Below are 72,089 nucleotides of genomic sequence, written 5' to 3'. Positions count from 1 at the left end.
TTCATGAGGGTGCACATGATTGGTTGTTTTCCAATTTTTGAACATCAGGCCTAACGGGTCCATGGGGGCAGGGTGCAGTTCCTGCAGGCAGATGTTTATCTCTTATCTTCATTCCTGGGATGACTCAGCAGCCCTTTGTCCTGTAACTGCATTCTTTATTAATGGATTAACTGGGCCTCTGGTTGACAAACCCTGAAGGTGGTGGCTTTAGCTACTCAGGTTAGGGAGAAGGAATCTACAGGGCCCTTTTCTTTTATATAAGTTTTTCGTGGGACCCATTAAATTTCCTTATATTTTCTCTCTCCCTCTCCTGAATAATTTTAACCTTAAAATATCTAGACTAGCCTCTAAAATCATTTCTCCCCTTATCAGGTTCCTCAAGTCGTTGGTATTGTAGTCTCAACACCATTAATTGAACAGTATCAACTCTATTTTTGATGATGGTCATAAGTCTATTTATCATGCATGGGCCGAAAATCAAAATTAAACAAATTAACATCACCAGTCCAGCCAGGGCAGAAAACAAGGTAGTCATCCAGGGAGATCGTGAGAACCAGGACTTGAACCAGCCCTGTTGAGCATCTGGATCTTTTTGTCTCTTATCTAGCCTTTCCCTAAGCCTCTGCATCGAGTCTCTGACTACTCCAGTATGATCAGCATAAAAGCAACACTCTTCTTTGAGGGCAGCACACAGTCCGCCGTCCTTTAAAAACAATAAATCTAGTCCCTGACTGTTTTGGAGCACTACTTCTGATAGAGATGTCAAAGATTTCTCTAAGTTGGAAACAGATTTCTCTAGTATTTTTAGGTCTTCATCAATAGCAGTACTGAGAGCATTTAGGTCTTGCTGACCAGTGGCCAGTACAGCAGTTCCTATTCCTATTCCAGCAGTAATGGCTGCACCCAGTAAGATAGCTAAAGTGAGGGAAACTGGCTCTCTCTTGTGTATTTTTGGCCTAATATCAAATTGATCTTTGAAATTACCCACAACATGAGAGTAAATTCTGGGTACCAGCTGCACAAGCACACAAAAATCCGTAGTTGGTTCAAATACACTTGTAGACACAAAAGGGGTGAGTCTTGTACCACAAGCCCACCATCAGTTGGGCCCTGGTACCAATAGGTGATAGATGTTTTAGGACGAGAGACTGTCTGATTACACAGATGTCTGTGGGAGGCAGGTGGGGTACCCCGATACCACAGTTAGAGTTAGTTTTCTCTCAGTTCCCCAAGTGCAGGAGTGATGGGAAGTGGTATTATTAAAGGCACTGTTCATGGTGATTCCCTCATAGTATGGGGGTGTTGTCCCTAAACACAGCCAGCAAGATTTAGTAGAGTATGGACTTGTATTATTTAAAGCGTGGAAGGCTCCAACGACCAAATAACATAGTCTCTGTTCCATCAAAGGATCAGGTGGTGTGGTCAAGATCCAGGGGCCTTGTGAGGGGGTAAAATCATAAGGACCAGCAGTCACTGGCACAGGTTGGACCAGTGTTAGAGTAAGGGACCTGGCAGGGGGGCCCTGACCAGGAAGGACTTTGTTAGGTCCTATAGGCATTGGAGAGGGGTTTTCTAGGGTCAACTTAATTTTAAAAATTAACCCAGGGTCTTTTCCAGCAGCATCTATATGCAATCCCCAGTTGTTTCCCTTAAGCCAACTCTGATGGTCTCGTTTCCCCAAATTAGTGAATCTTATAACTATGGGGTTGCAGTAGCTGTTATTACAGGCTCCACTGGGATTATTTACGTATCCACACCCATTCTCATGATATTTAGAACTATCTCTCTCTCCTTGGTTAGACTTATCATAGCTGTTGTTCCTCTTTACCGTTATCAGGTCCCATGTGGAAGTAGGGTTCCAGTAAGCCTCACTGGTGGTTTTACATCCCCATGCAGCGCAATAAAAATCAGAGGTCCCCCCCTCCCCCACTTGTGTTGAAGCTTCCGATTGTGGCCCTGACTGGGGCAAACATAAAATTCTGAGGACCGAAGATTAGCCTGGTAGAACTGCCCTGAGCACCCAAGCATGCTCCCTATCCCACCAGGAACACACTGTCTTTCAGTGGGTGGTTTAGATAGGTCTGTGTGGTCTAGAAGATCCCAGGTAAGTGATCCAGCTGCTAACTTACAGATATCAGGCATAAGATCTGGCCACCAAGTCCATGGAGGATGTATAGCAGTAATTGACCACACAGTGCTTCCTTCTTCATTAATTACCTCCCAGGTTTGTCGCATCGGGGCATGGGGGTTGCTGTCCTGACTCAGGATTGCATTTACAACATAAACGCAACTTAAGAGGATTATTAGTCTTTTCCAAAATCCACTCATCTGGACTAATTTCAGGAGGGGCCCTTTTGACATGTGAAGCATGAACCCAGGTGGGGATCCCTTCCACCTTAATGGCGGTTGGGCTTGTTTTCTTTAGATCAAAGCTATGATCAGTTTTGTATTTCTATAGATTTAGATTCTGATATAAGACATTTATAAACAGAATAGAAGAGGCTTACACTGTTTACTCCTCTGATAGAGGGAGTTATGTGTTGCCCTTAAAAAGAGTGTTGCTGCCATACTAACTATTCAGGTGTTGTTAAGTCTCTTGTCTGTTGGGTCCATGCAGTTCAACAAACTGATGGCTTTTGTATGGCAACAGATAGATGCTGTTCAAATGAAACCCATACAGGTCCATTATTACAGGCTGAAAGTAGGGGATTGTAAAAACCTCTGTCAACAAGACTAATGGGGTATATCCCCTAACTTACATGCTAAGCTGAATAGTCAAAGATGGGTAAGAGAACATACCGAGACCCTTGCCCCTAAAAGAAGAAAGGCCTCACCATCCTAAGACAGGAGCTCAACCAATGGCTGTTGAGTATCCAATGACGGGAAAGGGAGGCTGGAGTCCTTTGTTCCAACCTAGGACAGGCACGGTTTCCGTAAGTTTTCCCAGCCTTCCCTTTTGAAAAAAAAATTTAAAAAGGGGGACCTACTGGGAGCCGACTTTTAGCAGAAATTGGCTATCAGCTTTGCAGCCATCTTGAGCCATATACCCTGACATGAGACTTGGATTACAATAGCCTACAACAGCTGAGCACACTCTGATAATCTTGGTTTAGATACCTTGGGTGTGTGAGATTAAAGGTGTGTGAGATTAAAGGTGTGTAACTTAAGAGTGTGACTTAGAAGTGTAGAGATCAGATTTAGAGACAAGACCTAAGGGCATGATTAAAGGTGTGACCAAAAGGCATGGCTTAGAAGTGAGACATATACAGGTGAGAGGCAGACAGAAGAGAGATGAGAGAATCAGACACTTCAGGGAGTACAACTAGGAACTAGGAACTAGGAACTCAAGACTTGGGACTTGGACTAGGAAGATAGACTGAAGAATAAATGGGATTGAATCACACTTTGTCTGGTCTCCATTCTTCGAGTCCGAGTCCATCCTCATTCTCTCTCTTGCTAAACCCCGACCTGCCGACCAGAGCGGCAGCTTGGGCTGGGATACAGTGGCCACCAAGCACCGAGTGGAGAGGGCCTCAACATTTTTTGGTGCCTGAACAGGGACTAGTGCAGTTCTCAACATTTTGCTCGGGTCCCAACAATGAAGCTACTTCCATCGGTGAACCAAGTCTCTGCCCCAGGCCACAGCTGGTTGGTCAAATCTGACAGGGTCCCTGTTTCTTCAGCCAATATCTCTTCACACTGGTGTACTGGGGTCTCATCGGCTTCAGGTAGCAGGGTATCCAGGTTGAGGATGGCGGGTGGAGGGAAAGTCACTTGCTCTGTTAATAACAAGCTCTGGTAATGCGTCATTCTAGCATTGGTTATCCAGCGGTCTGGCGGTTGTCTGATGATGCTTTTGAGGGCATGGGGGGCCACTACTGTCACTTTCTGGCCCAGAGTTAGCTTATCAGCATCTTTTATCAGTGTGGCTGTTGCAGCTATTGCTCACAGGAAAGAGGGCCATTCGCTAGCCACAGGATCTAGTTTTTTTTGACAGATAAGCCAGCTTGGGTGAGGACCCCTCTGGCGACCCCCTTTTTCTCATCAATATATAGGGTAAAAGGCTTCCTTAAATCTGGCAGTGCTAGGGCAGGGGCCTGTAGCAGTGCCTTTTTAAGAGTTTCAAAAGCCACCTGGTGTTCTCTTGTCCAGATGAACTTCCCTTTTTCTTTTGTCAAGGAACATAATGGGGTTGCCAAAGTGGCAAATCCTGGAATCCAAAGCCTACAAAATCCTGCGGTCCCCAGGAATTCTCTTACTTGGCGAGGGGTGGTTGGGGTTGGGATTTGTGTGACTGTCCATTTTCTGGCTTCTGTGAGCCACTGCTGTTCATTTTTTTAGGGTATATCCCAAATATGTAACCTCAATTCGATATAGCTGTGCTTTCTTAGCGGAGACCCGATACCCCAACTCACCTAACTCAGCCAGGATCTTCTGAGTCCCCAGTTCGCAATCTTCTTGGGTCTCTGTGGCCAGCAAAATGTCATCAATATAAATGATAAGAGTCACCTGGGGGTTATTAGCATGGAAGGGGGCAAGGTCCCCGGTGTAGAGCTTCATCAAATAGGGTGGGGGAGTTTTTGAATCCTTGGCGTAACCTCGTCCACATGAGTTGTCCGGTTCTCCCGCTCTCAGGGTCCCACCACTCGAAAGCAAACAGGAGCTGGCTGTTTGGATGTAACCTCAGACAGAAGAAGGCATCTTTTGAATCTAAGACGGTATACCAGGTTTGAGTGGGTGGCAATGTGCTGAGCAAGTTGTAGAGGCTGGGCACTGTAGGGTGTAAGTCTTGTACCTTCTTGTTGACTTCTCTGAGATCCTGTACCGGATGATAGTCGTTCGTCCCTGGTTTTTTTACTGGCAATAAGGAGGTGTTCCTAGGGGACCTGCAAGGGACTAAAATCCCCTGTTCTAACAGTCTCTTAATGTGGGGGCATATGCCCTCTCTACCTTCCTTGCTCATGGGGTACTGTCGGACCCCAATTGGGGTGGCTCCAGACTTGAGCTCAATCACCACGGGGGGCCTGTCTAGCCATTCCCGTGCCCCCTGCCTCAGCCCATGCCTGAGGAAATTGAAGTAACCAGTCCGTCCGTAAGTTCCTTGGGGGGCTTCTCTCTCTCTGGTTATAGCCGGTATTCTTCTTCTAGCTGCAGGGACAATATTAATGTTCTTGGTGTCCCAATTCCCCATGACAGTTCCGGTCCAGAGGGGGCAAAATTTATCTGGGCCTTTAGTTTGGTTAACAAGTCTCTGCCCAGTAAGGGCGTAGGGCACTCTGGTGTTACTAAAAATGAGTGGGATACCTGGTTTCTTCCAAGATCCACTGTACGAGAAGTCATCCACGGATACGGTTTTTGTCCTGTAGCCCCAATCACCAGCGTCTTTTTATCTTTTATCTTTCCCAGAGGTTTTTTAAGCATAAAATATTCTGCTCCCATGTCCACCAAAATATCTATAGGGGTCCCTTCTACTTTTAGAGTTACTCTAGGCTTGGAGAGGAGAACCGAACCCCGACCTCCCTAATCTTCATTATCTTCTAAGGACTTTGGTATCTTTCTTCTTAGGACACTCTTGGGCCCAATGGGCCTTCTGTTTGCAGTATGCACACTCGTCTCTCTCTAGTAGTAGTTGGTCTCATTTGGGTCTCCTTGGCCCCTGCTTTCTATTGTCACCCAGATTCCCTGTCTATCTAGCCCTTCCACTTCCCTGACACCTTCCTTCTCCTACCACTGTGGCCAGTATCCTTGTTAGGTTCTTTTCCTGTCTCTTTTCCCTTCTATCTTCATCCTCAGCCCTTTCTTTCTTTTTCTCTCTTCCTGTTTCTCTTCTTCTGTCTTTCTCTTATGATACACTTTCTCAGTCTCTTTCACCACATCTTTGATTGTATCATCTTGCAATCCCTCAATATGCTGTAACCTCCTCCTAATGTCTGGGGTGGACTGTCCAATGAAGGCCATGATTAGGGAAGCTTGCTGTCCCTCTGACATAGGTTCAAAAGGAGTGTATCTATGGTAAGCCTCCATAGGCCTCTCTAGGAACACAGAGGGGGGTTCAGTCGCTCCTTTCATAACCTCTCTTACCTTTGCCAAATTGGTAGGCTTTCTTGCTGAGCCCCTGAGACCAGCCACGAGAGCCTGGCAATAAATGGACAGTCATTCCCTACCTGCTGCCGTGTGGTAATCCCACAGAGGATGGGTCACGGGAAACCCCTCGTCTATTGCAGCCTGAGTGGCGGGGTGTCCATCATTATCTCAGATATTTTTCTGAGCCTCAAGGAGAATCCTCTCCCTCTCTTCAGTAGTGAACAGTGTCTGCAGGAGCTGCTGACAGTTATCCCACGTGGGTTGGTGGGAAAACATCAGAGACTCTATCAGGCCTGTGAGTCCCGCAGGATTTTCTGAAAAAGGAGGATGGTTAACTTTCCAATTATAGAGCTCAGAGGAATAAAAAGGCCAATACTGCAGGATCTGCAGCTCATTCCCGCCAGTTGGGGGTGGCCCAACAGCCCTAAGGGGCAGCACCACGGTGGAGGTGGAGTCAGGTCCTTCAGGAGTGGCTCCGAGGTGGAGTCAGGTTCCTCAGGAGTGGCTCCACATCAGCTCCTAGTACCTACTGAGGGCCCTCCTGCAGCCCCGGAGGCTGGGGCCAGTGCTGGGGCTGAGGGCTGGGGTGCAGGTTGGGGAGCTAGAGGGTAAGGAGGGGCTGGAGAGTGAGCCATTCAGGGGATTCTTCTATGTCAGGGTATATCTTTGAAACAGACACCGGTGGGGTGCTGGGCTTGCCTTCTTCATTCAGTTGTGGTGTCAGTCTTCCTTCTGTGGAGCCCTCTCTCACAGCCAAGACCCGGAACTTGGTTGGCGAGGTGGGAGGAAAGGCTTGACCCATGGAGGTGGATAACAGGCCAAGTCTTCCCAAGTCTTCCCTCACAGTGATGTAAGGTTGTTGATCTGGATGTGACCCTGGTCCTTCCTGAAAAACAACTGCCCTGACGGATCTAATGGTGGGTAAATCAAAAGTCCCTCGAGATGGCCATCCTACATTGAAAGTCAGCCACTCAAAGGTGCAAAGGCTCCGCCAAGGCCTCTTTTTTTTACAATTACTGACAAATTACGTCCTCTGTCCCTAAAGTCCGACCAATGGTCCATAGACAAAGACAAAGGGGTCGTCACAGCCTGTCCCATCTGAACAAACAGAAAGCACAAAAATAGGATAAGAATACAAGACCCTATCACTGCCAAACACACTCGCCACACTCTTATATAGCCAGCCAAATGCAAGTTCCGATGGGGCAGGTCCCCGTACCTTCCCCTGTAGGTAGAGCACTCCGTCTCCTTCATTCAAAAAATGGGCAGTCAGGCTATCCTGACCCCCTTCCACTGGGGCGTCCGCCAGATTTTGCAGCCTGAGGCCGTTGGACCTCACGGTCCCACAACAGCAGCTGCCAGAATCCAGAACCAGAACCAGAAACCAGAACCAGAAGCCAGAAACCAGAAGTGGCGCTGCACCCAAACACACCCCACTCACACAGACACACAGAATTAAACCCACCTCCAAGGGGTCTTCGGAAGTCCTGGGTGGTCGCGCAAACCCTGGATGAGTTTCCTAGCCAATGCACCGAAATGAAAGGCTCAGGAATCCCCCAAAGGGGACCCCACTCAAGTCACAGGATGGTGTGCACCCAAAGGATACAGGAGAGACCAACTTGCTGCAAGAAGAGTAGGTAGTTTAATGGCGGAACATTCTGGGCCAACATGTGTCTCAATGTAGGAGACAGGGGCATCAACCTCGTAGCTCTGGGATTTAGGGTTAATATAAGCTCGGGGTGGGGAAAAGGAGAAACTTTCGTGCTGGTGCTGCACACAATTGGTTGTTTTTTAACTTTTGAACATCAGGCCGAACTGGTCCATGGGAGCAGGGTGCAGTTCCTGCAGGCAGATGTTTATCCCTTATTTTCATTCCTGGGATGATTCAGGAGCCCTTTGTCCTATAACTGCATTCTTTGTTAACAGATTAACTGGGCCTCTGGTTGGCAAACCCTGAAGGAGGTGGCTTTAGCTACTCAGGTTAGGGAGAAGGAATCTACAGTGCCCTTTTCTTTTATATAAGTTTTTTCATGGGACCCATTACATTTTCTTTTAGTACTAGTTGCTTGAAGGTAATGTGGTACTGAAAGACCCAAACGGGGACCCTCACCCAAGTCCGGACCTGCACGAACCCAAAGACACACGAGAAACCATCTTGATGCAATTGCAGAGGAAGTTTAATGACAAGGGCCCTCGGGCCGGAACATATCTCACGCAGGAGATAGAGATTCCGACCCAGGACCCAGGAAACTTGGTATATTTATCAGTAGGGGTTGAGGAGAGTGGGAAAATTTGGCGCGGTTACTTATGATTGGTTACACTTTCACGAGGCTACACATGATTGGGTATTTCAAACATCAGCAACTTGCAGAACTGGCAGAACTCGCAGAACCTCAGACTTCCCAGAAAAGGGAGGGAGAGAGAAGTAAACACCAGATAGCCCATTACTCACTTGGGCTTGTTTGGACTTGTCTGGGCACCTCCTTGCATGCCTTTATTTTTGGTCACCCTGCCCCTGCAGGGACTTAATATTTTATTATGACTAAATTTAACAAATTGTTGGTGGTTTTTGCTGACCATGAATTTTGTTATTGTTTCAACACTGCTTTCAAATTTTATTTTCACAGTACAGTGTTTTAAAATCCCATGTGTTGATTGCAATTCATTCATGGCATGGGAAAAGTATATTATCTTCCACTGCAGAATTATTTTACTCCATGATGAAAAAATTTGCATGTTGTAGTGTAGAGTGAAAAATTATAAAGGCCATTTTATGAAATATGTGTAGATTTTTTCGCGTTACAGAACTCAGAACTGAAAATAAGATTTCAGGCCTTCACATTCCAGGTGAAGGACACTTACTGGATTACATTCCTCAAGCCTCGCCCAAAGCAGGAAGACATTCCTGATTACAGATAAAGATGCTACCACCTAGGTGGGGCCATAGCCCTATAGCTGGAAAAAGTAAAGATAGTAATCTGAAATGGCAGGATAGGGCACAATGACATGGTAAAAACCACATTTTTGAGAAGAATGCAGGGCGATTTCCACATGACACTAATCATTTAGAGTGAGTACCTCTGAATTGTTCCACTGTTTTCATGTTTTGTATCCTTGACAACCCCTCGCCCCGCTTCCCACTCCCCTGGTTTGTAGTTTTTCTCTTTAAAACCCTCCAAGGACTGGCCGAGGGGGTCGGACCTTGACTCCCGCGTGAGTACCTGGTCAGACCGCTGGCTGCCAGCTCTTTCCCTAATAAACCTCTGCTGATTGCATCCAGGTATGGTTTCTTGTGATCTTTGCGTGGCCGCAATGTCCTGAGGCTTGAGGAAGGGTCTCCAGAGTTTGGGGCTCTTCAGTAGCACACTCCTGTGAATATTTCAGATTAAAATTCTTGACTGATACAAGAAAGATGAGAAATTATCTAAAATGAGTTGGCAGAAACTAATAATTAGGAAAAAATAGTGTGATTTAAACATGAAAATTAAGCAAGTGTGAACCACAAAGTGAATTAATGCAATGACCACACTTTTCAACATATAAAAGATTACAAGAAAAATTTAAACCAAGTATTAAAAATGTAATAAAAGTTATTGAAGAGAAGAAAATTAAGTTTTTACATGGCTAATGAAACTGCCTTGATAGGACTCTCAGAAGGAAGAAAATGGAATAAGAAGCAGATTTTACATTAAAATTTGTTATTCATAAATATATTAAATTAATTATGAAAATTATGTATTTGAATGATTAAAATTATAAATGTCAATAAAATCATAAATTAGAAAAAAAAATAAGTACTTCGTATGTTACAAAGAATAAAAAGAGAAGCACAGAGAGACATGAACAACAGCAGTTTAAATCAAATAATCTCTCAGAGACAGCATATTTTTAATATTTGTGATTCAAGATAATATATTTGCCTATGTGCTCCAGTTGCAACTGTCTAAACAAACATATAACTTTCAAACTATCCCTTCAAAAAAAAGGAGATAACTGAGTCAAATTGTTTCTGTTCTCCCAGCATTTGGGAGGCTGAGGTAGTAGGATAATGCTTACTTTCAAGCCAATCTATTCTATCTACAAAGATTCTGACTCAAAAACATCAACTGACCACAAGAAAAAATAAAATAAATAACCTTGTCTTACTCAGAACTGAAACTATGATTTAATAGTGAGTAATGCTAAGCAAAATAAGTTTCACTTCTAAAGAAATTATCCCAAAAGATAGGAACAAAGAGTAGTCCAATTCTCTCATGAATAAAGTCTAATACTAAGGCATGTTATAATGCTGAAACTTTGAATGACATGCTTTTTCAAATGCATAGATGGCAGCATTAGAAGGGTACAGGTATATTATCCATATCTACTGAGAGTTGGCCTTATAAGGAGAAAAAGACTCTAGCCTCAATAAACGTATAATACTATGTGGACCTCTGAAGGAAGACTGTGCCCTTCCCCTAGCCTGCCAGCCTGCCAGCCTGTCAGCCTGAGCAGGCCCAAAAACTGTTTACCACAAGAGATCAAACAATAGGACATGGGATGCATTGCATTGTGGGCCTTGGTGCCCTGCAGTCTGTTACAGGAGCTAAGAAGAATGGACGGCCTGCTGACCTTGCCTTGACACCTTCTGGCTACTATCTCCTTGCCCAGCCCCTGGGCTGAACCAAGAAGAGACTCTGGGGGATGGGGCTTACACTTAATATGTGAAAGCAAAATATTAAACTTCGGGCCTTGATCAGAATAAGTTGTCTTGGCCCCCTATTAGGCACTATTCTGTAGTCGCCAGCGGCTACAGGTACCGGGTTCACCTGAGAGGAAGGCTGGGAATGAAAGGGGGGGGGAAAGGAGAGCGAGAGAAACATGGGGTCTTGATCAGAATATGTTGTCTTAGCCCCATTTTTCTCTTGCCCTCCTTTCACCTTTCATTCCCAGCCTTCCTCTCAGGTAAACACAGTACCCATAGCTGCTGACCGCTATAGAAGACAACAGAGTGAGGGACTGTTTAACTTTTCTCCCAAGTTCATTTCTGAACCTCTGATGAGAATGGCAAGTAGCCACAGTCAGGAAAAAAGATCACACCTAAGCATTGCAGTAGGAAAATTTAAACACCTGGATGCAGTTCCAGTATATTACTGTGCAGAACAGCTCATTTTGCCTTCTAGTTTCTGGGGGATGGAGAATTGGAGTAGATAAAATAAATGCTCAGCACCACTATATTCACGGAATTAAATAATATTAGTTCCATTACATAGGTAAGAAAATTGAAGTTCAAAAACAATGGGGACACTTGTTAAGGTTAAACAACTAATGAGTGAGTGATGGAAAAAGAATGTTAGAGTACAGGCAATTCTACTGTCCTTACCTCAGGGACCTAGCAGCTACTTATGTCATTATCTGCCACCACTGCTAGGTGCACTAGCTGTAAAATAGAATAAAAGAAACCTAATGCCACCAACTTGCATCTCTTTCTGGATCCCTCCCTCTTTCTGTCCCTCCCTCTCTCTTTCTCTCTCTCCCTCCCTCCCTCTTTCTCTCCCTCTCTCTCTCTCCCTCTTTGTCTCCTCTCTCCCCCAGTATGCTCCTTCTCTACCCCTCATCCCAATGTTCTCATAGCTCTCTGTCCTCAAACTCTAACTATTTCTAGGATCCTCACTCCCTTCCCTTCCCCACATAAGCCCTGTTTACAATATATCTGTCGCATCTTGCCTCATGCCACCAATGGTACCCCCTCGCAGCATTATAATTCATAACAAAATATATACTCAACTAGCTTAACCCAACAATTCATATGCTGAAAACTATACTAAATGCTGCGTTTGTATACCAAAGATAACATATTGAGTGCATTATCTTATCATTATAAATACTAGTGACTTTTAATTTATTTATTTATTTATTTATTTATTTATTTATTTATTTACAGAATAATGTGGCCTTATACTTGGAGAATTTGTTTCAGAAATCATCCAAACCTTTCTAAATGTAGGAATACATCTAGCTGCCATGATTTCAGTTTACAATTTAGCAAATATTTTAAATAGAGGTCTCAGGTTATTCAGCTTAGAATTCAAGGCTAAGTAAAAAATTAATACACCACAGATTATTTCAGTTCCTTGGCAGTTCACTGCAAATTTCTCTGTTTTTTTCTTTCCTTTCCTTTCCTTTCCTTTCCTTTCCTTTCCTTTCCTTTCCTTTCCTTTCCTCTTTCTTTTGTTCTTTCTTTCTTTCTTTCTTTCTTTCTTTCTTTCTTTCTTTCTTTTTGGAATGGAAACTATGTAAGACTATTCAGAGACAATGGGAAGAACATGTAAATAGAGAAAATTTTAAATTTTCTTTGGTCAAGTAAACTTTTATAAAAGAATATTTAAAATATACTTTGAAAACAAATGAGACATACATTTTCAGGAATATAACATACAACAAGACAACAGTATTAGATTTTTTTCACAAAAACAATTCTTAGAAATGTTAAATAAGGTACTGATTTTACTCTGTTTCTAAAGTTAAAAAGTATGAGTAAATAGCTTCTGATTATAGTAACTTCGAATGTTTTACATCCTAATTAAGTTATTTAAATTATAAATTATATTCTTATTTTTCTTTTTAAAATTTATTTATTTTTATTCTTTAATCATTTTTTTAAAGTCCAGATGTCTTCCCCTTTCTGGCCACCACCCATACTCCCACACTAACCTTGTCTTCATGAGGATGCCTCACCCCACCCCATCCCACCCCACCAGGTCTCCCTCCTTCCTGGGTCCTCAAGTCTGTCTAGGGTTTGGTGCATCATTTCTCACTGAGTCCAGGGCAGACAGTCCTCTGCTGTATATGTGTCAGGGGCCTCATATCAACAGGTGTATGCTACCTGGTTGGTGGCTCGGTGTTTGAGAGATCTCAGGGATCCAGGTCAGTAGAGACTTCTGGTCTTTCTAAGGGTCCACCCTCTTCCTCAGCTTCTTCCAGCTTCAACCACAGGGTTCCCATATTTCATCCATTGGCTAGTATCTGCATCTGACTTTTCAGCTGCTTGTTGGGACTCTCAGAGGCAGCTATACTAGGCTCCTTTCTGCAAGTACATCACAGCACCAGTAATAGTGTCAGAGACCCAGGTCTCCCCTTGGGCTGGATCCCAAGTTAGGCTGATCACTGGACCTCCTTTTTCTCATGCTCTTCTCTATTTTTGTTCCTGCAGTTCCTTCAGACAGAAACAATTCTGGGTCAAAGGTTTTGACTGTGGGATGGTAATCCCATCCCTCCACTTGATGTCCTGTCCCTTCACCGCAGGAGGACTCTACAAGTTTCTCCTTCCTATTGTAGAGCACTTCATTCAAGGTCCTTTCTTTTGAGTTCTAGAGCCTCTCACTTCCTAGGTCTCTGATACATTCTGGTGGGTCCCCCCACCTCCTACTTCCTGAGGTTGCCTGTTTCTGTTCTTTCTTCTCAGGTATTCACTTCTGTTCTCCCCCTAATACTTGATCATGTTCCCCCCTTCCCCTCCCTGTTTCTTCTCCCTCCAGGTCCCTTTCTACCTCTTCTTTCTGTGACTGCTATTTTACTAAACGTAACATATAATGATTTTCAGCGTGAAGGAAGAAATTGGATGAAATACTAAAATATGGCTTAAAATATTGTCACAGAAAGTTTCACTCACCAAAATTAATCGTACTGATAAACTTGCAGGTTACCCACATAGGATGCGTCCATGAGTCACTTTGACAGTACCAAAGCCACTGCAGTTGTAGTCCTGTTAATTATAAAGGGTGTCACATCCACCTGGAGAATATTTGACTCTGATTATAACAATAGGCTTTGAATTTTATTGTGTCAATTTGAAAACCTTTCGTGAGAAAGTACTTTACTCTCATAAAAGAAAAATATAGGTGTATGATTTATAAAGAACAAATATTTGTAATTTTCTGATTTTTTCATAAGAAGTGTCATAAGCAAATCAGCTTAATATATCTCTAAGTACTAACTTTTTAAACTCAAAGCCCTTTGGGGTCTTTGACGAATTTCTCTTCCATATTCTCCTATTTCGTGGTGACAGCTGGAAATATTACATGTCCAGTGATTATTCGCTCCAACTTTCTTTGTGTTCTCATGTTTTCCCTGTATCTCACTTGCCTTATCATGATAACACCTTCATGTTCTACTAAGGCTTGAACCTTCTCCAGTCCTTCATTTAACTAATTATGTTTATAATGAAGTAGTTTTCAGAGGAGTTCCAGCTGTAACATCTTGGTAATGTTGATCTTGTCTTTTAGAGTTGTCAAATTTTGACAAATCATGTTTACAGCTTACTGAGATACTATTTATTAACCAGTATATCTTTAGCATGAATTATCAGTGAACCAGAGAAAACTCATACACATTCTGAGCTTTCATTATAATAGAGAACCAAAATTTTAATTATATTACATAAACAAGTTTATGAATTAAATGTTGAAATTTTAAAGAAAGCATAGAAATAGCATATACTTCCAATTGCTATCCATTTGTTCTATTCACTTTCAAATGAAAAATTAATTTTTTATAAGTGAGTCTCATGGGGAAAACAAACCACTCTTAAGGATAGGGTCCATACCTAGCAGTAGATGACCAACATAAAAAAAAACAAAAACAAAAACAAAAACAAAAACAAAAACAAAAACAAAAACAAAAAAACAACAAAAAAACCTCAAGGGTACCTTTGGAGGCTCTTGGTTTCATAATGTTTAATTTTCTTTTATTACAGGATATCTCTGCACATTATGGTTTTTGATTTGTGTTTTTAGGAATTCTTGTCTGTGATATATATCTTTATGTCTTTGTTTCTTGTACTTGTTCTTTGGCACCCTTTCTTCTGTTGTTTGTTTTACTCCATATTGATTTGTTTGTCTATTTTACTAATTGTATTCTACTTTATTTCTTATGTTGCTGTGTTCTAATGAGAGCTGAAAATGGTAAATTCAAATGGGGCTATATGGAGTAATTGGGAGAAATAGGGTAAGGGATAATGGTACTCATATATTATATAAAAAATATCTACTTTCAATAAATTTTTAAAACAGTAACTTATAAAAAATTATTCTAATTGCTCTTGTTTTTAATTTTAGTTCTTAAACACTTAATAATGAGATAATAATTTACCTCATAATTTTTATTTTAGCACTATACTCATCTGAAATATTTAATTCTCCCACTGATACTGGCTATCATTACAATATAACTTACTCTACTAGTTTCACTAATGATTCATATATAATTATATGTAAGATATGCAATATTGTACATATACTTACACAAATATATACATTACATAATAATAAAATAATGTCAAGAGAAGAGTTCAAGTGTATTTAACTTGTTTTATTTTAAGTATACTCTACTTGCTGAAAACTTTAACAATCTGAATAAAACATCAATAACTTACTCAGATAGTGGGCCTCCATATTGCTTTGATGCAAGGGATCAGATGCATTCATAGGAGATTCTCTTCTGGACTGACTTAGAGGTCTCCTAAAGACTATATGCTACTGTCATTAATCTTGCTTACCTATCTTAAGTATTTGGTAAGGCTATTTCTGAAAAAGAAAAGGAAATCAATTGCAATCCTACCAGGAAACTTCCCATCTGCTGGACAGTTTTTATGGTGTTGGAAGGTGTTCTAATGGCTTCTCAGTTACATCAATGATTTTGTGCAGTGCTAAATACTAGACTGTGCAATGCTGACTAATCTGAAGTGATATGTGCACTAGTTCAATATTGCTATAAATGTTAAAGTGTCATCAACCAGTTTCTGATTGAAATCTAGACTTGCTCTAGAAAAGGTAATTTCATACTTAGCATCCTGATCAATGGCTTATGAGTTCATAGGTTCTTAAATAGACCTTACTATTATTTTCTTTTTCTAAATATAAAACTTAGTGTTCATTTAACCCAGTTTAGTGGCAAGTTCTTTAGCCTTTCCTTTTTCTAGCTTGGCAATGCAAGCCACAGACTTAGGACCCAAGACATTGCCTCCCCAGTGGTGGCAGATCTCATCATATCTGTCATTATAATTCATCCGAATAGCTTCCTTCAGCTTAGCCAGCTCACCCTTGTCTTCCAAGTTAACCTGTTGTTAGATTGATAGGTCTTGTATGTTCTTAACTTTGGTCAGAGAATCTTCTGTTCTGAGTGAGAAATCAACAAAGAAATGAGTAACTGAACAAAGTGTAGAGAATGAGAAACAGAGCCTATCATTTGGACAGTTCTTACTACTCAGGTTCATGAAAATTTGAGAAAATTGTGATGAAAAAGAGTATAGAAGCCAGAATATAGAGTTGATATCTGCTAAGGACTATCCTCTAGATTTAATATGGATTTGACTCTCAAAACAGCTGTTCACCAACATAACACATACACAAAATCATGCCATCTAAAATCATCTTATAGATGATGTAGATTATCTCCAGGTTCAATTAGTGAGGAGCTATTGACAATTGATAATTTCATGAAGAAGACGAATCATTCTTTCTTGATGATGTGGTCATTTCTAGAATTGATGTGCTAGGATGTACACATTTTCCCCTGTATGACATATAAGCTGCACAACTTATAGTGTATTACTAATAAAAGGCATAAAGCTGACAAGATTTGTTGAAGTAATTAAAAGGAGATTTAATTTACATATAAGTAAAGTTTAACAATTTTATGTACTAATTTGATTAAATAGCTTTACATGCAAAAATCAGCTATATGAAATTATAACATATATGGGCTAAGTAAATTTCTTTTTAATTATGATGTTAGATAATGAGATAAAACAATAACTTCCATCAAATGATAACACAATTAGAATTAAGTGTTTTTGGTAGCAGCAGTAGGAAATCCATGTTACAAAGCCCAGAGAGGAGTAAAATGCCTCGCCAAATATACACTGATATAAAAATTATCTGGGGTAAAGTAACTTAGGAAAAAACTGATACAAGATGTTGCGTGCACCTCCTGTGTCCCCCCCTTGCCCGTGGGAGAGAAACACAAGAGGCAGAATTCAGGTAGTTACTGCAAATGAGGCTTTACTCTGTATCAGCAAACGTGGAAAATGCGGAAGGGCTGAAGACAGGAAGAGGCCCCGCTTAAATACACCCTAGAGTGACGTATTCACTTCTGGTTGGCTGTTCGCTCACCACCCAATATTACGCCTCGGGATTGGCCAGTGACTTTGGCGGGCTTTCTGCCTTTGCAGCTGTGCAGTTAATTGTTTACTAGTGGGAAGACACGAGGCCAGCGCCATCTTGGAATGGCAAATGTATAACCACTGACCACGGCTTCCTACATCTCTTCCTATTTAAATTATTAATATGAAACAGCCTTTTGCCTATTAAACGCAGTACCAATCAAGATTCGAACTCAAGCCCGATCAAGCAAACTCCATCTTGGGGGAATAAATGATCAAGAGCTTATAGCCCAAAGATTCTCCCTTATCCTACCAGGTGCGATGGAAACAAGTCCTCTGGGTGCAAGGGCTAAGGGGAAGTAAAGAGGAATTGACACCCGTCCCTGTGTAATGGAGTATAGCTCCCAGAAGTGCAAGGGCTGTCAACCTACTATTCAGGTACCACAGCTATTTAGGCAAGGGCTGGCTGGACTTAGACCTCTCATCGACCCAGTGCAATGAGCTGAACCCTTGGGGTGCATCGACTGAGGGTCTCAGTCATCGGCTACTTTCTTAGCCTAGATAGTCAAATTTCAGGGGGAGATGCTTGCTCCAAGGCTGCGAGTGCTTGGGCGTTAGTGGCCTTGTCCCGTTTTTGCTGGGCTCTGAGCTTACAGACCAACCATAATGAACGCTAATTCACAACATAGGGCTGCACCAAGCAGGCCTATCCCCACTCTTTAAGAAAGAAAGAAAAAGGCAGAAGAAATTCAAGAAGTAAAATCACCAAGGGAAACAGGGTCCATCTGTGCTCCATCAAGGCTCGAAATCCAGATCTGCAATTGCTGTTGCACCTGGTCCAGCTTCCCATTCCACTTCCCTTTTAAATAAGCAGAAAGATTATGGCTTTAAATAAATGTATCATTCACAAATCTCAGAGGTGTAATACCTGGATGTGGGGTTGCTGACACGCAGCTCATTTGAACCACATCCGTGAGCTGCTCCACATGGTTGGAGCAAATCAACTCTCTGATTGACCAACAGGATGTCTGATGCTAATTATGCATCCACTTTCTGTAAAATGATCAAAGCCTTAGAGGTCTTTTCTGAGTTTTGATTGATAACAGTAGCTGCTATATTTGATTAACCATGGCTAGGTCTAGTGATCCATTCCAACATTGTGCCAAAAGGCATGTAACATTCTTACAATCCAAGATATCAGAATTATTCTGAAAGTTGGATAACATAAAGAAAAATGGAGGGTCTACACACACCGACACCGGTTGTGCAGATGCATTCCTAAACACCTTATTAATTTTAATGTTATTCAAATGGCTAGAGATATTAAATCTTGTAGCTGAAACATTCTGCACTTCATGAAACACACCATTCAACAAGACAAAGGCAGATATACCCTTTTTTAACATTTTAAACAGTGGCTACAACACATAATTTAATTGTGTTGAAGCAGGATAACCCCCCAAAAAATACACATATGATTTAATTTAGGACTTGCATCCCCTTGAAAATATCAAACAGAGGTTTAAATCCTCCTATGGTAAGCTTAAGATGAGGTTTTAGCCAAATAATATCTCTTAACAACTTTTAAAAATCACTAAGAGCAAATCAAGATTAAAAGTAAACTATTTTCTTTTGTATGTACACTCACAAGTCAGAAGATGGCGTTAGATCCCCACCACAAATGGTTGTGAGCCACCATGTGGTTGCTGGGAGTTCAGCTTTTATATTTTAAATTAAGTCTAGCCTTTAATGGCTGAGCCATTTCCCTAGCCCCATCTGATTAGGATATAACTGAGGTCTCAAATATTGAAAGACACTGTCTTGAATCCATTTTTGGAGTAACAAGTACTCTAAAAATTATTAAAGCTCATTACATTGGAGCAATGGCTTGCAGAAAAACCTTTTTAGAGAAATCCACTAATAAAGTATCACACAATGAATAATACACATCAAAAGATTTAACCTCTTAATTTTTTGTATTAAAGCAACAACAATATATATATATATATATATATATATATATATATATATATATATATATATATATATATAAAATGTAAAACATTAACCATTTTCTGAAGCAATTATTTCTAAAAAATATCACTTCATGGGCTCTTAAAAATTATGAATAAATTTACTACCTGTAAACCTTTCACCTTTACCAGAAATGTAAAGGGATGGTAAAAAAAAAAAAATATCTTTTATATCTATAAAATTCTATAAGCATTTATTAAAATGGCAGCTGGAGTAGGCAACTTATGTTGTATAAATCTTAAATTTGAACTTTCTTTTGAATTAATTTAATAACCAATCTTCTTAGTCCAATGAAAATATCGGATAAAAGCCAATTTTATTCTCTAATAATTGTTAAAGGAATTAAAACAATTTGAACCATATTTTATCAGCAGGTACAGTTATACTCATGGAGGGAAGTAGACATAATTTTAATTTCTGCAGCATAAACATAACTTTTAGCCCACAGACTGTTGTAAAGCCTTTGGGTCTTTGGTTTACCCCCCCTCACACAAGAAACAGTGAGGACAAAAGACAAATTTCCTTAAGCACATTTCTAGGGCCTGGTCTAAAGACCCAGAACAAAAGGGAATGCTTAACACCTGAGCTTCTACAGGCAGTCTGCATTGTCTTAATTCAAATGTAAATGTACTTAACCTCCCTCTGCCTGCTCTCTGAGGCTTGGCTATGCCGAATTGTGTGGTTTTGGTTTTAGCTTTGAACCTTAAATTTAAACTGTAAACCTTAAAAGACACATGTTGTATCTTTTCTCTATAAACATAGGCAAATCAAAAAACCAATCTTTAACGATGTAAGCAATCTATTTTCTCTCAAATCAACACCAAGTGGATTACCTTTATGTTATAAAGTTTGCTGCCACAAAACAAAGTGTAAAATCTAATGGAAAACTTGTAGCATTTATGACCCAGGCGGCGCATGTGCCTAAGGCCAGGGCAACCAAGTAACTCTCAATAGCTGAAAACAATAGGCAGTACTTCAGCATTTGAATGTACTGGCAAGAGAACAGATCTGACTATGGCCCACAGTGGTATACTTATCGCCAAATGGAACTTCAGTATCAGGAGACTCAGAGCTGTAATCTTGCAACCTAGCTTCATTCTTCACAATCTGCACCAGCCACGTAGGGACCTAAATTCAATTGTTTTCATCTGTGGAATAAGCACAAACAGCTTCCCTTAGCCAATCTTGTAGCCTCTTGTTCCTACGAGGGACAATGGCTGTACGGCATTTAGCTGTGGCATTTTCAAAGATCATTTGTTCTATCATTAGCATTGCTTGCTCTGAGCTCGCGGGGCACTCCCCATGTGCCCACCACGCTTCCCAGGGCAGACTATCTCCCTCCTCTGTCTGCCTTTCGCGCCACGCTCTCTTGCTCTGCCGGGCTGCAAGCCGCCACACATAGCAGAGCGCAGGCGCCCCTGCAACCGGTCTGACCCAGGCCCCATTGCAGCGTCTCTGCTCCCATAGCCTGAGCCGAGAAGCACGGCAGGGGACCCTCGAGCCCGAGCGAGCCGCTGGAGCCGCGACTGAGTGACTTAAGATCTTTCTTAGTCTTATCTCAGCATGGTTGTTTTTTGTATAGGCAGCCGCCACCTGCTCTATGCTTTCTTCCTCGGAGCTGCTAAGATCTGTGGGCGCAAGCTCCTTAATGAGGTGCAGGGGGGTCCTCCCGAATTCCACTCTCTCTCTCCACCAACCGGTGGAGGTTCCATAAGCTTAATGAACTCTGCAGTAGCCCTTGTTCCTTTCGAGTACTCTATATCTCCAGGCTCTCTGGCCTGACCTCCAGACCCCTTGGCCTGATGCCGGCTAACACACCCTGGTTCTGGTATGCTAGAGTGGCCCTCTTTCTCACAACGCACATAAGTTAAAAAACAAATGCAATGCAAGCAAGAGGCTAGCTAGTGGAGCGGCAGCGGTGAGTTTAAATCGCTTGCCACCAAACGCCACCCAGGCATATCTTCCAAAGGTGTACCTCGAATCCTGCAGTCTTTTAACCTCCCCAAAACTTGGGGGCCTCCGCGTTGCCCTGAAACTCCAGGGTTTCGGCTCCAGTTGTTGCGCGCACCTCCCGTGTCCCCCCTCGCCCGTGGGAGAGAAACACAAGAGGCAGAATTCAGGTAGTTACTGCAAACGAGGCTTTACTCTGTATCAGCAAACGTGGAAAGACGCGGAAGGGATGAAGACAGGAAGAGGCCCCGCTTAAATACGCCCTAGAGTGATGTATTCACTTCTGATTGGCTGTTCGCTCACCACCCAATATTACGCCTCTGGATTGGCCAGTGACTTAGGCGGGCTTTCTGCCTTTGCAGCTGCGCAGTTAATTGTTTACTAGTGGGAAGACACGAGGCCAGCGCCATCTTGGAATGGCGAACTATAACCACTGACCACGGCTTCCTACAAAAGAAATGCAACATGGTCCATTCAATTGTGTGGTTATATAACATGAGACAATAGACAAATAATTTTGTCTCTCATTTCATTTTCATTTCATTAACTGGGCTTACATGCCAGAGAAATCTTGTAGACTTCTCTATTAAGCTATCAGTTTAGTTCTCATTTTAACAATATAAAAACATTGTCTTTTTTTCTACCAGTGATGATCACTGAGATGATATTTATACAATGGACAATTTTGAAGCTAAAATACATCATAAAAATAAATAATAAAATATACATTTTTCTTATAACCATGCCACCTGAACTCAATGTATAGTATGATAAATGGTGCAACCACACCTAACTTTATATTTGAAGGAGATCAAAGAAAGATATTTTAGTAGAAATGTCATAATATTATTGGAAAATACATAAGAGGATGGACTTATGAAGAATTTAACTGTTTGATGGAAAAATTAAAGGGCATTCACAAATATATTTATTCATAATATTTAATGTTTAAAATCAATATTATTTGGTCAAGAATAGGTTATTAAAATTAGATGTCACCCTGCATTTGTAAACATTAATTTTAATTCTGTTTTACAGGAAATGCTTGATACTGAATCAAAATACTTTGCCAAATTAAATTTGTGAGGATACTCATTCTCTCTCATCTTCTCTAGGTAATAGTTAGAAAAGATTTTTTAAAAGGGATAGTTTAAAGAGTAATGTTAACGTTAGTATTATAATACATTTACAGACACCAAGAATTGATTATCATCACATCAGTATGGCTCACAATTTTGAATTAATGCATGTTTAAGAATAAACTAATTAAGTGTTTAAAATACTTATGCTGTTTAAAAGCAAATGGCTCTTTTTCCCTTTCAACATTATTGATTTCACGAAAGATATACTACTCTCAGAAGTATTATGAACAGTTTTATAGAAGTCCCTTCAGACTAATAAAATGTATGTTGCTTTTGATGTAGTTTGATATGGGATTTTAAACTTTAATTCAGAATCAAGCAACAGTTTCAAAAATTAGTCAGAACTTTGAGTTTTAATGTAATTCAGACCATTGCTAATACAAAAATCAATTAAGCAAAACCCCACTTAAACCTTGACAAGGAAATTCATTTGTGCTGCTGTTAGAGCTATGATTAGTAACATGCTTTTTTTTGTGATTCTACTTGACTTTAATATCTTTTTAAATGCTTGGACACAAAGGAGACTCCTCAATCACTTGTAAGAAGGATTTTATGATGATAGAAAGTGTGCCATTTGCCACACTAATATATTATGGAATATTTTCATTATTACTACAACATTTTATCTATTATATTCTGAGCATCTAAATATAAACTGGTAAATGCACCTCTTCCTTTTACATTATAAAACAATCAAATAAGCTTCAAGTAAACCTCTGAAATATTAATATTCTATAAGAACATACAGTAAATGGTTAGTCTTTAAAAATGATATGTGTATCTATGCATGCATAATAGAAACAATACAACCATTACATTAATAACAGCACTAAGTCACTATAAGCTTTAAGTACATTCAACATGTTTCTCCTTATGCATGATGTAGAGTCCACTTAAATCCTGAATAACCAACAGATAATTCAGAATACAAAGGTTTATAGTAATCAAACCACTACTTATAGATCAGGGCTACAGAATATACTCAGGAGATGAACTATTACTCTGAAAAATGCTATTGCACAGCATTTTAAAATGATGAGTCCCATTTGTTGATTATAAGTCTCAGAGCATAAGCCACTGGTGTTCTGTTCAGGAAATTTTCCCCTGTGTCCATGTGTTTCAGGCTCTTGCCCACTTTCTCTTCTATTGGTTTCAGTGTATCTAGTTTTATGTGGATGTCCTTAATCTACTTGGACTAAAACTTTGTACAAGGAGATATGAATAGGTCGTTTTGCATTCTTCTACATGCTGATCTCCAGTTGAACCAGCACCATTTATTGAAAAACCTTTTTTTCCACTGGATGGTGCAAAGCTTCTTTAAGGCAAAGGTCACTGTTAATAGGACAAAATGGCAACCCACAGATTGGGAAAAGATCTTTACCAATCCTACATCTGATAAAGAGCTAATATACAATATATACAAAGAACTGAAGAAGTTAGACTCCAGAGAATCAAATAACCCTATTAAAAATGAGGTATAGATCTAAACAAAGAATTCTCAACTGAGAAATACTGAAATGCTGAGAAGCACCTAAAGAAATGTTCACTACCCTTAGTTATCAGGGAAACACAAATCAAAATAACCCTGAGATTCCACTTCACACAAGTAAGAATGGCTAAGTTCAAATACTCTGGTGACATTATATGCTGGTGAGGATGTGGAGAAAAAGGAACACTCCTCCATTGTTGGTGGGATTTCAAGCTTATAGAATCACTCTGAAAATCAGTCTGGCTGCACCTCAGAAAATTTGTTAAGTATTATGTCAGGACCCAGATATCCCACTCTTAGGCATGTACCCAAATGGTTCTCCAACACATAACAAGGACACATGCTCCAGTATGTTCATAGCAGCCTTATATATAATAGCCAGAAGGTAGAAAGAACCCATATGTCCTTCAACAGAGGGATGAATACAGAAAATGTGGTACATTTACACAATGGACTACTACTCAGCTATTTAAAAAATGAATTTCTTGGCAAGAAGAACAAAATTTTGTTTTCCTACTTAGAAAGGGTAACAAAATATTTACGGGATCAAATATGGAGACAAAGTATGGAGCACAGACTGAAGGAAAGGCCATCCAAAGACTGTCCCACCTGGAATTCATCCCATATACAGTCACCAAATCCAGACACGATTGTGGATGCTAAGAAATATTGACAGGAGACTGGTAAAGGGGATAACATTTGCAAAGTAAACAAAGAAAATATCTAATAAAGTAAAATAAATAAAAGAATGAGTCCAAACAGCCAGCAGTAACAGGGTAGACTGTAGCAGTCATTGTTCAGTCAATCATACTTTAACATAATTGGTAGAGCAAGGAACATTTTACAAATCAGGTTAGCAGTAGATTCCTGGGCCTGGAAACCTGAATGTGAGTTGACCTCACAAGCAAGATGGGAAAGTTGTTCTTGAAATGTGTGGACTCAGACATTTGTTCCTTTACAAGTTGTCTTGGAGATATCTGGACTCAGACAACAGTTTCCTTTTATAATAAAAGGTCATCAGCTATTGGGAAGCCCCCAACTTCCCTGGGGCCTGTGAACTTGAATTTATATTCTCACTATGATTAAATTAGTAAAAGATGAACTGGTAGTACTTAGAATAATTTTCTTTAGTTTGTTCCTGGCACTACACATGGAAAAACAATATCTTATTAATTTTTAGAGTTCTAGAGTCCAGTCCCAATGGACACATTTCTAACAAAACACCTACAAACAAGGCTCAATGGTCACTACTGAAGATGGGTTGAAAATTTATAATAGAGGATCAGGGTGTTTTATATAAAACTGTACTTTTATAATGGCCAAAGCTATAGCCATAAATTATATGAGTTTAATTCAATAAACATGGTCTTAGCAAGGACAACAACAATAGATAAGGTAAAGTATTTGGGAAAAGTCCAGGAGTTTTACACCAGATCCAAAGAATTTAAAGCAACTATTAAGTACTGAGAGCAGGGTTAATAGTTTTGTCCAGGGAAGAACACACTAATTATTCATCTGGTATCAAATGGTCAGCCCTGAAGACATACGTATAAGTAACATTATAAGAAATGAACAGGTTGCACTTATATAATTATTAAGATATTTGTCTATACATAATAGATATAACAAGTAATGAAAAATAGAGGGCATGCATTTGAAAGAAATAAAGGAGATGTATATGGGAGGGTTTAGAAAGAAGAAAGGGAAGAAATGAATGATGTAATATAATCTCAAACAATAAAAGTTTTTTTAAAAAATCAGTGGAAAACCATAATGGACAACAGTGCTTGCTGATTCTATTTGGATAATGATACACCATACCACACAAACTTTCAATTAAATGTGGCAAAATACTGGCATAAATAACTCAAGATATTAAATGATCTGTTGGCTCATAGCTTGCAGGATTCAGGATGGCATCTTGGAACTGCTGCTTTGGGCTGATGGTTTCAAAGCTTATTGCTTGGAAGTATATGGTAGAGCAATTGCTCACTTGGAGAGAAGAGGAAGTGCAAGAGAGAATATACAAGAGAGATAAAGGTTAGCACCAGGACATCCTCTTTAATGACATACTTACACACCCTAGTGATCTATCTTGCACCAAGCCCTACACTTCTTCAAAGGATTTTGACTTTGTCTGTTTAATGACAAAGGCTGATGAGAAATAAAACTGCAACATTAGAATTCCTTTAGAAACATTTATACTTCAAAGGATTTTGTGAGTAACATGTATAACTGGAATCCTGTGGTGTAGTCCAAAATACACAGTATGAGTTTATAGTCTTTCCTTATACCTTAAGAGATTAAAGTTGATTACAATATTTTATACCGTTCACTAATGGTGATGGGGTCTGACCTTTATGAAGCAAGGCTGGCTGGACCTTCCACTGAACATTGTTCACTCTCCTCTGTGGCCCACAGAATTTTGTTACATCAGGATTCCACATGAATTTTGGTAAATGAAAATAAAATAAAATGTTTGGATTAAGAACATTTAGCTATGAGTTATTTATTTGATAAATACTATTTCTCTTAATAACTCATGATTTCTTATGATCTATCTTAGCAATTTTAATGTACTATAATAAACTTATCTAGTAAACTAAAAATATGTAGTTATAATAAAATGTAGGCAAATTCTTGGCTTTTTTTCTTAGCTTCTATAAACATTTTGCTTGAAGATATAAGTTTTTTCAATATTTGTATAAATAAAAAATCTGTTGCATTTGTATGGTAGGTTTCTATAGAAACATGTATAGCTATAGATATATTTATTACAGTAATATATATTACAATTATATATATATATTAGAGTAATGTATAATGAAATTTTAAAATTATTACATATATTTATATCAATGTTTGTAGATATATGTTTTACGTACAGTATTTCTCCTTAAATTTCAGGATGAAATAAAATCTTAGAAGCATGCATACAGGATGATATGGCCATCAAAGAGTAATTTGGTGGGTTTTTTTTTGTTGTTGTTGTTGTTTTTTGTAAACATACAGTTGAAGTGTATGTTTTGTGAGCATGATGGGTAGGGATATCACTTACATAGCACATATGAAAAAATAAGTTCTAAATAGTAGAAAATTTATTTAGTTTTATAAAAGTGTTATATAATGAAAGTGGTAGAACTATGTTATTTATATTTTCATGTTTGTAATTATTGGTTTCACGGCTGTAGCAATGACTCGGAGGTTTAAAATAATGGCTGCTCTTGCAGAGGAATAAGAATGGATTTCCAGCACTAACATGGTGGCTCACAACTATTTGTTTCTTCTTTCCCAGGGTACTCTGTGTTCTTCTGACTTCCACAGCACAAGGCACTCATAGGAAACACAAACAACAACACAGATAAAACTTTCACTTATTCACACAAGGAATAAGTAAATAAAATAAATATATGGTTGTTGCTATTATTAAATTCTTATAATTTTCATAAATAAAAAGTAAAAAAAAATTATTGTTATATGAACATTATTTTTGTGAAATTATTTGTGTTTTTAAGTTACCAAAAGTCAGTGCTTATTTACTGACATTATTCATCCCAAGATTTTTTTATGCTGAGCTTAAGAACTGTATGTTCCCGTTTGCTTCAAATGAGCATATATCTGGTGAGATACTTCCATTAAACTGATTACAAGTACCTTTTTATATTCATGAATCATTACTGGAAAAAGACTAAAAGTGAGGTGATATCAAGCCAGATTCCAATAATATTTTTAACTTGAAAAATAGTTTTAGATAATGCTTTTGGCTATATGTTGTAGACCCTCAACATAGAAATTTTTGTATAAAAAACAAAGTTGCACCTAAGTTTGCACTGTGTGTCACTAAGTGCAATGCAATTTGGAACTCTCTTTAGAAACAAACTTTTTGACAATGAACTTTAATAAAACTTCATTATGATTAATTAGTAGTATGTACATCTCCATGCTAATAAGGCACAGGTAATTTAGAAAAATTCAGACAATGGCTATTTGAGAAAGAAAGGAACCATGTGATCCTTTAAAGTCATGTTTCCTATTGTCATGCAGGCTGAGCAAAGAGCTGGGATAGAATAAAAGAAGGCTTATAGACAAGGATGAGCGTGAGAGTCTCCCATTCTTGTCTTGTCCTTAAACTCAAGCAAAAATTTTTCTGCAGTTCTTCACAATTCCCTGACTATGAAAAAAGTAACATATTCATTTGGTGAAGTCACACTTATTAAGGAAATTTGAGGTTGTTTAGGCAGTCCAGACAACCCACTGGGCATCTTTCTTTTAAAAAGTAGTTGCTACCCAGGACCTTGTGTAATTTGATACTTGACTACTAAGTCTGATCTGTGACAAACACTCATAAATAACCAATTTTAAAAATGTAGACCTGGAAAAGGGAAAACATTTGAAATATAAATAAACAAAATATCCAATAAAAGAAAAAAATTCTAATTGATAATGAAAAAAAGTGTACTTTATGATTCTGTCTGTATGCTCCTACCTGTTTGCAAAAGAATTAAAATTAATAAAATAAGCAGTGAACAGTTATAAATTTTATCGATCATTTTAAATTATTCTCAAAAGTAGAAACTGAATAGCACCTTATATCTGAAGAATAGTTTTTCCTCATAATTCTTGTGAAAAATGATTCTTTATTGCTGAAACAAATATTCCTTCAAAAGAAAAAAAGAAAAAGAAAAAAACAAAGTTAAATTTCTTGAAACAATCTACCTAAAGCCCATTAACAGTTTTAAGAAACTCTTAAGGAAAAAAACAGAAACTTTCAATATTATCACTAGCATATTTAGAGATGATTTTTAAAAAAAAGTGCTTTCAAATGTAATGGTTATAATTTGTCAGAGCACCCATCTGGAAAAACTCTAATATTCATGCTAATACTGTTTTTAAGCACACTGTAATGTGTGTGTATATCTTGAATTGCTATTTAAGTATAGCATGGAAAGGAGATTTTTTTCACCTAAAAAGTCTGAATATGAGTAACTATTTTTATTATATAAGATTTCATTAATCTATTTATAAATGAAAATTACATTCCTATTTGTAATCATAGCTTTAATAATTTTCTACATACATATTACAAGTGCAAATCATGTTTGTTGCTAGGTTTTTTACTTACTTTAGAGATAGATATAATGCAAAACTTTGGAAAAAATGAAAATATGATTAATTTATACTAGTAATAAAAATTATAGGTTAAAATAAAATAGGTTTGGGGGAAAATGTGTTTAAAGATATATAAACATTTCGCTTTTCAACTTATATCAAAAGTTTTTGGCAGCTAATGGGTCCAGACCCAGCAGTCTTCTGCTGTATATGTGTTAGGGGCCTTATATCGGTTTGTATATGCTGGTTGGTTGGTGGCTCAGTGTCTGAGAAATTTTAGGGGTCCAGTTTAGTTAAAACTGTTGGTCTTCCAATAGGGTTCTCTTCAACTTCTTCCAGCTTTTTTCTAATTCAACCACAGGAGTCACAAGTGTCTGTCCATTTATTGGGTGTAAATATCTGCATTGGAGCCTTTCAGCTGTTTGTTGGTTCTTTTGGGGGGACTGTCATGATAGCCCACTTTTTTCATTATTATTGGTTATTTTAGTTATTTAAATTTCAAATGATATTCCTCTTCCCAGTTTCTTCTCCACATACCTCCTACCCACTCTCCTTTCCCCCTGCCTCTATGAGGGTGCTCTCCCACATGCCCACCCAGTTGTGTCTCAGAGGCCTAATATTTCCCTGCACTGGGAGCCTGCACAGGACAAGGGGCTCCCCACTAGGGATATCCAATAAGGCAATCATCTGCTACATATATAGCTGGAGCCATGTGTCCCCCATATGTACTCTGGTTGGTGGTTTAGTCCCTGTGAGCTTTGAGGCCTCTGGTTGGTAGATATTGTTGTTCTTCCTATGAAATTGCAAATCCTTGCCCCTTTTGTGAGCACACCATAGCATCCCTTTGAGCTGGATCCTGATTTGGGCCTGTTACTGGACCTCCTTTTACTCAGGCTCTTCTCCATTTAGGTCTCTGCAGTTCATTCAGACAGAAACAATTATGAGTCAGACTTTTAATTGTGGGATGGCAATGCCATCCCTCCACTTGATGCCCTATCTTTCTACTGGAGATAGACTCTACAAGTTCCCTCTCCTCATTGTAGGGCATTTGATCTAAGGACCCTCCCTTTGAGTCCTGATGTTGCTTCTTTGTTTTGGGATTTTAGAAAAAACTATTAAGTTATTATTAGTAGTTTATTATTGTTATTATTATTACTAACACTTTTAGAAAAATATTTTCCAAAAGATAGCAATAGTTTTATTTTCAAAAATTGATTTTATGAAGTTATTTCTATCATTTTATGATTAGATCACTATCATATTTACAAACATTTATCTAACTCTTCTGTTAACAATACAACTGTAGGTCAAAATACTGTTCCTTCGTGGACGAGCAGTTTTGACCTTGGCTAGCCAACTTTCTCCCTAATAAACCTCTGCTAATTGCATCCAGGTATGGTTTCTTGTGATTTTTGGGTGGTCATGATTTCCTGAGACTTGAGGAAGGGTCTGCCAAGTTTGGGGGTCTTCATTTGGGGGCTCATCCTGGATTTGTGACCACCCTAATCCAAGAACCCCACTGGGAGTTGAGAGAGTATCCTGGTTTTCTGTTTGGTTGTTGTGTGACCTTTTGTCCAAATTGCCTGGTTTCTGGTTTTTCATGTGTTGGGTTGTCTAAATCGTCTGATTTCTCGTGTGCCATTTTGTCTATGTTGGTCTAAGTTATTTGGTTTCTATGTTGTTTGTGCCCATCTGTCTGAATTATTTGGTTTCTGAAAAGTGCACTTTTGGTTTGGACTGGCAGCTGTTTCTGTCTCGTGAGAGGCGGTAAACCATTTCTGTCTCAAGAGAAGATAAACTAGTGAGTAGCAGATATGCTGTGGAGGTCACTAGCTGCTGTACCCCCCAGAGACATCTGGGGGTTCCTCTAGGTGCTGGAGAGGATGCAGAATCCCTCTTGGCTGGCACTGGGTTCATCTAGGTGCCAGAGAGGATGTGGAATCCCTCTCAGCTGGCACTAGTGGTTGAGATGGGTTTTTGTTAGTTTTTTTGTGTGTTAACAGTGGGACAGAGAGGAAAGTTCAGAAATGGCCACTACAGCCTAGGGCAGCAGTTGTTGTGTTCTTACTTGTTGTGCTCTCATGGCAGTGTGTCTATTTTTGGGTTGTTCATTGCTGGCATGTTAGAAATCTGTTAGACATGGTCCAGGATAGGCTGGCCAAGTCATCTGAACCTGTTAAATCTGAATCTGTGAAGACTGACCGCCTTGTCTGGTTATTGGAGTCTTACTTGAGAGGCAGAGGCAGGAGGATTTCTGGCTTTCTTTCTACTCCTTTATTGTTTAACTTGGTCTCTGCACCTATGTCAGGGGCAAAAACTGTCTGTATCATCTGGTTTATGTGCCACCCGTGAGAGGGGTGAGCTATTTGTGTTGTGTGTGTGTGTGTGTGTGTTTTCTTGGCAAATTGTCTGTGTTAGCCGTTAATCTGTGTTAAACATCCTGAATTAAAAAGAGATAACATGATCGCCAGCAGAGAAAGAGATAAAGCTGCCTGTACAAGAGTGCTGCTGCAGAGGAGAGAGGCAGGCAGGTCCTTTAGTAAGGGTCACCAACCACGGTTTGGGTTTAGACAGCCCGCCTACCACATGTAGATAACACCACCTGGAGGGCGTCCTCGCCCAGCCTGCACTTGATGGGAGACAGCTCATGGTTCCCCAGAACAGCCCCCTTGAACCACCCAGCCACACAAGTTGGCCGCCACCTAATTTGGTGGGTGTAACTGTACTGGGGACCTCGGGGTCAGTGCTATAATAAATCGGTGACTTTCCACCTGCCGCCTATGAAGATAGATAGGGACCAGGTATTTAAAAACCTGGCAGTAGAACCAGGCTAGCTAGACAAACAGCCCAACAAGATTATTCTACTGAGAGTTATAATTATATATATTTTTATCAAAAAGCAGTGAGTGAATAGCACTGAGATTTCTAAAAAAAAAAAAAAAAAAAAAAAAAAAAAAAAAAAAAAAAGGAAAAATAAATAAGTAGCACTGAGAAAAGTCACATGATGTGACTCCAGCTTAGAAACTCTGAACCAACAAAACTGCCTGTAGACAGGTCAGACAGGTCAGGCAGGTTGCCTGCTACAAGAAGTTACAGGCTGTCAGAAGTCAGAGAGCCAAAAGAGTAGGCCTCCATTTTGGTACAGATACAAATTTATAGTAAAAATAAGTTAATAATCAAAGCAACAGATACGCCAGGATCCCTCAGACACTTAGATCTAGTGCCCAATATAGTCACCTAGATAAATCTAGTAGAAGAATACCCTTCACCCCAATAAAGCCTTTCTTTCACAAGACCTTTTTAGGTTCTGGTCTTCAAGAATGAAGAGCAAGAGAAGATACCAGGAAAAGAATGTTCCCTCAGACATCGGGACCTCATCAATTGATCAGGCCGTGGTCAATAGTGGGTTACAGAAGGTAAGGGACACCCAAAGGCCCACTCCAGATCCCATTGATAGATCTTGTGTAAGAACATGAGACCCCACTAATTTTGACCAAGGCACATGAGGTTAAACAGGGAGGCTAGAGAGACTACAAGATAAATTTTAAAAAGGTTTAGTGTAAGTTGCTGAGATAGTCTAGAAGAAAGGAGTGGAGAAGATTTAGTGTAAGTCTAGAGAAAAGGAGTGGAGAAAATAAAAGATTTAGTGTAAGTTACTGAGAAAGTCTAGAAGAAAGGAGTGGAGAAGAGGAGTGGAGGTTTAGTGGAAGTCTAGAGAAAAAGGAGTGGAGAAGATAAAAGGTTTAGTGTAAGATAAAAGGTATAGTGTAAGTTGCTGAGACTAGAGAGAGGTGAAGAAAAAGAAAGGTAACAGGAAAAGAATTTACAGAAAGCAGAGAAGAGGGACTCCAATCAAAGGGAGATAAGAAACTCCTTGAAAAAGACCAGTATGCACATTGCAAGTAAAGGAGCCAGCTTCAGGGTCCAAGAGGGCCCTAACAAATAAAAGACAGGGCCAGGAAACCCCAGGCCTTGAGAAACACCCCAAATGGCAAAGATATTAGCTCTGTGTGAAGACAGCTATTGAGATAGATGGGGTGTCCTGGAGCCACCCAACTCTTGATAGACACAGGGTCCTCCTCCAGGCCAATGGGCCAAAATATATTCATGGACTACCCAAAAATGGTGGACTAAGAGATGGGCTGGATAGCCCATTCATTTATGGTCATCCTAGACTGTTCTGTTGGGTTGAGACTTACTCCCCAGGATGGGGGTTCAGATGTACTTCCTACCCGATGATGGGCTTCAATTAACTGACAAGAACTCACGGGTAGAGGGAAGGCTTCTCCTACTGACTCCATCAGGGAGACGAGGTAACCTGCTTTACAGACAGGAACAGTTTTCCCCATGCTGGTTAGAAACAAGCCAGTGCTACTGTGGTGGACACAAATATCATCTGGACTGACTTCCCACCCTTGAGATCATCGGTGCAGAGAGCAACCCTGGAACCTGGGGCCGACAAACAGGTATACTTTTGCCACAGCCCATGCCCACAGGGCTATATACCAAGAGAGGAAACCCTGATGAAGCCAGCAGCTGTAAATATTCGTTGTCCAGGATACCAAAAGGGAGGAGACTCAGTGGCCTGAGGCAATAACTGGACAGATCAAGTGGCTTGATACAGGAGCCTGTCACAGTTATGGGCCTAAAAGATGGCCTCATTTAAAACACAGGGTAAGAGAAAGAACTCAGATTGCTAGCCATCCTGCCAGCTATTATCTAGAGGAAAAGAGGCAATGGTGCACACAAGAAGGGAGAACTATACTCCCCAGAAAACAAAAGACTTACCAGACTAAATGCACAGATGGACTCTTAAGATATGAGTGCAACCAAGCAGCCAAGAGATTTAAAACATATAATGGACCTCAGGTTTTGGGCCAGAGAAATAATAAGACAGTATAAGTTATGCCAACAAGCAAAGGCTTATGAGACTTAGGGTAAATAAGAAAATACCAAGGAGAAAACAGCCTAGAATAGGGACCTTCCCGAAGTTTCAAGTGTCCTAGGTAATTAGATCAGATAGCTGTTTTACTTTTGTTTTTAAGGTAAGTCAGAAATTGTCAGAGATATTAGAGGCTCCACTGTTTATACTGTCTCCAAAGCTCAGGACAGGTAGAGAGAATATACAGAAGCCTAAAACTAAATTGCCCTCGGGAACTGGCACTGGCTAGAATGTCCCTTGTCCTTGTTCCACACCCAGAATGTCTCTTTTGTGTGAGAAATGATTTTTCAGGCTACTAAGAGACTGTTCCTGGTGCTGGTGACCATCTGACCTCCTTGAAGTTCACCAACACCTGTGCCTGATGCCAACAGGATCTGAGCAACCCCCTGCTGTTTAGCTAAAGGTCACCTGCTATTCTACAAAGAGTAGCAGGCCTTGACTCCTGACACGTTCCCACTTCAGAGGCACAGGGGTAATGCTGCCTTAGAGGGTGGGGCTTAGGGTGTTTACACCCAAGGTTAAATGACAGCTTGTGATTCCAAGATTGAAATTGAAATGTGAATCTACAGTTATATAGATTTGTTCTTTTTGCAATTTCTCTTTATTATATATGTGATTTTATGTGTATGTAGACAACTATGTACCACAAAATATGTTAAAAGTCAGAGGACTTTAAAAGTGTGTTTGAAAGAAATAGAAACTTTTTTGAGACCCCCTAGCCAATAAAATAGAGCCCGAGGACCCTGCTAACAGATACTTAGTGCCTAAGATTGATAAATGATAGCTTGCAGCTCTGGGCTAACACCACGTGTCTCCACTGCTATCTTTGATGAGAGCAAAGATTATTATATACTTGTCCAGCTAGTTCCCCAGGTTTACTACAACCCTGCAGGTACTCTTGAACTGAGTTTGAGATACACCCTAGACGCTTCCACAGAGAGCCTATTTTCCTTGACTCTAGCTGTTACATTGAGACTAGGAGTGGCCACAGGTGTGGAGACAGGTGCTGCTAAGAGGACTAGACTTGCTGTTTCTTAAAGAAAGAGGTTTGTGTGCTGCTCTAAGAGACGAATGTTAAGGTTAGACCAGAGACAGAAAGATAGAGAGGGGCAGCAAAGTTGATTTGAGAGTTGGTTCAATAAGTCCCCTTGGTTGACAACCCTATTATCCTCCCTTGCTGGACCTCTTGTGATTTTATTCTTGCTTTTAACCATAGGTCCTTACATTTTAAATAGATTAGTAACTTTTGTTAGAGGAAGGATAAGTGCTGTTCAGTTTTTTGTGTTATGCCATCAATATAGAACTTTAGGTCAAGAAAATGATAATTATGATGACATTGGAGTTTAAACTTTTCTAAAGATCCACATCATAAAAAGTGGGGTGAGAATGGGCTTATTAATAACTGAGTTTTTATGATTAAAAACATAACCTAATCAGAAAAAGAGGGGATGTAGAGGGAAAAATTATAAAGACCATTTTTTGAAATATATATATATATTTCTTTACCCTAAACCTGAGCAAAAAAAATACAAGTTCCAGAAAGCGGAACTGGATGTAAGATTCCAGGCTTTCACTGTTCTGGGACACATTCTGGGTGGAGGGCATTATCCTGAATCAGAGGACACTTGCTGGATTAACATTCCTCAAGCCTCAGGGTGGGGCTATGGCAAGTGAGAAATAGTTAACCTGAAATAGTTGGTAATGACAGGGTAGGGCACAGTGGCATGGTAAAACTACATTTTTGAGAAGAATGAGTGTGTAGAGTGATTTTCACATGACTTTAAATCATTTAGGGTTGGTTCCTCTGAAGTGTTCCAGTGTTCTTGGTTACCTACACCCCCTGAGGTTTTCCCAGTGTTATGGCCTGATATTCAAAATTTATAAAACAAACAATCATGTATAACCTCGTGAAAATGTAACCAATCATGTATAACCGTGCAAAATTCCTTCCTTTCCCCACCCCATGCTATAAAAAAAAAAAACAAAAAAACAAAAAAAAAACAAAAAAAAACCCTCAGCTTGCTGGCCTTTTGTCAAAATTCTGTTCCTGCATGGATGAGCAGTTTTGACCCTGGCTAGCCAACTTTCTCCCTAATAAACCTCTGCTAATTGCATCCAGAAAAAAAAAATACGACTGTAGATAACTTTCCTTCAGTTTCTGATTAAATAAGAACAGATACTGATTTTGTTAACACAGAAACCATATTTCAATATTATTGTTCAGAATTAGAAATTAATTTCTTCAATTAAAATATTTACTAATTTCTAAAATATAAAATTGAAAGCATCTACTTTTCATTTGTATTTATGTTCATCCACACATAGAAAAGACTTTCTCAGGTTTAATTAGCATTTATAGTTACCATTATTTTGTAGTCATCTGAGGAAGTTCTGAGGATCAACATTCTTATTGCATTATAATAACTCCATGTAACATCCTTGATATATGTTTTAAACTCCAAGGAGCAATGTACTTTAAATTTATACTATTTAACCAGTGGCAAGAGCTCTTCTGACCCTTGATATGATTCAATAACGAACATCTCAACAGAAGCACAGTAACAAACATTAGTACTGTTATTATTGCTTTACAAACGTGGAAAATAGACAAAGGTTATTCAACAAACTACCAAGGTTCTATACTCAGTAATAGAAGAAAATGGTTTTGATTTTAGTCAGTTCTGAAGGCACACTTTTATTGCAAAATAGCTCACATATAATGTAGGATTACATTTGGAGGATTACTCACACTATTATACTTTAATTACAGCTCAAGTGACAGAACAATTGATTTATGGACAACACAGATGACAACTACTCTATTTGCAGTATGAGAATTCATAAGGATTAGAGTTTTAACTCAAATGTTTGTGTTTAAAATTTGAAATAGTGGAGCATGTGTCCTTGTTATATGTTGGAGAATCTTTTGGGTACATGCCCAGATGGTGGTTATAGCTGGGTCTTCAGGTAATACTATGTCCAATTTTCTGAGAATCCATCAGACTGATTTCCATAGTGGTTGTACCAGCTTACAATCCCAACAAGAATGGAGGAGTGTTCCTCTTTCTCCACATTGCCAGCATCTGCTGTCACCTGAGTTTTGGATATTAGCTATTCAGACTGGTGTAAAGTAGAATCTCAGGGTTGGTTTGATTTGCATTTCCCTGATGACTAAGGATAGTGAATTTTTTAAAGTGCTTCTTGGTCATTCAATATTGCTCAGTTGAGAATTCTTTATGTTTCTCTGTACCCCATTTTTAATAGGGTTATTTGATTCTCTGGAGTCTAACTTCTTGAGTTCTTTGTATTTATTGGATATTAGCCCTCTATCGGGGCATATACTCAAAAGATGCTCCATCATATAACAAGGACACATGTTCCACTATGTTCATAGCAGCCTAATTTGTAGCAGCCAGAAGCTGGAAAGAACCCACAGTATTTTCAACAGAGGAATGGATACAGAAATTTAGTACTACTCAGCTATTATAAACAATGACTTCATGAAACTTGTAGGCAAATTTATGGAACTAGAAAATTCATCCTGAGTGAGGTAACCCAATCACAAAAGAACACACATGGTAATGAACTCACTGATAAATGAAATATTAGTTCCAAGATGGAAATACCCACGATACAATCCCACAGACCACAGGAAGCTCAAGGAGAAGGAAGACCAACCAAAATGTGAATGCTTTGGTCCTTCCAGAAGGGGAAGCAATATACTCAGGGGAAAAATACGTAAACAAATTATAGAGCAGAGTAAGTGAAGGAAAGGCCCATCCAGAGACTTCCCTACCTGGAGATCCATTCAACATACAGTCACCAAACCCCAGACACTATTGGGGTGCCAAGAAGTTAGATGCTGACAGGAGCCTGATATAGCTGTCTCCTGAGAGGCTCTGCCAGAGCCTGACAAATACAGAGGCAGATGATTGCAACCAACCATTGTACTGAGCATGCAGTCCAAACAGAGGAGTTAGAGAAAGGGACTGAAGGAGCTAAAGGGGTTTGCAACCCTATAAGAAGAACAACAATATCAACCAAACAGACCCCTCAGAGTTTCCATACTAAAGCACCAACTAAAGTGTACACATGGAGGACCCATGGTTCTAGCCTCATATGTACAGAGAATGGCCTAGTTGATTATTCAATGGGAGGAAAGGCCTTTGTCCTGTGAAGGCTTGATGTCCCAGAGTAAAAGAATACCAGGGTTGGGAGGAGGGAGTAAATGAGTGGATGGAGGAACACCTTATAGAAGCAGAGGAATGGGGATGAGATGGGGGTTTACTGGGGGTGGTGACCAAGAAAGGGAATAACATTTGAAACGGAAATAAAGAAAATATCCAATAAAAATAAAATAGTTACAAATTATCTGCAAATGTATCTGTTACCTTCCAGCTAATTGAAGATTAAAGGGTTTCAAGGTTTTTAAGGCTGAGAGCATGTTATACCCCCTATATAGTTGTCATGACTGATAAAATTTTTAAAAGTGCTACTTATGTCAAAATATATATTACATATGTTTTAAAGCACAAACAACGTATTTTGTTTGTATTTTTATCACAAAAATAATAGAGGTCCTTGTCAAAATATCCTTATTTACCATATGTAGTTGTTGATTCAGAGACTTACTGCTGAATAAACTCACCCTTTATTTCTTTCTGACTCTTCCTGGCTTGTTCAACTCAGCTGTTCTGGCACAAAGTCCTCCCCAAGCTGATTGATACACACTAGCTTCTCTCAGCTTCTCGACTGAGTTGTTCTGCTTGGACTCAAACTAACTTTTGGTAGTTTGTTCTAATTTTCTGTATCCTCCTTATTCTCTGTCTTTAATTTCCTCTACTTGACCTGCACTTTACAAATGGGGCTGACTGATCTGATTCAACTGAACTCCCCTGGATTGCTTGAATTAAATTTAACATTGTATTCACTGTAGTATTCTATTTCTTTATGCACTCTACATAGCTCTCTGAAGTCATCTCTCTTTCTGGCACTATTAACTCACTTTTCTTTCTGGTGCTGGTCTCATGAGAGTTGTATGTATCTTATTTGTACTCTCTGACTCATTCTTTTAGATCTTTTGTCTGATTTGTCACTTTGTCTGCCAATCAATTTGACATCACTTTCAAACCAACACTTTCTTTGACACGAAAAGAAGACATTTAATAGTTTCTGTATTGGAATTTGATATTGATTTGAATAAGATACTTAAGTATGTGCCAAACCTCTTCTGCTGAAAAGCTAAAAATCTATTCTCTATTCCATTTCTCATTCCAAATTATTGGTCATCAGACTAGCATAGTCGAGTTTAGATAACTTTATTATGAAATATATTATTTAAAACTGATAACACTATTAAATAATAAATGCCAATATTATTCACATGGGGAAAATTTGAATCTAAGCCCTTTAAGGTTTGAAGTTCACCTGGAAATACTTAATTCAAAGTAAAATCACCCTGCAAGTTAAATTCAAAGCTTTAAAGTTTGAACAAAAAAATCATACCTTAAAGTCTCAAAATCATAGAAATCAAAATCTGCATTACATTATAGGTCTTTGTTCTAGTCAAATAATCTCTAAATTTAGATGGTGTTAAGTTCTGGAACAGTAGTCATATATGGATTTCTTCCACTGGAATGGTAGCAGTTTTCTCAGACATCCAAATTTGAAGACACTTAATTGTAAGTTTTGAGGCAATTTATATTTAAAAAAACAACAACAACCAATGAGGAAGGGTAACCAGGAAGTGGAATAACATGTGATGGGAGTTGGTGGAGAGGGTAGCTGGGAAGTGGGATATCTTTGAGATGCAAAACAAATGAAAATGATTAATAATCAATAAAAAAAGGAAAAACAAAAACAACAACAACAACAAAAGTGGCTCCTTTATACAGAAATAAAATTTATTTTTATTATATTTTTATCTCAGGTAATTTAAAACTTCAGGGAAAGTTAACTTTTGTTTATTGTTTTGTTTTCTTTCATTTTCAGCTGTTTTTTAATGAGCTCTCTAGTGAGTCTTAAATTTATATTAAAATTCAGTGATATTTTGAATTGAGGAAATGTCAATGAAGATTTTGGTTTTCAAACACATATCACATTAATAATCTAATGATGACTATTTTTTCAACAAATTCAACAATTGTATACCAGATGAATTCAAAAGGAATATAATTGTGAATAATCTTTTGTATTTGTTTTCTGTAATTTTTCTTAATCTGATATAAGAAACTGTTTTCGAGGGAACATTGTTTGGCTCATGTTCATATACCTTTCAACTGTAAACTCCATTTTGAATTAAGCTAGTATCTGCACATCTAGTGTGATGACTTATAGCCTAAAGAGACATCATGTATACTTTTTACATACTTTGTGCATCCATTGTGTTAACTTACTATCTCCCAAAAAATTCCTTTCCCTTTATTTACATTTATATATTTATAGATATTTTTGTATGTTGTGTAACTGGATGGTCTCCTGATGCTTTATTATTTGCAATAAGTATGTTATGTTGTTTGTTGTGGAGCTAATGTGGGAGGAGAGAGGAAAGTAAGAGAGGAAGGAAGAGGAGGACCTAGGAGGAGAAAGGAGAGATGTATCAGCCATGGAGTCCATGGGTTCCAGAACACATGGGTCCCAGAATAGGCCTGGATAATGATTTATAATAATAGATATTGCGAAACAACTCTAACTGTGTGGGCAAATTGTTAATTGAGCATTTCCAATATATAAATATTCAATATATTTAAGCATTAAGAGTCTCATTTCTACCAGGTACCACATGGATGGCGAGATGTTCTGGGCTCAGCCAAGCATTGTGGACATCATGGTGGATTGGCAGAGCCAACCACCATGGCTGGCACATGGGTCTAGTTGTGGTGTGTGTGCCTCTGGCTGCTTCAGCTGTGGCACTTGGCTTCTGGCCAGAAAACATGGCAGCCTGAGCTAAGCAGCTATCGTTGCTATAGTTGCGCCAGCATCTGGGGCATTTTAAATATTACCCACTACATGTTGCATACACAGAATTGGAAAGCCTTCACATTACCCAGTAGGTGAATGTTCTGTATTTAAGCCATTCTTTAACAAACTTTGCATCTGTTTGCACATAATGGAATTCAGATAGTTATAAAACAGTCTACTAAACTTGACCCTCAAATATTTGTGTTTAGTGTCCTGAAACACATGTAGGCCTTATGAGGTTTACAAGTTGAAAAAAGTTAAAAGACTACTTTATATCAAAAATAAAATTATTTTTCCTGCCTTTCCTACTTAGAAACAAATGTGCCATGTGGACAGATGTAGCAGCTGCCATTGAGAAGCTGCAGATCTTTCCGCTGCAGGGTTTTTTTGTTTGTTTGTTTTTGTTTATTTTATTTGTTTCTGGATACAACAGATGTCTGCTAACATAAACATAATTTTTTAAACCTTGTTCAAGTGGTTCTTTGTGTCTATGAAGACTTAGCCTGATTCCTGTATTCTTGATGAGTCACAAATAAATAATCATAGAAAACCTGGAATATGGTTTCTTTTACATACCATAGTAATTTAATGTCACCCAACTTTTGAGAGAATGTGTCCAACCAAACAGAAGATTTCTACGTAATTATTATTGATATACTAAAGATACTTTGTGCTTTTTATGTTAAAAGTTTTTACAAAAAGACTTTATACCCTGCCTGACTACAAAAAATTTGCATTATTATTTTTTTTTCTCAAATTACATTTTGTGGCTTATTTCTCTTTGTAGCAGTGTCTAAGTGTTAAATATTTCTCAGCATCAAACATGCCCTTTCTTCTCTAACAGAATTTAGACAAAATAAAACAAGAATAGTTGGTGCTTGAATCATTACTTTTATTGTTGGTAATAGTCTGATTAGACCACATTCAAAAGATCACAATGTACTGGCTAAAGGAATGCATGTTCTTCAAGAGTTTATTTATTTAACAAGCCAATGAATTACAACAATGATAACTACAGTATAATAACTCCAAGAATACAATAGCAAAAGTTATATCCTGAAGGTAATCAGCAGCTATGGAATTGAGTTTAAACTACATTGAATAAGAATGAATCCACCCCTGGTACTATAATCCTAGCCAGATACCTATGGTTGGTAAGCTAATGGGTACTAGAGGAGAGCCTACCAGTGATATTTTGATAAACTACTATAATTTATAATTGCATTCTAAGAACTAAAGCCTATACCCACAGGTATATGTAACTCTAACCCGTCATCAACAAAACTTCTTTTGCAACAGAATGAACTTTTTTTTTAACAGAATGAACTTTTAAGCCATCAAAATACAGGATTCTCACAAATTGAATTGATACATCTATCAATATCAGTTGTTTACTATGAGATAATAAATTTTGTATAAGACTGAGAAGCTGCACACATTATATCTCAAGTTTATGGATACCTAAACAAGACCAGCAAAATTAAATTTTCTGTTCACATGCCAACATGTGATGTAGATACATCAGAAGACCTGCCCATAGATAAAGAATTGTAGATTATTAATAGCTGATGGGAGAAGGAATCTGTATCCTTCAAGGATAACTGCCCAGATAAATCAACTAAGGTCAAAATCCACAGTCACACACACACACACACACACACACACACACACACACACACACACAAATACAGGTTTCTGAGTCCTCTGTGTGTGTGTGTGTGTGAGAGAGAGAGAGAGAGAGAGAGAGAGAGAGAGAGAGAGAGAGAGACAGAGAGAGACAGAGAGAGACAGAGAGAGACAGAGAGAGTATGTGTGAACAGTACTAATTGAAGAAAACAGTTAATGGGTTTGAGAAAGATGGGAAGAGTTGGAAGAAGAGAGAGTGATACAAATTTTGTAAACATATTATTTCAAATCAGGCCACAATTTCGGGGGACCAGAGAGTATGTTAGGATCTGAGAGAAATTTAAGGAGGGAAGTGAATATGACCAAAATATAATGTAGGCAATTTTCAAAGAATTAATATTGATAATTTTCAACAAAAAAATGTATTTTATCCCCATAGACATAAAAAACAATTCTGTGGCTGACATTCGCCTATGTTACCCCAAAAACTGTATTAAGATAGTGGAGATCTAGATTATAAAAAGAAGAACAAGAAAAAGCAGACCTTAAGATTCTTTATTTATTCTTTTAATTTAAATAAAAACACATATAATAATACAGTTTGGTCATATTCTTCAACCACACACAAGTTCTTCCAGGTCCCTGTTACTATGTATCTCACTTCATACTTTTTCTCTCTTTTAAGAAAAAGAGAGAAAGAGAGACAGAGACAGACAGAGACAGAGAGACAAAGACACAGAGATTAAGAGAGAGAAAGAGAAAGAAAGAAGAAAGAAAGAAAGAAAGAAAGAAAGAAAGAAAGAAAGAAAAAAAGAAAGAAAAACAAAGAAAGGAAAAAGAAAGAAAGAAAGCCAAATTGGAAATCAAATCCAAAGAAAATGAAATCTAAAAGCACAATGGGACAAACAACAACAACAACAGGAAACTATACATGGTTTGTTCATCACTCAAGAGGAGTCAGAAGAATAGAACTTAATAATGAGCTCTAAAGTCTCATGAAATAGGCATCTTTATTCAGAGCATGAGAATGTTTATACCTTGTGGGTTAGGAAAGATCACATGAATAATTGGTAAACTCACAAGGACAATATGCACATGGCAAAAATATGTTTTTCCATAGAGGTATATAAACAAATAACAATGGCCAGTTATAATGAATAATCTAAAGTAAATTCACTTCTACTTGTCATACCTGAGAGGAGCCTAAAAGCACATTCAGGAACAATTATGTATTTTTGAAGCAACTGAAATCACAAGAATCTTGTCTTGTTTCTTGGAATTATCTTCCAAACACTCAGAATTACTCTAGCAGGACTCCATTCTTAAGCCTTGTTCTGAAAACAGATTATTTTGACTTCTGACAGAAAGTCAACTGAACTCTACTTTCTCTTAAATTTAGAAGACAGTGTAAGGTAGGGTAATGGATAGAGAAGTTTCCTTAGGAATACAGGTCAAACTGCTTATATTTAAGAAGAAAAACATCTCTTTCTCAAAGCTTGCACACTACTTCAGAACATACAATATTATCAGGTCTCAGATACTTTAAAGTAGTAAACCATTTCTAAACAAGTTACTACCTATATTTTTAAACAAAATCAACTCATTGTTCCATAGGATAATTTATTTCATTAACTGCTTTGCAGCTATTAGATAATATTCAACTTTACCAGTTTACATTTAATTATTTACCTACAGACATTGTAATGGTTAAATAACTTCTAAGTGTGAAAAGGAGTCTCAACATTTAATAGAAACAACAACCAGGGCCCATAGGGACTCACAGAGACTGAACCACCAACCAAAGTGAGTGAATGTGACAGGCTTAAACCTACATATATGTAACAAATGTATACATGGTCTTCATGTAGGATCCTTACAAATTGGAGCAGGGGCTGTCTATGACTATGTTGGCTGTGTTTCCTCTAAAACTTGGCTTGTTGCATCTCAGTACATGTTGTCAACCAATACATAACAGCTAAACAGCTAAAATTCAATAGAATAGAAACATTTCCTTCTAATACTGAAAATCATGAATTATTCTGTAACCATCATCACATTTAAATATTTAAGTAAATGAAGGATATGTCTATATGGGAATATATATATATATATATATATATATATATATATATATATATATGTGTGTGTGTGTGTGTGTGTGTGTATGTGTATGTGTGTGTGTATACACACATATATATTCTTATATACATATATATGTATGTTTGTGTGTTGTGTCTGATACATATATACATCTACATATACATATATGTGTATATATATGGTTGTATATGTATATAAATGTATATATATATATATGGTTGGCACTAACAGGAATTACAAAAATCATATGAGCCAGACCTCTTATTTGACTTAAAGGTTAAATTCCACAGCAAACTAATGAGATGACTTTCAGTATTCCTTTCATTTGTTTCAGATCATTTTATCTGAATGAATTTCATCTCATTTTTTCATAACCACTGCTACAAAGATAATGCCAATGAGCACTTGAATAATCACATTAAATGATTTGTTGTGTGCAGTGACTTTATGATAGAAGGATTTAAAGGAAAACACTTTAGTGTGAACAAGCATTATGAGTTTGTTTGACAGCAGACATCATCCTATTATTTAGTCTTATGAAGTATCTATAGCTTGTCTAACATAGTAAGGCTCAAAAATATGTGTAGCCAGAGTCAATCAAGTATGAAGATGAACTCAGTTTTGCTCTATTTGAAGCATCCACATCAGGCAACTCAGCTCAAAGAGATTTGTGTACCCTCATCTGGTTGCTATGGGTACCAGTAAACATGAAGCAGGCACTCACACAAACATACAGGCTGGCAGACAAAAAAGACAGAAAGGCATGTATATAGGCATGCAGGCAGGGAGACACACATACAATACACACATGCAAACAAACACAACACACATATACATATACAAACACATGCACATACAAAATCAAAACAATTAAAATAAAATTTAAAGTACTTTAGAAAGAATACATTAGAAAAACTGGTATAATTACTAAGTATAAAAATATTTTGATATAGGTAATTCAACAATAAAATTGAATAAAATCTTTTGTCTCTCTTAAGTTATTATACAATATTTAATTATTTCCTTATACATATTGTGAATCATGTATCCAACATTATTTAAACAAAAGTATTCTTAAAGCCTTATAAAGTATCTATGGCTAGATCTTGTTCTTGCATTTCTCACTCAGATGATATGAGAAATACAAATTTAGGTGACAAGGTTTCAAGTTGTCAGAGTCATGTCTAACAAAGCATCATTGTTCAGATTATGTTGTCTTAGTTCTATTTCTTTCTAAATTTAAATAAATTAAGATTCACTTTTATGCTATTTTCAAATCAAGATATTTATAAATTTAACACTTCATAAATGTAACATCTTCAAATATTTTCAGAGGTTGGTTTATGTATACATGGAATACCTCAAATTCACATCATATTTTTTTCTAGGATAACAAAAATAAATAAATATTTTGATGTTGTTTAAGAACACCTTTGTAAAACAATATAAATATATCACCAAGCATTATTGTTGTATCAGAAAACATGTGAATTTTAATAGAAGTTTAAAAAGAACAACTTTAGTGAATGTTCCCATAGATCAGTGTTTAGGAATTAGGATTAGTAGAACAGTTAGTCAGAATCATTATAATAATGTGATTAAAATAAAGTGTCATAAAAGCAGTGAATAATTTTGAATATCACATTAATATAATACCTTTCTGTAAAGTATATTTGCAATGTTCTCCATACATATTAGGCAGATTACAAAAAAAAGAATATTTGTGGAAACATCATTTATTGTTAGGTTCTTCATATAGAAAATTTCAAAAGGTGAGTCATGACAACAATGGTGAGTGGGAAAGTGGCATCAGGTAAGCAGGAATGATGCTGGAACAGTGGCTAAGATTATACATCATATCTGATCCACAAGTTGAGGTAGAGAAAGCTAACTGGTAATAACACAATCTTTTAACACTTTTACATGCACTTCTAATGGACACAATTCCTTCAACAAGGCCACAACTAAAGACCAAATATTCAAGTGTATGAACTTAATGAAGATATTCTTATTAAAAACAGCAAACCCATAGTGCTCAAATAAAAATCAAGGGCCCTTGTATAAGTTGAATGCATGCTAAATACCAGCCCTCATTCTTTTCATTCTACCAAACTTAGATGGGTAGCTCTGTCTTTTCACTACTAACTTCTATATTATTTTTTCTAGATTTTATTAAACTGCTTTCTTATTGTTGGCCATTTTGTAAATTTTTTCATGATGTGGACATTCCTTATCTTTCCTTTGTCGCTTAGCTGTTATTGTGGCATGTTTTGAACAGCAGTATTAGTAGAAGTACACTGTTAGTTTTAATTTGCTATATGAATATAATGCTCTTCAACTATCTTAAATGAAGTTGAATCAAATCCAAGTGCTTCAGCTAATGTAAATGCGGATGAGTGAGCCTTTAAAATTGTGTAGCAGCACTGAAGCTCAGAGTTGAGCAGAATTACCCAACTATAATCTATTTGGAATAATTAATAACCAGCTAATTATGAATTTTGAAAATCTTGAACTATACAATGCCCATTTAACACATTAAGTTAAGGTGTAGTTATATAAAATAATATAAAATTACAAGTAATATTTAGCATTCAGAATCTCTGACTCTGTTGTATATAATCCAGCAGGTATTATTACTGAAAATGGTAATTTTGTCAAAAGTGTCTATTTTTAAAAATAATCTTTAAGAAAATAATTGTAAAGAATAAGATGTTATTAATATTGAAAGTTAAAAATGTAAATTTCTTAAATCAATAATGTACAGGAACATTTATTTAAACAAATGGTAACTACTAAAACAACTACAAGCTGACCTCCTAATTCAAGATCATTGATAATATGAAATAAGATTGGATTCAGGATATAGTGCATACTGTTTTCATATAAAATTTTAAGTTTAATTTGTTAATGAATCTAAGCATCATTGATTGCACATAGTGGTGAACTTAATAAAATAATGTATGTTAATATGAAATATTGTGAATATAAAATAATCAGGATAAAAATCTAATAACTCTGAATTATTGTTTAAAATATAATCATAGGTTTTATAGGCAGTTTAAATTTTGGTTTATGTGATGATCAATGAGAAATGATATTTGAGAGCCCATATCTACAGAAGGCTATAAAACTGTGTCAGCCTAAGCATTTCAACACAACAGTTTCTGACATTAAAAGAGATTATCTTCCCCAGAAGACCTGAGAAGGATTCAGTCTCATTTCCTGGGATCTGATACTACTAAATCCATCAAGAAATATATTTCCAGGAACGATAAAATATAAATTTTGTGCTTGGGCATTCTATGAAGGCAAGATTTTAGTGTATCAAGATGGTTAACTGATCATCAAATCTTAAAGGATAAGTACTATTTAAACATTCCCAAACCTTAGAGGAATAACTCCTTAAATACTGTCCTCATTGATCAATAAGAGTCATTCTTCAGTCTAGTCAGGAGTAGGATACACTATCCCCCAAAGACCCATGGTATAATCATATAGCTTTCTTCGTTTATCAGTTTATCAAGCTGAAATTTCAGGTCAGGTATTTCAGGTCAGATACTAGATACAGATTCTTCTTGGTATCAGGGTAAACTCTTAACCTCACACAAAAAAATAAATTGTCTGCAAACATATTGCATTATATAAAAAATATGCATCTATACTGTGACTCTCTAACAGTGTGAACAACATGATTAATGATCATTCAAGGTGATGAGTTTCACTAGGGTGGTTTCATGTAAGTCGTTTTTGTTTACACTCTCATCTCCAGTCCTCTCGACCACCCTTGTCGTTTTGCTGATTGTTTTTCTTGATACTGATCTGTTCTACTAAGTTATTGATTTTCCTACTAAGTTACTTGCATTTATTAGCAGTCATTTTTGCTCTGCTTATATGAAGGCCTCTTATTTCTCCTTTCACAGTCTTCTTTGTAGTTTTATGGTGCATACAGACACACACACACACACACACACACACACACACACTCACTCACACACAGATTCCTTAAAGCTGGTGACAGGTCCGGGTGAGGGGAGAGAGAGATCGTGGTCCTGCAGGATCTCTCCAGAGCTGTGCATAATGGTGAGTGTCTGTGGCCCAAAGAAACACACCCGACAGGGAATCTCATCAAAACAGGAACTCAACTTTAATGTAACAACCTCTTCTTACATAGAGAGTTTTAGGAGAAGCATAGGGAGAAGGAGTTTTGGTGGGGTGAGATGGCTTAGTGCGTGCGAAAGGGTGATAGAGGGTATGGGGTGACTGACAGGTTACAATTCCAAAGCTCTACATCAGCAACAACTGAGCAGAGGCAGGGCTATACAGGTCCTGTTGAGTCACTCCAGTACAGAAGTGACTAAGACAGGTCTCAAACTCGAGCCAAGCTTAGAGTCTCCAACTAGGCCACAGAAACTTGAGCCAGATTAGGGTTTGTCCACAAGGCCCCAACCAGGGCTGAAATGGGGCCCAACATACACACACACACACACACACACACACTCACATTTTCTACATATACATACATACATTATATATATGTATATTTATATATATCTATATATCTATATCTATATCTATATATATAAATGCACAGTAAATGTGGGATTTGTGTCTTTCTATGTCTGGCTTATATTATTTTACATAAAAATTTGCAGTTGCATCAGTTTTTCACTAAACATCATTTAGTATATACTCATGGCTGGATGATATTTCTTTGTTTATAAACTACATCTTTATACATTCATCTATTTGAAAATCATTTATGTTGTTTTCATTTCCTTACTATTGTAAATGCTGCGCCAATAAACAGGTGGAAGGATTTACAGTCTGTTGAGTACTGACACATAAGTGGAATGGTTAGCTAATATGGAAACTATTTTTAACTAGTTGAGAACAATTTTGTTGTACATAAATAGATAATATGGAAATTTCAATGTTACTGTTTGTATTTTGTTTGTCATAAAAGCAACATTTCACTTCCAACAAACACCCTACTAAACTTCATTACTATTAAATGGCTAATTCCTAAATTTAGAGTTTATATTTATGTCATAGTTCTATAGCTTTAATAGATTAGAGCTGTTAGATTGATGTTTTCCTTTAATTGAATCTCCTTTGCTAGCATAACCTAATGATAACTGACCTTTATCAATAACACTTCTCTTATATATTTTCTAAGTTCACTTCAACTTCCAAGGATTTCATACGTGAATGTTTTCTACAGCAGGATATCCTACATTTCTGATTTTTCATCTAAATGTTTCTTTCAAAGGAAATATCCTTCCACAAGAAATCATTGCATCAATGTTTTGTAAGTTAAAACCATGTCCAACCCAAAGGAAGGGAAACATATCATTTCTGGGTCATCAGTGGTATATCTATAGATATATATTTAGCATATGTTCATGTATACATATGTCTGATATTGCATCATTAAAATTAAAGTATTTTAAAGCAAGATTATATTATGCTTTTTAAATTTTTCTGTTCATTTAAATTATAACATGTAAGTTTCCAATTTTCCTAGTTGGCAACTGGGGATTAGTCAAGGCACCTTATGAACTAGATCATTAACTAGACTGCATGTTTAGTCACATAGACAATGCGCTAATATACAGATTGAATTTTTCATTTTTAAAACTGTGACAAAACTGAACTTTGTAGCAAAACTGTAGCATTTTCTATCAAGTATTGAGAGAAGAATGTGAGATAGATGAATGACAGAATGTGATTACCTTTAGATAAAACCCAGAAAAGGTAAAAAGTAAATAATCATGATAACTCTCTATCACTAAAAATATTAACACCAGAGTTGTAACTTCTGAAAAAATTTGAGACCCATAATCAATAAAATATTTCTGTGTCCTACCTAGGACACTGACCTTGCCCCATAACAGCCACAAAAATTGATTTTGAATATAGCCTATACAGTAAAACTTCTTTAACATTTATATGAGATAACCATGACTATTTTTATAACAATCATAACTGTACTTTGTAACAAAACTCAATTTTGTAAACTAATATGGCTTTAATAAAAATAAAATTTGATTTCCATGAGTGCTCACATTTTCACTAATATTAATATTCTTATTTAGTTTCAGAATGAAAAATTTATTTAATTCATATTATTCTATGAAGTTGAAGAAATAAGTAAAGATAATGTTGGTAGTTTTGTGCCTCCTAGGTTAAAAAAGTTCATTTCTATCCTATTAATATGTATTTTAATCATGATAATTCTCATAGACCCATTTTACAGACAAAATTCACATATTTTCTATTATGATTAGGTTGCCTTAATATAATATAAATTATGAGTTTCTCAGAATTAACACATAACATTTTAAACTCTATTTAAATACATAACAATTCTTCCAATGAACTTCTCATTGTAGAATAATACAATAAATTTTGAAACGTGCTGATTATTTATGCAATACTATGACAAAAGAAAGTGAAAATGCTTTTAACTTAGGCACCATACCTAAGGCATATATTATCCTTCAGGAAGAAAACAGTGTATTATTTGATCTTGAGTTATAAATTCTTCATTATTAACATAATCTATAATTGGCAATGATTCTGTAAGACATATGCATGTTTGTGCATCCTCATAGACAAGTAAGCTTGTTATTAGAATGCTTGTATGTTAGTATCATTATAGGTAAAATGTATGACTTTTCATAGAATTGATTGCTAAGTCTATTAAGTCCCCAGAGGAAATTGGAGCGAGCTTGAAAACTTATAGCTTCCAATTTGTACACTGTCAATAACTACATTTGATTGAAAAGATAACCAGTGTTTCATGGACATACTGCCTACCTTCTGAGCAACTGCACTTCATAGTAACTCTCAGAATGTAATGTCAAAAAAGTTTCCTAAGTCTCAATAATACATATGGCTTTGTATTAAGTAATTGTGAATGGTTTCTCTAGAAACTCGAAATAATTTAGATTTTAAAGTTCTTTAAATAAATTATGTGCCCCAATGTAGTAGGATGGTATTAGCATGTAGGAGACGAATTTTACAACAAAGATCAAATGGCTTTTTTCTAGAGCCCATAATTCCATGGAAATTAGTATAGATACTCATAACTGGTCAATGTACAGAGAATAATATTCTTTACAATTTTCAACACCAAATAGAATGGCTAAATCACAGAACCCTTCTCCAAGGGCTAGACTTCTAGGCAGAGGATGGAGAGGGAAAATTCTATGAGCCAGAGGTTGTGAATGATTTCAAGGAAACAAAGCTTTCTAGACAAAACAGGAAAGATACTAAAATGAATTCACAGAAAATATAACAGCATTAACAGGGCCGGCTGAAGCTCAAACCAGACAGAAGCAAAACTTGGAAGGTGAGTATGTGCACAATATTTCACTCTTAGCCAAGGTCCATTGACATTTTAATTGCTTCTGGACACAGGAAATGGTATTTCTTCAATGGCATGACATTAAGTATTTCCATCACTCTCCTGGGCTGACAGGGACAGGACAGCAGTAAGCCAAAACAAACTGGGCTCTGTTATTTTATAAGAAAAGGAGAATGGAATATAATTTGGTAAGGATAAAGGGCACAATCTGAACAAAGTTGAGAGAAGAAAAGAGATACACTAAAAATATATCTAACGAAATCCTTAAAAATTCAGTAAAAATATTTTAAAGTTAATTTGCATATTTAAAAATCAAGTTTAATCTAGATGGCCTATTGAGTCACTATAGACATGAAGGGATGTAAATACTGCTTAATATTAAGGAAGTTCAATATGTTATTCAACATTTTATTTAATATTTATGGTTAAGGAAGTTCAATATGTTATTCAACATTTTATTTAGTAGTTATGGTTTTTATATTGTGACCCATGCCTCCCTGCATATATGTAACAGATGTGTGTCTTTGTCCTCTTATATGTTCTGAACAAGTGGAGTGTGGTTACCCCAAAATCTGTTGCTTGTAAATGGGATATGTTCTTCTAGCTAAACTGCCTTGTCTTGCGTACGTGTAAAGGGATGTGCCTAATATACACAGAGATTTGATGTGTCACAATAGAGAAGTGGTAACCATGAGGCTCCTACCGTCTCTGAGGAGAAGGGGAGGGGGGATGACAGAAGGATTGTGGAAGTGGCTGATTGGGAGGGGACAGTGAACAGAAAGTAAAGTGAATTTAAAAAATTAATAATAAAATGACTTTGAAACATTTGGATTCCTCAAGAAAAAGAAGTTGCATTTTGACAGGCACCAAAACCTTTATTTACAAAATTATAAGGGCTTTATAAAAAGATATTATGAAGATCAAGGACAAAATAAAGATTAATATTCTGAATTCAAAGCTAAGTCAATGTAATAATCAAAGAATGAAATTTTTAAATAATAGTGTGTGGGGGGGGGTGGCTCGCATGCTCACACTTGTGGGCATGCACATGTGTATCACTGAAGAGCTGAAGAGGTAACTCAGTGTTTTACTATATGTGCTACTCTTCCAGAGGACTCCAATTTGTTTCTGGTAATATGTATCAGTCAGCTCACAAGTATCTGCAATCCTAGCATGTGGGAAGTCAATACTTTTCGGCCTTTGTAAACACCTACACACACATGATAGACTTAAACTCATACACACATACACAAACAGAAACACATTCACAGACACAGACACACACACTAAAAATGTTTTAAAACATTTAAAAAGTAATAAATGGAGCTGAAGAGATGGTTCAATGTATAAGAACACTGTCTCTTCCAGTGGTTCTGAGTTCAATTCTCAGCAACCACATGGTAGCTTACAAACATCTATAATGTGTTCTGATGTCCTCTTCTGGCATGCAGATATATATGCAGATATAATACTCATAAACATGAAAAAAAGAAAGAAAGAAAGAAAGAAAGAAAGAAAGAAAGAAAGAAGCTAAAAAAAATAGTGAAGTTTACATACGCATAATCCAAATGAGTAAATTTGAGAGAATATTTACATTGAAAACCTTATGGAGGAAGCATTTAAATAATCTAATTTTCAAAAAATAGTACATATATGCATTTTAAAATGTACTATCTTTAATATAATAATTTGTCATTTGTAAATATAGGGTAATGCCTTTCAAAGTTGAAGTGTATATTTTCCCGTACAAAGTGAAAAGCTATTTCAAAATATATGCAATAAATACTTGGCAAAAGTAAAAGAAAAAATAAAGGAACGTTATTATTTAAAAAAAAAAAAAACAAGTCAAAGAACTTTTTCACCTTATTTCAAACGTTAATATAAAAAAGAACGACAAGAAATAGACCAGATAGCTCTGAGGACCCATCTCTCAAGTGAACTAATGAAATACAGCAGAATGTGTCAGAATCAAGTTCTCAGGACTCTAGGAAACAGTCTGAGGTTTGCAGGGAGCCAAGTGAATGAGAAATCAAGGACAAGTCACCCTGAAAGCTGTCATGTAGCTTTGGAGCCTTTCTTGTCCTTGAATATCCCGCTCCTAAACTCATCAGCAGTCATAAAGTTGACAGGCTGTTCCCAATATGTTTGTTCCCTTTCTGTTGGCTCTAGGCTGGGCTAGGTAAACCTTCTTTTCAGAGAGTGGTCCCTTTGAACCTACTACGTTAGACCTGGGGAGTTAGCACAAACTGCTTTATTCGTTTTCAGCTGAACTTGAACTCTCTTCTAGGAAAGAAAGAGAACAGTTTGTGAAATTCCCAGAAGAAAGATGAACAGCAATTCTGCAACCATGGACAGGGATGAAGGTGAACTAAACAACCTGGAATCTGGGCAGAAAGATTTGAAACAAGAAGTTACTGGTACAAGTAGGTCATTGAAAATCTCTGCTTACTTCAAAATGTACAGCAGGGGTATTTACAGCTACACATTTTCCCCAAGAAAGACAGGTACTTGAAAAAGACTTGAGAAGACCTGGAGATTTTCTCCAATGGTGATTTTCATTCTCCACAAACACAATAAGATGACTAACAGAGAATAGTGATTTTCAGAGGCAGGAAACAAGCAAAACTGAACTTCACAAACAACAAGATATGCATTGTGCTTTACCTATCTTTCTCTATTCTTTATTTTGAAGCATTTCAGAAAATCTCTGTCAATGAGGCAATCTGTACTTTATACAGACACTTTTATTCTGAAAGTCTCTGAAAAGTGGTTGATTGCAGAGGCTGTCAATTAGTCAACTGGCCAAAATAGCAGACTCAAATAAAATGTGTGTTTTCTCTAACATATTGAACAATCTGGCTTTCTTTTGGGTTCCAATAAAATTGCTGTTACTTAATAGCTTGAAATGTTCATACCTTAAATACTAAATATTTTTCTGAGATGAAGTCTCAGAATTTTCTGAGATTTATTTTCCAACCAAAGACTAAAAAGTATCACACTGTTTTTCCTGTAGTAGTTTGTTTCCTGACACCTAAACCCAATGAATATACCTTTAAAATAATGGGCCAGTTCAATGACTGGTTATAAAAACACAATGCCATCAATTTTTTAGCTAATATAGCTCTGGAAAAATAATAAATGTGTCCTTTAAAAATGAAGGTGTTTTTCTTTCTTCCACTAAAGGACACATTTTTTAAAATCAAGTTTCATTAATAGATACATAATACAAAATACCATTTTCACTTGTTTAGCATTAAGTAGTACAACATGGGATGTGTGACACTAGCCAGCTATTGTATAGTACTACACTGCTGGGGCCCACCTTGGCACTTTTTTTTTCTGGTTTTCTTTTGAGTACAGCATTGGGGAAGAGCTTCTGCAAGAGCAAGACTTGATTTCTCTAGGTATTTAGGGTTGCTGTTTAAGAATAAAACATTTACTTGTCTTAAGTCTATGTCACTTTGCTGAGATAGTTGACCTGCTTATCTGAGTTCCTCTGAGGCCAGAATAGTTTCAGCCTCTGGCATTTAGCACCTCATAGTAAAACAGCAGGTTATTAAGCCTTACCAACCTAAGACATAAGTGCATTGCTTTTGATAATGCATATTCCATGATGGGTAAGGAATGCTTTCTTGGTAGAATGACCTAAGATAGGCTCAGTCTTGTTTATGAAACAAAAAGGGAGGAGAGGTGGAGAGCTTTTGAGGCTGCTTGGCAATAATCTGACATAGGCCAAGGACAAGGAAATGTTCTGCTTGGCAGGAATATGACATTGGCCATGGACAAGGAAGCAGGCTTCAGGCAGGAATCAACATTATGCTAGAACAAAAAAGTAATTTCAGGGAGGAATCTAAATATTAGGCTAGAACAAGGAAGTAGGCTTCAAACATGAAAATGACTTTGGCCTAAGACAGGGAAGTTGGCTCAGATATTTTGGTTATCCTGATAAACCCTTAGAAACAGTGATCATGGAAGTGTTCTCAGAATTTTGTTTATTGCCTTACTTGTACCTTGACTATTTGTATCTATTGTATTACTAGTTCCTCAACCTAGAACTGATCTTAATACTTGCATGTAATTAAAATGGAATAAAAGCAAAAAGAGGGGGGATGGAATAGGAGTTTTTAGGGAGGGGAAATGGAGAAAGGGATGACATCTGAAATGTAAATAAATAAAATATCCAATTTTAAAAAAAGTAAAGATGCATTTGTTCTATCACAGCAGGATCTGCACAGGTCTAGCTTTCCACCTGCTTGTTGAAATCAGGAAGATAAAGGAACACTTTGAAAAGTGATTTTAACCTATTTTCTAAGTTTTTTAGTTCTTCAAAAAGTTCTCTTTCTAAAAGTTCTCTAAAAGAATTCTCTGCTAAATGTTATCCAATTTTTTCTAAGAAAGTTCTCTCTAAAAAGTTTTCTGTTCTCTCTGTTCTCTTCTAATCTTGATATCTCCTCCTGATCTGATGAACAATAATAATATCCTCACTCTCAGTCCTATTTCTTTACTCCCAAATGCTTTTACCCCAATGTTTTTACTACCAATACTATTATTCTCAATGCTATGGCATGTAATGCTTCTTAGGCTTTTGTACCTTTCCTAAGAGAATTGATCTGATCACACAATTTTTTCAAAAATGCTCATTTTTATTTTCTAAAAGTTCATTAGAACTTCAAACATAATTTAAAATCATAACTTGAATTAAACATATAGAACAGAAAATATTTACATGCATATCCATTAAGAATAATTATCTGGCTAAACATTCATTATCTGTCACTAGCTCTACAAGTTCATTAAGAGGTGAAGACCATATCTAAATTATCATTAAAGTTTCACATAGATAAGTCCAGTCAATATTTTATCTTCTGCCTTTGCACCTGTAATAAACTATTAGTTATTTTTTTATGACCGGCGGTTAATTATTTTACAACCTCATGAAATATGCTCTAACTTTTAAATGTCTACTTTCTATCTCAGAAGCAATTGACTCATGACACTTGAAGACTCATAGAGTTCCCATTTCAGTTTTGACAGCAGACAGGATTTAATAGCAGATCTATTATAAAACTCTTAGTAATTACTAATTTTATTTTAGGAGTTTTTATAGAGTCATCATTAAATATTAAGAAGTCATCTATTTGTCCATATAGCATCACTACAAACAGTACAACTTTGTTGTTCTGTAAAAATCTGCTCAAAAGGGGTGAACTAATATCTAGTGATGGTTATATATATTTAATAATATCAAGAAATATATATTAATAGCAAGAATCTTTCTTCTGATGTAATCTCATCAGCCTTGCCTAAACAAGTGAAACCATCATAGAATTGCAGTCCATGGCAGAATCACCACAACAAGATTGCTTTGCTAATTTTTAGCTTCTCCTTGATGGCTCCTGGCAGTATACTTGTGCGTCCGTATTACAAGCCTTATGATTTGTCTTGATGGACTTTTGTATCTTGGAATTGAAAATCCTCTACTTACTTGTTTTACTAGATTGTATATACATGTTTTTTTTCTGGGTTCAAGAAGATTTACTGTCAGCACCATGGATTTTAATTACACATAGGACTGCAGTCTGTTTACAATAGTAAACTAAAGACATCATTTCACATGTAAATAAGCATGTTTATACTTATACATAGAAAAAATTTTCTTCTCTATCTCTTGGGAGTAGCCTTGCTTACACTGAAGGCCTAAAATCAGCAATAGGCCTGAGTCAGTCATACATGTCTGCTAACACAAAGTCTTGGTCTCTGTGGAAAAACACTGACCCTAGACCAGATAGCTATAAGATCTTGTAAACAGGCAGCCTTAGTCAAAATTTACCAGCCTGGATAAGAACTAGTAGTCATAGACCTTGTGGATAGGTAGCTTTGGTGGATAGTACCAGCTTAGATAAGAAACAAGTGAATCATAGACAGAGTCATAGTGACCTGTTCCCTGCTTCTTCACCCAGCTGATACTCTGTTCTGGAAGATATCTGTACACCCCTGAGAACACCCATGCTCCTGTGTCATTCTTTTTCACATCCTGTCTCTATGTGTATATAACACCTGTGTAAAAAACTAAAATCAGCGGTAAAATCAGACTATAGACAAGCTGCTCATTCTTTGCATCCCCTGTCTTTCAGTTCTCTCTTCCAGGTCTTCTGATTTCAATTCAATGTCCTGTGAGACTGAGGCTTCTATCCTTTTATATAAGTTGCCATTAGAAGGTATACCCCAGATCTAGAATGCCTCTACACACCTCAAATAATCAGTACTTAAGCTGGTTCTTATCACTTTAAATGATTCATTGAAGAAACATCCTCAGTAGCTTATACCCAGGTTTGTATCAAGTTGTCTGAGTTTTAGTTAGTACCAGATATAGTCAAGTTTATAACCAAAAATTGTCCTCACACTGATGAACCAAGCAAACGGTATTAGTCAGTGTTCTTGAGAGTAACAAAAAACTTATAGAATGAATCTCTCTCTCTCTCTCTCTCTCTCTCTCTCTCTCTCTGTAATATTATAAATTTATATAGAGTTGATTCAATAGAATTATTATTTCAACTGCAGTTTAGTTAATCCAACAATGGCTAGTTATGAATACTACTAAAAGAAATGTGTGAGTAATTATAATCAGAAAGCAGTATTAATTTACCTTCTAGGTCTTGAATAAACCAATTCTGCATGCTATACTTAAATAAATATAATTTTGCTTTTAAATTTGTGATTGGTGCTAAAAATATGAAGCATCAAACTTCAAAATATTATAATTAATTTGAAAGTCAACGTATTATTATTAGTTTAATATCAGTAGGACAATAGGCAAGATAAAAAATGCTCAACTAACATAAAGAGTGTAGACATATATATTTTAATCAGTCATATTCATTTGTTTGAGTTTGTTTCAGTATAGTTTTGTAAAATATGTTTGCTTGATGCAGGAGGTGTTTTGTTCATATTTAAATATCTGAGAAAAACAGAATATAAGTAATAAGAAAATTATCAGAAGATTAATATGAAAATGTTCAGCAAAAAAGAAACATTTCTACTTATAAAGCATAAATTTTCACTTTTAAAAATCAGTGAGCTGGGCGGTGGTGACACACACCTTTAATCCCAGCACTTGGGAGGCAGAGGCAGATGGATTTCTGAGTTCGAGGCCAACCTGGTCTACAGAGTGAGTTCCAGGACAGCCAGGGCTACACAGAGAAACCCTGTCTAAAAAAAAAACCAAAAAAAAAAATCATTGAATTTTTAAAATAAAAATTTCTTAGGTTTTTTGACATTTAAAGGTACTACTATTCTGCAGCCTATGAAAAATTTAATTTTGGATAATTAAACACATTTACAAATGTTCTAAAATAATGTCTTGGTATGGAATGTTTAGTGTGCTATTAATCACTGAATAAAAACTAGAAATGCCATTTACAAAGTTAACATTGTGAACCATGTTTTTCTTTTTATCACAGTGCAGTCAAGTTATATTGGAAATTTTAATTTTTATATAGCAAAAAATGGCTAAGATTCCGTTCCAGCTCTAATTGTACAATTTTGCCACTGATTGCCTATTAAAAGAGAGAGAAACACAATGACAAAAAGTTCAATAACCAGTTTTACTTGAAATTCCCCTCAATTTCTTTGAAATATACACATTTAAAGGACCTCACATAATTCACAAAAGCTACATTTTTCTTTTATTTTCTTTTTTACCATGTACTTAAAATATTTTTTCTCCTATAATATATGCTAAGTACAGTTTTCCCTCTCTACATTCCTCCCAGTTGTTTCCCACCCATATTCTTATCAGGATGTACTCTCTTCCTGTCTTTCCTTATAAACAACAGATTTCAAGGAGGTAACAACAAAATATAACAACATAAACTATAATATGCTAGAAAACAAACAAACAAAAAAATGTTACATCAAAGTTGGACCAGGCAAATCAACCAAAAGTAAAGAGTTCCAAGAAAAGGCACAATAATCAAAGACATACTCATCCACACATTCAGGATTCCCATAAAAATAATAAACTGAAAGTGGTAATTTATACCTGTTGCAAATCCATGCAGGCCCTGCAGTTACTGCTTTCGTCTTTGTGAGATCAGATCAGATGTATTAAGTTGATTTAGAGAACTTTGTTCTTCTCCTGATGTCCTCCATCCCCTGTGATTCTTACACTGTTTGCCACTATGAGCCCAGGTTAGTTTTGTTGTTGTTATTGTTTTTGGTTGGGTTAGGCTAGGTTTTTTTGTGTTGTCCTTGACTCTGGCTCCTACAATTATTTATCTCCCTACTCCACAGGATTCACAAATTCTGTCTAATGTTTGGCTGTGTGTCTCTGCATTTGTTTTTTTATCAGTTTTTGAATGAAGCCTCTCTGATGACCATTTTATGCTTGACTCCAATCTGCAAGCATAGCAGAATATCATTAGAGTTAGGGGACTGACAGAACTAAAGGAGTGGAAAAGGTTTGCAACCGCACAGGAAGAACAATAATATCAACCAACCAGACATCAAGAGCTCCCATGGATTAAACCATCAAACAAGGAGTACACATGAAGAGGCCCATGTCTCCAGCCACATATGTAGCAGAGGATGCCCTGTTGGGCATCAATGGGAGGAGAGGCCCTTGGTTCTGTGAAAGCTTGATGCCTCAGTGCTGAGGAATTTGAGGGCGCAAGACAGGAGTGGGTAGGTTGGTGGGGAACACCTTCATAAAAGCAGAGGAGAGGAGATAGGATAGGGGGTTTTGAGGGGAGGGGACTGGGAAAGGGGATAACGTTTGAAATGTAAAAAAAAAAAATACCCAAATTGAAAAAAAAGAAATACAGATATTTATAGAATATTTCATCCTAAGAAAAAGAATATAACTTCTCAGCATCTCATAGTACCTGCTCCAAAATTGACCATATTATTGGTCACAAAACAGGCGTCAAACCTATGCACAAAGATTGAAATAATCCCATGCATCCTATAAAATCACCACAGACTAAGGCTGGTCTTCAATAACAACAAACAACAGAAAGCCCAAATACACATGGAAGCTGTACAATCCTCTACTCAATGATAACTTGATCAAGGAAGAAATAAAGAAGGAATTTCAAAACTTTCCAGAATTTAATGAAAATAAAGACGCAACATACCAAAACTTATGGAAAACAATGAAAACAGTGCTAAGAGGAAAACTCATAGTTCTAAGTACCTCCAAAATAAACTGGAGAGATCATACACTAGCAGTTTGACAGCTCACCTGAAAGCTCTAGAACAAAATGAGGCATCTACTCCAAGAGGAGTAGATGGCAAAAAATAATGCATCTCAGAGCTGAAAACAACCAAGTAGAAACAAAAAGAACTATATAAAGAATCAACAAAATCAGGTGCTAGTCCTTTGAGAAAATCAAAAAGATAAATATATCCTTATTCAGACTAACCAGAGGACACAGAGACAGTATCCAAATCAATAAAATCAGAAATGATAAGGTAAATGTAATAAGAAAACAGGAAATTCAAAAAATCATACAATCCTACTACAATAGCCTATTCTGAACCACATTAATCAATCTGAATGAAATGAACAATTTTCTAGACAGATATCAGGTACCAAAGTTAAATCAGAATCAGATATATCATCTAAAGTGTTCTATAAGCCCTAAAAAAATAGCAGCAGTCATGAAAATTCTCCCAACCAAAAAATCCCAGGCCAGTTAGGTTTAATGCAGAATTCTATCAGACCTTCCAAGAATACCTAACACCAGTACTTTTCAAACTCTTTCACAAAATAGAAACAAAAGATACACTGCCCAATTCATTCTATGAAGCCACAATTATGCTTATATCTAAATGACATAAATACCATAAAGAAAGACAACTTCAGACCAATTTCCCTTATGAACATCTATGCAAAAATACTCTATAAAAGTCTCACAAACCAAATCCAAGAACACATGAAAACAATCATTTACCACTATCAAGTAGACTTCATCCCAGGAATACATGGATGGATCAATATAAAGAAAAGTACACCAATGGCTTATGCTCTGAGATCAAGAATCAACAAATGGGACCTCAAAAACATGCAAAGCTTCTGTAAGGCAAAGGACACTATCAGTAGGAGAAAACATCAACCAACAAATAAGAAAAAGATCTTTACAAATCCTACATCTGATAGAGGGCTAATATTTAATATATACAATGAACTCAAGAAATTAGACTCCAGAGAATCAAATAATCAAATAAGAATCAAATGGGGTACAGAGCTAGGCAAATAATTCTCAACTGAAGAATATCAAATAGCCAAATAAGAAGCACCTAAAGAAATGTTCAACATCTGTAGTCATCAGGGAAATGTAAATCAAAACAAACCTGAGATACCACCTCACACCAGTCAGAATGGCTAAGATCAAAAACTCAAGAGACAGCAGATTATGGCAAGGATGTGGAGAAAGAGGAACAGACCTCTATTGTTGGTGGGACTGTAACCTGGTTCAACCACTCTGAAAATCAATCTGGCAGTTCTACAGAAAATTGGACATAGTATTACTTGAAGACCCAGCTGCGGGGAGCCAACAAAAGGTGGCTATCATCCTTGCAGCCATCTTGAGCCATATACCCTGACAAGAGGCTTTTTTACAATAGCCTACAACAGCTGAGCACACTCTGATAACATCTTGCTTTAGATACCCAGGATTTTCCCTTGGGTGTGTGAAACTTAAAGATGTGTGACTTAAGGGCATGACATAGAGATCAGATTTAGAGACAAGGCCTAAGAGCATGACTTAAAGGCGTGGCTTAGAAGTGAGACATATAAAAGGCGAGAGGCAGACAGAAGAGTTCAGTACAACTTGGAGTAGAAATTAGTCATTGAGGAAGAAGACACTTGGACTAGAGAACTCAGAAGAAATTACTATTATTAGGTATTAGGCACTTGGCACTTGGAGGAAGAACTTGGAATTAGACATTAGGCACTTAGCACTTGGAAGAAGTAATTTGGAACGTGGAGGCACTAGGGACTAGGAACTAGGGACTAGAAACTCAAGACTGGGAAGAGAGACTGAAGAATAAACGGGATTGAATCACACTCTGTCTGGTGATCATTCTTCCAGTCTGTCTTCACTCTCTGTCTTGCTGAACCCGACCTGCAGACCTGAGCAGCTTGGGGCAGAGAAGGCTCTAACAATTTAGCCCCCAATTCCTTTGGCAGTGCATTTCCAACATTGATAGAGTGGCTCTCAACATTTTTGGCCCCCAAGCATGCGGCAGCTCGGGCTGCAACACCCAGCTATACCACTCCTGGGCATATACCCAGAAGATGCTTCAACATATAACAAGGACATGCTGCACTATATTCATAGCAACCTTATTTATAATAGCCAGAACCTGGAAAGAGCCCAGATGTCCTTTAACAGAGTAATAGATACAGAAAATGTGGCACACTTAAAACAGTGGAGTACTACTAAGCAATTAAAAACAATTAATTCATGAAATTCTCAGGCAAATGCATGGAACTAGAAAATATCATCCTGAGTGAGGTAACCCAGTCAATAATGAACACACATGGTATGAATTCATTGATAAGTGGATATTAGCCCAAATGCTTGGAATAACCAAGATACAATTCACAGACCACATGAATCTCAAGAAGAAGGAAGACCAAAGTGTGGATGCTTCTGTCCTTCTTAGAAGAAGTAACAAAATACTCATGGGAGCAAATAAACAGACAAAGTCTGGAGCAGAGACAGAAGGAAAGGCCATCCAAATATTGCCCCACCTGGAGATCCATCCCATATACAGTCACCAAACTCAGACACAAATTTGGATACCAAGAAGTGCATGCTGACAAGAGCCTGATATAACTGTCTCCTGAGAGGCTCTGCTAAGAGCCTGACAAATACAGAGCCAACCATTGGACTGAGAATGGGGTTCACAATGAAGTCCGCTATTGAGGGAGTTAGAGAAAGGAATGAAAAAGGTGAAGGGGTTTGCATCCCCATAGGAAGAACAATAATATCAACCAACCAGATTCCTCAGAGCTCCCAGGGACTAAACCACCAACCAAGGGGTACACATGGAGAGATCCGTGACTCCAGCTGCATATGTAGCAGAAGATGGCCTTGTTCAGCATCAATGAGAGGAGAGTCCCTTAATCCTGTGAATGCTCGATGCCCCAGTATAGGGGAATTTGAGAGCAGAGAGGCAGGTGTGTGCGTGGGTGGAGAAACACTCTCTCATAGAAACAGGGAAGTGGAGATCAGAAGGGGTTTTGGGTGGGAACAGAGAAAGTGGATAACATTTGAAATGTAAATAAAGAAAATACCCAATAAAAATAGAAAAAATAAACACATATATAATGTACATAACAACAAACAATGTATAAGAGGCTATACATTTTAGAAAGAGCAGGGAAAGTACATGGGAAGATATGATGGAAAGAAGCATAGGGAGAGAGAAATTATGTATTTATAATCTCAAAGATCAAAAATAAATGAAATATAAAAATTCAAAGAATTAAGCTGGAGACTTAATAAACTGGGATTATATATGTTTTAATACTATATATAAAGTCCATCATGTACACATGTGGAATCTTCATTAGATAGTATCACTGAGATTGATGATTGAAAGATATATGACAGTACCTTCTAAAGATAATATGGATTTAGGTGGAAGTATGGAAATGCTAATTTCCTACAGATACTTTGATAAATTTCTACATATTAGTTGTTTTAAAAAGAGAAATTCATTTTCCCACAAAGCTGTAGTTCTAAGTTTGAAAAGAATAAAATGATTTTGCCATGCTCCCTGTCAAATCTCCAGAAGAAAGCATGTTCCATATGTGTCCTGTCTTCTTGTGTTTGTCACCACATCTTGACTCATGACAATATCATTCTAATCTCTTTGCCATTTTAATGTTTTTGCTGCTTCAGTACTTTCTCCTTGCTAGTGTTTTAAAAAGTATCTGAAGATATTGGGAACCCAACTGAATAATCTAAGAAGCTGTTCATCTCAGAATGTCAAACAGAAACATATTTGTAAACCTAATTTTATTACATGATACAATGCAAATGTAGCTATGAGAAAAGATATCTGAAAACACAAGGCCTAGTTTTGTGTGTGTATAAGTTGGGATAATGATAATCTTGATATATAGTAGAAATTCCTGCCTTTAAACTTCTCTTTCAACAACTATAAATATTATAAAAAAATTATTAACTGTCATTTAAATTAGATAAATATGTTCAATTAGAGAAAGAATCTTATCTGTGTTTTAATATAGAAATGTATAATGAAAAAATTGTAGTTGTGTATAATCCTGTTACTGGTGTGCAAACAGATGCTGACAGTCATAATTAGTCCTGTAACATCAGAAAGTGCATATTGTTACATTGCAAAGAGAACTATCTTTGAAAGCTGACATAAAATGTACAAAATGTCAAGGTTTGAAGCATTTCATCTCAAAACCTAGCTTATAAAATGCTTGATACAGTAAAGGCAGAAATCAGTCAGATAAAAGAGCTACACATGGGTCAGCTCTCCTTTGCTAAGCTAATTAAGGTGCATTGTTTAATGTCATGAATACCTTAACAGTTCACAGCTTATTGATTTCCAAATGCTAAAAATAGAATGAAATGTGGGAAGAGAGTGGGAAAGCAACATTATAAATTTTTTACCTGACAAAAGAAGAAAATTGTTGAAATTCTTGTTTTGAAATAGTTAAAATGCAACTGACAACACTTTGAACTGTCTGTAGCTTAAAAATCTAACTGGACCATGAGTAAGTTGAGACTTGTGTACCAAAGGTAACAGTTTAATGCGATCTACCAATATTTGAAATAGGTCTGACTTTTCCTTGGTATCCACTGATAGGTACACAAACCCACACTCTGAGGTTTTCCACACAACATAATGGACATCAGTCACTGAACTTAAAGGGTTAAAAGGGAAACGAAGAGGTCAATCTGAATGGCAGGGTATGTAGGAGGGATCTGGAAGGAGTTGAGTGGCAAAAGTGGAATTCGATAAGGACATGTTTCATTCTGTAAATATTACAAGTGAACAAAGTTTAAGCACAAAGAACTCAAAATGCATGCAAATGTTGTATGACAGGCATTTTCTTCTTGGGACAATGTAACATAAAAATATTAATTCAGAAATAGAAAATATTTCAAATCTGAAACATTTGTTGCATGCATAGTAGCAATAAATGTGAAATCCTATACCTTTCAAGTGGGGGACCCAAAGGCAGAACATTAAATATAGTGCTTAAGATCGCTTTCAAGAGAGGAAAATAGAAGTCTCATCAAAACAATTTTCTATAGGATGCATACATGAAAAAAAATAAGAAGCAATATCTAAAATCTGAAGCATTTCTGGACCTACTGAACTATATTGTCAAATAGTTCAAACTATTTTCTTATACAAGAGATTTTTGTGATTAACCACACAAAATAAAACAGTATTTCAGTCATTTTAATATTATCTCATCTATCTTATTGGGACTACTTTTACATATTTCTAGATATATTTCTTAATGTTTACACTAATACTTTGGAAATATAAAAATTATTGAAAAGTAACTTGATACTGAATTTTTGATATGATATGAGTATATATATATATGTTGAAGATATTAAAGTTCAGTGAAAATACTGTATTGAATTCAACTTTTTAGATTTAATAATTATGTATAATATATAATTATGTTCAATTATACATTACTTAAATTAATTATATATTATGAATGCTTAAATTTGAGCAAAATTTGAAAAACTTTGAAAAATATTGTTCTAGCATAGTATTTTAATGTTTTTTTCTCATCTATAGTGTTAAAAGAACTATATTTTAATTTGGCCAACAAATAATCTGGTTATGAGCTGCAAAAGTGATTCTTATTAAAGATTGAGCTTGAAAAGCTTCATGTGTGCCCTCCAAAACTGAATGGCTTCTAAGTCCTTAGACACCGCCACAGGCTTTATCTGTTCTGTGTGACTGACATACCAATGCCTGTCTCTAAATCTAAAAATCCCTGGTGATCTATGCTCTTTCTCATCCCTGATATCTCAATCTTGCTCAAAGATGAAAGGGAATATTTTCTACAACTTGAGCTTATTGAGTTTGAGCTGGGAGCAGAGCTGTAAAACATTCGTATTTATAAATCTTTAGGTGAGAGTTGGTGTGTTCAACTGTTTTTGTGTAGGTATATTACTTGAAAGGCAAATAAACTTAAAAAGAAATGCTGCAATATATCTACCAGCTAGATCTTGATATATATTCTTCTCAGGTGAACGGAAGAGAAAGTCATGTGCAACATAGTATATATTTTTAAATGCTAGCATCTACGTCGTTTTCTTTTCACTCATCTTTCTGCATTACTGGTAGTGGGATTCAGCATTAAGAGTGAGGCCAAAAATAGGATGGATATAGAACCAGCACTTTGCTCTTCTCTGCCTCTGAAAAGACTCTTTAGCTAAGCCACTAAATCAGTTTTGGGTTAAGTGTCTGCAGCAAGGAAAGCACTAGGAATTTGTCTGTGATAAACCAACAAGCAAGAATGTTTAGAAAGCAGCTATTGTCTAGGATTTTAAGAATTTATACTTAAATATTAAGAATAGGAAAAATATAGAAACTACTGAAATTGAGACAAATACAGTGTGTGTGTTTTTATATAAGTGGATATTTGTAGCCATAGAAAAAAATAATTGATGAAGTATGAGAATATATTAAAGAAAAAAAAGCAATCCTGCCCAAGATATATTTGCCAAATATGTGACAAATTTAATATCAGTAATTAAAATGCAATATGATATTGTAATTTATTGAATATGATATTATTAGTAAATAATTATAAAAATACTTGTGAGATTAAATGTGAGATAATATTCATTGTTACAGTTCATTTCCAGTTAATAAAATATGTAAAACATGGTAGAATTAGTCATTGGTACCTTTTTGAATGTCCAATAATCTTTCATGAAAATATCATTAGTAGCAAGAAATGCCCCGTTAACATGATTTACACAAATTTATCAGATGCTATCTTATCATCATAAATAGAAGTATTGTTAAGAGTCAAATTCAAAAATCATAAACTGTACAATGAAGTTGTACAATATCACTTCTCTCATTTTGCATCGATACTTCATATCTAGAAGATCTAGCAAGAAGAAGTAAAAATGCTATGTAAATTAAAAATACTTAGTAATTTGTAATCTAATATTTTAACAAATATTAGCTTCTTAAAGTATATGATAGTGGGTGAGAAAATAAGACAAATTAATAATAAGATCATATAAAGATTATTTTATGAGAATAAGGTAAATTTAACTAAAGTTTTTAAATGAGGTGATTTTCTTTAATTTAGAATATTAATATCTGATTTTACAACATATACCATGCACATATTAGTGTTCTGGCTACATACTAGTCTGTAGCAAATCAAACAAAACTCAGGCACTTAGGTAAGCAACTAAATTGAAATCTTAAAATTATGAAATAATTAATTCTTAGAGTTTTGTAGGCTTAGGGTACTGCAAACGTTGATTATCATATGACTGAAACAAAACCAGGAGGTGGGGAAATATAAAGATATCTATTCTTGGGCCAGTGCCTTGAATAATTAACTATACAGATGGAAATATATTCTAGATAAAATAAAATATTGAAGATACTCAGCAAGAACTATTGACAATATTCTTCACATAGTATATGGACCTATCATAAGACCATGTTTCTGACAGGAAAACTCATGATCAATTATTTTTTTAAAGGAGCTTCTGGAAGGACATGCATGGTACGTCCTGACTAATAAGTGGATATTAGCCAAAAAAAAAAAAAAAAAAGAAAAAAGAAAAAAAAAGAAAGAAAGAAAAAGTACAGAATACCCAAGATACAGTCCACAGAACTCAAAAAGGTCACCAAGCTGAAGGGCCCAAGTAAGGACACCTCAGTCCCAATGGGAAGGGAGAAGAAAGCAATCACAAGTGGGGAGAAGGAAGGGAGTGGCCTGGGAAGAAAAGCTGACTGAGAGGGGTGGTAAGAAGGGAACCTGATCTGGTATTGGGTGAGGGAAAAGTACTCAAGCCTTGAGTGCCAGCAAAAAGAATGGAAACAGACAACCTAGGAAGGTAGGAGGTTGGTGGATGCTCCAAAATGCAAAAGAGACCTGGGAGGTCAGAGACTCTCAGGACTCAAAAAGAGGGACCAACAGTAGGGAGAGGGAACTTATAGAGCCCAGCTCCAACATAAAAATGGGGCATCAAATAAGGGGCGAGGTGTTGCCAAACCACAGTCAAAACTCTGACCCATAATTGTTATTGTTTGAAAGATCTATAGGGATGAAAATGGAGAGGAGCCTGAGGAAAAGAAGGTCCAGTGACAGGTCCAAAATGGGATCCAGCTCAAGGAGAGGTCCCACAGCTTGACCCTATTATTGAGACTATGGAGCTCTCTCAAATAGGGAACTATCATGACTGCCCTCTACAAGACCCTAAAAGCAGCTGAAAGAGTCAGATGCAGATATTTTCACCCAACCAATAGAGAAAAGTTGGTGACCCCTGTGGTTGAATTAGGGAAAGGCTGAAAGAAGCTAAGGAGGAAGGTGACCCTGTAGGAGGACCAGCAGTCTTAATTAATCTGGACCCCCAAAATCTCTCAAACACTAGACCACCAAAAAGACAGCATATAGAAGCTGATATGAGTCCCCTAACACATATACAGCAGAGGATTGCTGAGTTTGTGTTCAATCAGAGATGATGCACCTAAAGAGTCAAGAGAATGGAGGCCCTAGGGAGTTTAGAAGTAATGTGGGGTGTGGGTTGGGGCGTGGGGACAGCCTCATGGAGACATTGGGGTGGGTTGGAGGTATAGGATGTGGAACAGTTGGAGTGTCTATGGGGAGGAGCAATAAAGTCTAGAGTGTAAAAAAGTAAAAAATAAATTAAAAAGAGCTTCCTGAATTCAAGAATGACCCCTCTGAACTGTTATAATCTATAAATATTAGAATATTAGAAATACAAAGTAAAAGTAACTCATTGTTTTCAATGAAAGAATTACAGCTAATACTTAAAAAGAATATAAAACTTGGGAAGGATCTGAGCCTTCTCTTTAAAGCATATCTGTCATGGTGAGATTGAAAGAAAGTGAACTATTCATTGACTGAACCATTTAACAGGAAGGCATTATGACTTTATAACCCAAACTTTTTTGGGGGAGTAATAATTTATGAAAGATAAATTCACCTATATACCCACTTATATTCACTTATATCTGTATCATTCAGCTTTGTAAAGAGCAACAATGACAAAGTATAAATGCAAATCGTTAGAACATGCCATGTGTTTCTTATTCTTACTCTTTTAAGTCTGAAATTGTTTCAAATAGAAACGGCAAATCAACTAACTTCCTGTCCTATCTATTCTGAAATACATATGGTGAGAAATTATTGATCTAAACTATTGATAGAGTTGAAAGTGTATGACTACTTCTAATATAAAAAAATCTGTTAAGCATTAATTTATTTAAGTACACCATTTAGGGATTTTTACTCTGTTATTATAATAAATATTTACTAAATTGTATGGATGGTCCAGCACAACAGGAAGACCTATTATATTATGAGTTATTACAAAATCACATTATGCTACAGAAGTAAGAAAAATCTTATATACATTTTTATATCACACTAGAAAAAATTGCAACATAGTTTTCATTTAAGAAATGTTCCTGTCAAAGGAAGCCAATATTCTTTCCTAACTCTACACATGGAAACATATTATTTTGAAGTAATTACATAAAAAAGAAATATAATGTTATGACTAGGGCCATAATACACAGAAAGTAAGGTATAATGCCTGATTTAGAATAGCAAAAAATGCAACCAAGCTTTTCCAGTGTTTTTTGAATATACTTCACAAGGAACATCTTATACTGACACAATGTTTGTTTGGATGCTCAACTAAACTTCCATTTTAATGTGGTTCATAGAAATTTTTCTCATATAAATAAAGACGATATTTCTTGTCTCTGAAGATAAACAAGACCAGAGAAATTGGTCTATTAGCCCTAGGCCACTGATTACATAGTAGAACTCAGCCATTTTCCTCCCACTTACTACATACTCCAACCATCTCTCCAAGCTTCAACCGTTGGAACTGGTGGTTGTTCTGCTTTAGGACTTACATATATTTGTAATTATTTTTCTTTATTTTCATGGCAGCTTCTCTATTTTCTCCTCCCTTTCCCTGAGGAAAGTAGTCATCCATAGCCATTTTGATCTCTATGTATTTAACAAGGTTCAATGTTTTTAGCTACATATAAAGTTTTTCAAAAATAGTAGATTAGAACAAAGAACCTGAAGTCTCATCATACTTTAAATAAATTAGAAAAGAAAAATAAGGAAGGTGAATAAGAAATAGCAGGAAGGGAAATAGAGAGAACAAGGTACATTTACACTTAAAAGGAAAATATTGAACCTTACTAGTTAGAAACACCATTTTCTTCTATGTTATTCAGATGCTAGATATGTTACTTATCCTTGATTTAATTTTTAATTAATAATTAATCTTAATTCTCACCTAATACGTAGTGCAAACTAAAAAGAAGAAAATTAATATTAGGCACAAGTCAGGTAGAAAAATATTTGGATAGATATGTTCACATGCTTGTCTTATGAAATCCATAGAACATGAGAATAATAAATGGTCTGAACTCATGAAGATATGTTAAGTGAAATAATTTCAAAAAACAAGAGCAGTGTGAACTACAGCCAAAATTCAACAAGGCATTTTTTTTCAAGCTATTTGATTGAAAGATATGTTAATTAAAGTAATACTGCCAACAATAAAAAAATTAGGGCATTTGGCAAATTTAAAAAATTAACAAAACTATAAAATTTAGCTTAATATACTAAGGAATCCTAGTTTTATAACAAGACCTAAAGGCTAAGTTTAATAAAAGAACTAACTCTCAAACTAAGCTTCATGCTGGCTCCTTTGCTGCATTAAACCTAGATTAGATTCTCACTCAACTATGCAAATATACATTTTAATTATTTAGAAAGATAAGAATTTACATTCAGAACTACTACATCCTCAACCCAAATCCACCTGTCAGAAGGTGCAGAAGAAAAAGTGTTTAAATTCAAGAAATTCTTGAGCTAT

This window comes from Arvicanthis niloticus, chromosome 13, assembly GCF_011762505.2.
Source record: "Arvicanthis niloticus isolate mArvNil1 chromosome 13, mArvNil1.pat.X, whole genome shotgun sequence".
NCBI classification, from domain to species: domain Eukaryota; kingdom Metazoa; phylum Chordata; class Mammalia; order Rodentia; family Muridae; genus Arvicanthis; species Arvicanthis niloticus.
The sequence above is the reverse complement of the archived record's forward strand: the minus strand, read 5'-3'. Positions refer to the sequence as shown.